Source organism: Oryctolagus cuniculus, chromosome 3, assembly GCF_051225735.1.
Source record: "Oryctolagus cuniculus isolate XC-2025 breed Fujian yellow rabbit chromosome 3, ASM5122573v1, whole genome shotgun sequence".
In the NCBI taxonomy this organism is placed as follows: domain Eukaryota; kingdom Metazoa; phylum Chordata; class Mammalia; order Lagomorpha; family Leporidae; genus Oryctolagus; species Oryctolagus cuniculus.
The window spans coordinates 122,409,663-122,481,011 of record NC_142869.1 but is presented as its reverse complement, the minus strand read 5'-3'; the positions used below and the strand labels follow the sequence as shown (position 1 = coordinate 122,481,011).

Sequence of the window (71,349 nt, the reverse complement as noted above, 5' to 3'; positions counted from 1 at the left end):
AGCTATAACCTGTAGTGCTGGCATCCCATATGGGCACCAGTTCAAGTCCTAGCTGCTCCACTTCTGATCCAGCTCTGTGCTATGGCCTGGGAAAGCAGTGAAAAGAAGATGGTCAAATGGCTTGGGTCCCTGCACCTGTGTGGGAGATCCAGAAGAAGCTCCTGGCTCCTGGCTTTGAATCAGCCCAACTCCAGCAATTGCAGTCATTTGGGAAATTAACCAGTGGATGGAAGATATCTCTCTCTCTCTCTCTCTCTCTCTCTCTCTCTCTCTCTCCCTGCCTCTGCCTCTCTGTAACTCTGCCATTCAAATAAATAAATAAATCTAAAAAAAAAAATCTGTGTGTCCCAGACCAGAATACATATGAATTAGAAGGTAAGAGGCTGGCCGGCGCCGCGGCTCACTAGGCTAATCCTCCACCTTGCAGCACCGGCACACCAGGTTCTAGTCCCGGTTGGGGCGCCGGATTCTGTCCCGGTTGCCCCTCTTCCAGACCAGCTCTCTGCTGTGGCCAGGGAGTGCAGTGGAGGATGGCCCAAGTGCTTGGGCCCTGCACCCCATGGGAGACCAGGATAAGTACCTGGCTCCTGCCATCGGATCAGCGCGGTGCGCTGGCCGCAGCACGCCAGCCACGGCGGCCATTGGAGGGTGAACCAACGGCAAAGGAAGACCTTTCTCTCTGTCTCTCTCTCCCTCTCACTGTCCACTCTGCCTGTCAAAAATAAAAATAAAAATAAATGAATCTTGATGTGAATGGAAGGGGAGAGAGAGCTGGGGTGGGAGGGAAGTTATGGGGGGGAGGGAAGCCATTGTAATCCATAAGCTGTACTTTGGAAATTATATTCATTAAATAACAGTTAAAAAAAAAGTTCTTTCCAAAATGAATATAAAAATTAGGAAATGCTCCCTGGGGTTTAATCTTACACTATTGTATCTTAGCACAATTGGACTCTATGAAAAACTTTGGGAAGCACAGTACACAATGAATTACCAAGTTAGTGTAAACATATTGGGCATCAGCAACTACTTTATTAATATCCCATGGTTTCTTCCACTCTGTTGTTCTAACTCATTCTTTGGATTTGCTCCCTGGTGCCAATAATTTAACTGCTATGGTCAGAGTATGCAGGGTCCCAGTTCCTAAGAGAAATCTAAAATTCTTTTGTTAAACTTAGTGGGTCTTGGAGGAGGAGGAAAGCCGAGATGAGGAACACAAGCTAACATGAGGAAGGATGCTGGGAGCTACAGGAAGATTAAGTGGACATGCAAATTTTAAGACAATTTTTTGCTGCAGTTTTAGTTGCTTTTTTAAGTTCTGAGATAATTTTGACAGCATTCTTATTTATTTCTTCTCATGAGGTTAGGAAACCTGTTGACGTGAAATGGCCACTACAAGAAACAATGATTTGATCAGCCCTTGTCCTTACTGTCGAGGAACACTTTACTATTTTATTCCTTTTAGTATTTTTTGTTCTACTTAATACCATTGGTTGAACTCTTTAATTAACACACAATTATTCTTAGGCATTTAAAATTAACTGAAAAGTGATTCCCGTTAAATATAAGAGTAGGAATAAGATCATTAAAACAGGAAGTACATGTTAGGGCTGATTGCCTGGAGCTCCTGAAGGGCCACTGCTCATCACAGAGGGATCCCGCCCTCAACACTCCTCCCAGTTCCCTGTCACCAAGGGGGTGCCCCTTGGCCAAGAGGGGCCGGTGCCCCTTCTCGTCAGAGCTAAAGAACTCAGTCTTTCATTGTCCCCAGCCAAGGTAGGGCAGTCTGAGTTTTCTCCTATTCCATTCCAGCCATTTGAAAGCATCAAGGAGGAGACACCTCTTAGGTGTATGATGTAAGGTTCTGGAAAAAAATAATAACCTCGAAGTTTCTGGACAAGAAAGAGATGAGCCAAGAGGAGAGCTGAAGGCACACAAACCAAAGAGAGAGCTGGAGGCCCAGGGAAGTCACTCAGGATCAGAGGGAGACAAGCACTGATATGGGCAACTCCTGTGAGGGTCCCAAGTCTTCCCTGAGCCCTCCCTGGCTGCCAACATGTTGCAAACAGAAATAAGCTGGCTCTGAAATAAGGTTAATATAAGGTTTACTCAGGGCACATGTTGCAAACAGAAATAAGCTGGCTCTGAAATAAGGTTAATATAAGGTTTACTCAGGGCAGGATATGAGTAGCCTAAACCCAGGAGACACAAGTCCACAACGTTTCATGAATCTTGGGAAGTGTTCTGAAGTGGTCAGAACTTACTTATTCCATGAGAGTACATTTTCATTTATCATTACCCAGTAAACGTACATTACCTTTCTCCAGAAATCTGGGCTGTAGACACTTGGGATGAAACATCTCACAAATCGGAGGCTATGTTCTTTAGGATATGATTATCTACAAACAACGTCAGAGAGGGCTGGCATTGTGGCATAGCAGGTTACGCTGCTGTCTGCAGTTCTAGCATCCCATATGGGTGCCAGTTCAAGTCCTAGCTGCTTCACTACCGATCCAGCTCCCTGCTAATGCACCTGGGAAAGTAGTAGAAGAGGGCCCAAGTGCTTGGGCCCCTGGACCCAAATGGGAGACTTGGAAGAAGCTCCAAGCTCCTAGTTTTGTATTGGTGCAGCTCCAGCTCTTGTAGCCATCTGGGGAGTGAACCAGCAGATGGAAGACCTCTCTCTCTCTCTCTCTCTCTCTCATTATATGTGTGTGTGTGTGTGTGTGTGATATTTATCTTTCCCAGCACTCCCTCCCCTGCCCCATCACTCTGTCTTTCAAATAAATAAATACATCTTTTAAAAAGAGAGAGAGAACTGACTTGAACTTCTAGAACTGGAAAAGCACCCTATCTAAAAGAAAGGTTTATTCAATAAGTTTAACATCGGTCGTAACCCAAAGTAACAGGGCCTGTGTATTCCAAGCCTGTTAATGGAAATTATTCAAGTCAAACCACAAGAGAAAGAAATTTTTTTAGGAACAAGAGGAGCTGACACATTTGAAACCAGATCAAATATTTCAGGTCTCAGAAATGAGGGAGAGAAGGAAGCTTTTGAAGAAACAACGGCCAGAAATTTTCTAAAAATTGATGAAACATCTATACCCATAGGTCCAAAACTGCCAACCAGGCAAAACACGAGGACGACTCTTGGGCACATTATAGACACGGTGCTGAAAATAACCACTAACAGGAAGATCTCGAAAGACCCGAGCACAGGGGAAGCACATCACAGGTGTCAGGAAATAATGGACATGAGAAGACGAAGACACAGTTAACAGAGTGCCAAAACATTGCATTTTACAGAGCATATCCTCACAAACACTAAAATAAAATTCAAGATAAAAAAAAAGAACCTTTAAAAAAATTTTCTTAATTCACTAGAAAAATCTCTCCAAAAGTCTTGAAAGTTAAGCAACAGACTTTTATTTAACTCATGGGAGAGAAAAAAAAAAAACTCAAAAGAAAATATAAAAATATTTTACCTGAAAAAAATGCAACTCAAAACGAGTGCAAAGCAGCTAAATCAGTGCTTGAAGGGAGATTTATAGTTTTCAACCCATATATTAGGAAATAAAATAGTTTCAAATCAATTGACCCAGTTTCTACCTCAGAAGCCAGTGAAAGAAACTCAGTTGAAGTCCAAAGTACTAAATGGAGGTAAAAAAAAAAAAAGGCATGATAATAGGGGTTCTTTTATTTTAATTTTTATTTGAAAAGCAGAGGTACAGAGAAGCAGAGGCAAGAGAGAAAGCAAATTCTTTCATCTGCTGGTTCACTCTCCAGATGGCCACAATGGCCGGAGCTGGGCCAATCTGAGGCCAAGAGCCAGGAGCTTCTTCTAGATCTCCCACATGGGTCCAGGGACCAAAGGACTTGGGCCATCTTCTTTCTACTGCTTTCCCAGGTCATAGCAGAGAACTGGATCGGAAGTGGGGCAGCCAGGGATCGAGCCAGCGCCCATATGGGATGCTGGCACTGCAGGTGGCAGCTTTACCCACTATGCCACAGCGCCAGCGCCCGATAGGTTTTTAAACATCAATCGAATAGACACTACACTGGTCAAAGAAAATCAGCAAAGCCAAAATTTGGTTATTTTTAAATATTAATAAAAAGCAAGAGTGAAAGCATCCTATTTCGGAGATCCAGTTCAAGACCTGTCTGCTCCACTTCTGATCCAGCTTCCTGCTCATACACCTAGGGGAACAGCAGAAGGTGGCCTGAGGGCTTGCCATGCATATGGGAGACTCAAATAGAGCTCCAGGCTCCCGGCTTTGGCCTGGAGAATTGCAACAATTTGAGGTGTGAGCCAGTAGATGGAAGATTCTCTCTCTCTATCTCTATCTCTATCTCTATCTCTATCTCTATCTCTATCTCTCCCTTTCTCTCTGGTACTCTGTCTTTCAAATAAATAAAATAAATCATTTTTAAAAAAGAAATGTAAAAGACCTAGAATATCCAAAGAAATCCAGAAAGAGGACAAATTATAGAATATGTGATCCATGATTTCAAGCCTTGATGTAAAACTATAGTTATAGACAGCACATTATAAGCTTAAGGGTAGAAAAAGAGAACAAAGAAATAGAAGAACATAGTTCAAAGATAGACTCACACATGCCTGGTCAAGTGACTTTTGACAAAGTTAAAAATGCAGTAAGGAGGGGCCAACGCTGTGGCTCAGTGAGTTAAAGCTCCAGTCTGCATCGCCAGCAACCTATATGGGCTCCAGTTCAAGTCCCAGCTGCTCCACTTCCAATCCAGCTGTCTGCTATGGTCTTGGAAAGCAGTAGAAAATGGCCCAAGTGCTTGGGCCCCTGTACCCAAATGGGAGACCCAGAAGAAGCTCCAGGCTCCTGGCTTTGGATCAGCTCAGCTCTGGCCGTTGCAGCCATGTGGGGAGTGAACCAGCAGATGGAAAACCTCTCTCTCTCTCTCTCTCTCTCTCTCTCTGCCTGTCAAATAAATAAATTAAATCTTTTAAAAATACAGTAAGGAAGGAACAAACTTTTTAATGTATGATGTTGAAATAACTACGTAGGATATTCCGAAAAATAACTCTGCTTTCAATTTCACTCTAGTCCCAAAACTTCTTTCAGGGTGGATAGTAGACCTAAATATAAAAGTTAAAATTAGGCCGGCACCATGGCTCAATAGGTTAATCCTCCACCTGCAGCGCCGGCACACCGGGTTCTAGTCCCAGTCGGGGCGCTGGATTCTGTCCCATTTGCTCCTCTTCCAGTCCAGCTCTCTGCTGTGGCCCAGGAGTGCAGTGGAGGATGGTCCAAGTCCTTGGGCCCTGCACCGGCATGGGAGACCAGGAGAAGCACCTGGCTCCTGGCTTCGGATCGCCAGCCGCAGCGGCCATTGAAGGGTGAACCAACGGAAAAGGAAGACCTTTCTTTCTGTCTCTCTCTCTCACTGTCCACTCTGCCTGCCAAAAAAAAAAAAAAAGTTAAAATTAAAAAGGTTCTAAGAAGAAAAATATGAGGCTATTTTCTCAAACTTACTAGGCAAGTCAAAAAACTATTAACCATAAATTTTTTAAAAGCTGACCCATTAGTTTCAGCAGAATTAGAATTTTTTGCTCCTTGAAAGATACTGTTACCAAAAGAAAAAAGCCACAGACTTGTCTGTGATGTGGTAGCTGGGCTACATATGTACATCACACAAAAACGTTACACCCAGCACAGTAAGTCTCACAAGTCAGTGAGAAAAAAACAGAAATCCAAACAATTCAGGAGAGGGAAAGAACACGAACAAATAGCCAGGAAGGGGTCGCAGGGTGGAGGACATTTGGTTGCAGCGGTTAGAAAACACTGCTTCAGACGCCCACATCCCATACCAAAGGGCCTGACTTGAGTACTTGCTCTGTTTCTGATCCAGCTTCTTGCTGAATGTTCATCCTGGAAGACAGCAGGTGATGGATCAAGTACTCAGGTCCTTGCCAGCCAAGTGGGAGACCCAGAGAGAGCACCTGGCTCCTGGCTTAAGCTTAACCCACAGTTTGGGGAGTGAACCAGTAGATGAAACTAACTCTCTCTTTCTCTCTCTCTCTCTCTCTCTCTCTCTCTCTCTCTCCTCTATCTCTCTCTCTCTCTGATTTTCAAATAAATTTAAAAAATAATAAACAAAATTTTAAAAAACAATAGCCATTAAGGATGTGAAAAGTACTCAACATCATCCAGGAGATGAAGTAATGATACTACACACCTGCCTAAAGGGCTAAAATCAAAAATGTTGACAATACCAAGTGCAGGTGAGAAAGTAGGGCGATTGATAGGCTACAAATGCTCTGGCAAGCTGATTGGCCATTTTTATTGAAGTTAAATATATGTATACCTGCACCTAAGAATACAATGAGGAGAAAATGTAGGCCCATAAGAAACCTTTTCTGGCTGGCACCACAGCTCAATAGGCTAATCCTCCACCTAGCGGCGCCAGCACACCGGGTTCTAGTCCCGGTTGGGACACCGGATTCTTTCCCAGTTGCCCCTCTTCCAGGCCAGCTCTCTGCTGTGGCCAGGGAGTGCAGTGGAGGATGGCCCAAGTGCTTGGGCCCTGCACTCCATGGGAGACCAGGAAAAGCACCTGGCTCCTGGCGTCAAGCCAGAACAATGCTGGCAAAGCTCTCCATGCAGGGCAGTCCAGCTGCCCTTGGCCTGGCCCAGTTCTATTGCCTTGACCTTTGCAGTTCTCTAGAGTGACTGCAGGATGCTGTGGGAATGCAACATCCTGAGATAAAGAGGGACTGATGGGGCCAGCGCTGTAGCGTAGCAGGTGAAGCCGCTACCTGCGGTGCTGGCATCCCGTGTGGGCACCGGTTCGGGTCCTGGCTGCTCCACTTCCAATCTGGCTCTCTGCTGTGGCCTCAAAAAGCAGTGGAAGATGGCCCAAGTCCTTGGGCCCCTGCATGCACTTGGGAGACCCAGAAGAAGCTCCTGGCTCCTGGCTTCAGATGGGTGCAGCTCCTACCATTGTGGTCAACTGGGGAGTGAACTGGTGGATGGAGAACCTCTCTCTCTTTCTCTCTCTGCCTCTCCTTCTCTGTTTGTGTAAATCTGACTTCCAAATAAATAAATAAATATTTTAAAATAAATAAATAAATAGATGATAGATAGATAATAGATAGATAGATAGATAGATAGCTAAACAAACGAGGGACTGACCCAAGCAGGATATCCTGGGGCCCGTATATGCTGTGCTGTGATACTGCAGGTTAAGCTGCCTATGATGCCAGCATCCCTCATGAGTGCCAGTTCGTGTCCAAGCTACTCTGCTTCCGATCCAGCTCCCTGCCAATGCACCTGGAAAGTCAGCAAGAGGTGGTCCAACTGCTTGCGTCCCTTCCACCCACGTGGAAGACCAGATGGAGTTTCTGGCGAATCTCCTTCAACAATTCAAACAATTCAGCCCAGCACATCACAGTGTCTGTGGGGTATAAGACCCCAGGGCAGGCAGCTTCCTGGGGTCCTTCAACTGCCATGCAAATGGGGCACATACAGAGGAGGGTCTATGCACTCTGGGAAAGTTTCCTGAGCTTTGGGGGACCAGCTCATAATGAGCCCCAGGCTTCTGTTGTCCCATGCTGCCTATCTGAGGGTCGTCAAATTGCTTTACGTGGGTTACTGTTGGGTACCACAGGACTCGCATGTGTGACAGAAACTGCAGCCCAAGACGCAACAGGCTGAAGCAGCAGCCAGTGCACCACGAACCTGCGTCACACTCCTGCTCCAAGCTGGGAGACAGCGCTACAGGTGCAGCCCTTGTGGCTTTAAGAACAGAAGGTTCAAGGACCAGCAAGGGCAGAAGCATTTCTGGAGGAGCTCCCTCTACCAGCCTTTCTCCCATTCCCACCCCCACTGCAGATAAAACAAACACCAAAAAGAGTTTAGGAGGATTGTCGGCATCATTATTACTTCTCATAAACGAGAATTGCCACTGACTTTTGGAGACATTTTAGAAATTGTAATCCACTGGCAGGAAAAAAAATCATTATTTTCTTAAATTTAATTAATTTACTAAACTCCTCATGGTTCATTGGATTCAATCCTGTATCTGGGGTCTTTCTGGGTCCATTACACTCATGGGATTCGACTTCATCTCTTCTAGCTCATAAAAATCTCATCAAAATGGAAATAAAATGCAATTTTGGACTCTGTAATGAAGGCACCCGTCTTGGCTTCCCAGTGCTCTGGAATTAATGGCCTCTCTCCCCTACCCTCTTAGTCCAGAACACTTACTGCAGTGCTGGCAGGAGGGAGAAGAAGGGTGCTGGAGTGGCGAACAGTCCCTCAGCACCTGGGTGACACAGCAGGGATCCTAGGGAGGTGTGTCACGTTGGTCCCCAGTGACCCACGGCCCCATGGTGGTCCTCAGGGCTGTTCACAACTATTCCTACCTCCATGCCTCCTGGGAAGGGCTGTGCTGCCCACCCCATTGAACTTGGGGAGGAGGGGGCCTATGGCTTGCTCTGAACCATGACATGAGCTCAAATGAGATAAACTAATGTGTCCCTCCCGGGCAGAAGTGTTCAGAGGAAGTGCACAATTCATCACAGCTGCTCCCGTATGTCTTAGTGCTAGAGGAACTCATGCCAAGATGACACCTCGGTTGGCCTGGGTCCACATGTGGCTGTAAGAGTGGAGACCCCTGGCACCTTTTACCACTAAGGGACATGAAATTCTGCCTGTGCAAGTCTCTGAGAGATGGCTGTGTGTTTGTTAGTGCAGCTCAACCTGGCCACACAGATCCAACACAAACTGCTATAACCTCCCCACGTATACATATGCACTCCTACAACCACACACACACACACACACACATACACACACACTTTACCTCTTCCCTTCCCAGCCCAGGAAGGAATGCTTGTCAAATATTAGCTAATTCTCCATTCCGTGCTGGTCTGCATGGAATAAGAATAGAGCAGATGTAGTTCTCACACTAACAAAATACACAATCAGGAGACAGAGAAGTCACCACACATAGGCATGTCCACTTCATCCGTGAGGCATAAACTACCAGGGGACTCTTTCCTTTCATCTTCTCAGAGTATTTCTTTTTTTTAACATTTATTTATTTATTTATTTGAGAGGCAGGGTTACAGACAGAGAGGGAGAGACAGAGTGAGAGAGGTCTTCATTCCCCAAGTGGCCACAACAGCCTGGAAGCCAGGAGCCACACACAGGTGCAGGGGCCCAAGCACTTGGGCCATCTTCTATTGTTTTCCCAGGCCATTAGCAGGGAGCCGGATAGGAAGAGGAGCAGCTGGGACATGAACTGGCGCCCATATGGGATGTTGGTGCTGCAGGGGAGGCTTAGCCTGCTATGCCACAGCACTGGCCCCAGTCAGAGTCTTTCTCAACAGTTGATAAACTACCCAGTCCATATGCCAACAGAGGCAGGCACAGCCCCATAGGTCTCCCACTATTGCATCTCACCATCTCTCTCTCTCTCTCTCTCTCTCTCTCTCTCTCTCTCTCTCTGCAGCCCCCTCAGGTCCATCAACATTTTGAAGGTGTACCCTTGGGTCTCCTGGGAGCAAGAACCCCAGGGGAGCAAGAGCAGCCCACAGGGGAGCAGCAGGCTGGGCAGAGTCTGGTAGGAGTGGGTGCTCACCAGATGGCAAGTGGGGCTCTGGACAGCCCAGACACAGGAAGAGCCAAGTCGGAAGGAGGTTGGTGGCAGCCATCGCCAGCGTGCTGGGTGAGCAGGCCAGACAGCAAGTGCACAACAAGGAGTGTGGCTCCTGGAGGTGGGCAAGGCTGTGGTGATGGGGGCACCACTGGCGATTCACTGCAGCTGTGCAACTCAAGACTTCCTGAGGACATTGCTTTATTTTTTTAAAACTTTTATTTAATAAATATAAATTTTGAAAGTACAACTTTTGGATTATAGCAGCTTTTTCCCCCATAACCACCCTCCCACTGGCAAACCATCCTATCTCTTACTCCCTCTCCCTTCCCATTCTTCATTAAGATCCATTTTTAATTATCTTTATATACAGAAGATCAACTTAGTATATACTAAGTAAAGATTTCAACAGATTGCACCCACACAGACACACAAAGTATAACGTACTGTTTGAATATTAGTTTTACCACTAATTCGCATAGTACAACACATTAAGGACCGAGATCCTGCATGGGGAGTAAGCTGAGGACATTGCCTTATGCAGTCAGGAGCTCGTTAAGGTCCTTGAGCTGTGTGGTGATGCAATCAGCCATGTCTGCCCAGAGTGTGGTGGCTGGTAGAGCACGGGTGTGAGACAGGGGGTGCAATGAGCCAGCCAGCAGGGGCGTGAGGATACAAGAGCAGCTAACAAAACAGGAGGTGCCTCAGAGAGACCCCAGGGCAGCCAGAAATGGTTCCCCGTGGACAGGACGATGGGCACCTGCAGCAGACAACCGCTCTGGACATCTCCTGCCTCCCCATGGCCCTGTGTGCTGTACAAACATGACCAGGGTGACGGTGAGAAATAACAGCCTAGCTCACCCAGAAACTGCATGCGTTGAGAGACCAGGGGTAACTGGCTTCCACCAGTAGCCCCTCACATCCTAGAATTGTTTCTCCATAAAGTATGATCAGACCTGGAGAGAAATCTCCACTTGTGTGTTTATGGTTGAGGAGCCTGAGACCCAGAGAGACTAAGTGATGTCCTCAGGATCACACAGCATGGTGCGGACAGAGGTGGTTGGGAGCAGGGTGTGTCTCTCTTCTTTCTTATGTGTTCCAAGAGTCCTGTCCTGGAGGCAGGTGGTGTGCATCCTCTCTGTGCAGGTCTCTCTAAAGCCACCAACTAGGCTGGCCCTTCTTAACCCAGAACAACCCACATCCCCAGAGCCCAGCTCAGGCTCAAAATAAAGAGGAGAGAGATCTTCCATCTGCAGGTTCACTCCTCAAATGCCCACAAGAGCTTTGGATGGACCAGGCCGAAACCAGGAGCCAGGAACTCAGTGCAAGTTTCCCACGTGAGTGGCAGGGACCCCACTGCCTCCTGGGGGACACATCAGCAGGAAGCTAAAATCTGGAGGGGAGCTGGGACCCTCCATGAAGCAACTGGGACAGTTAAGCCCTGTTCAGAGCTCACATTGATTTTCTGCTGTCAGATAAAGTCAGTACCTGAGGGGTTGACGGATGCTGGAAGCCACAATGACCTCCTGGCCTCAGAGCAACAAGTGTCACCTGCACGTCTCACCTTCAGTCCTGCAGATGTCAGCTCCAGGGGGATGTGCAGTCATCCCGGCCGAGGCACAGCTGGGGACATCACTGCCCTCACGAGTCCCCTGGGAGGGATGCTGGAGACCGACCAGTATGAGTCTGATGGGAGGTGTCAAGGACCAAGCACGTGGCAATGGAGAGAAGCCATCAGCTTCTCTCATCTTCACAAGACTCCCTGCACAGATGAGAAAACAGGCACAGAGGCAGAGCTCAGGCCCAGGCCCCTGCAGCAGCTACACCACCTCCCCTCACACACCCATTAGTGATGGTCCATTCCATGTGTCAACGTGTGCCTAGGCCCTGCGGTGCTGGGCCCTGGGAGGCAGCAGGTGATGGCTCAGGTATCTGAGTCCCTGCCATCCATGTGGGAGACCTGGATGGAGCTCCTTGTTCCTGACTTTGGTCTGGAGAGGCCAGCTTGTGTTGGATTTAAGGAGTGAACCTCGTCTGCCTCTCAGACAAGCAAAGGTTTGTGAACTGGGAAAATCAAACTTCTCACTCAGAGCATAAGCCCCAATGGCAGAGGTTTGCTTTCTTTTTGTTTTTGTTGTTTTTTCTGCTGTTTCACCCTTCCTGGCAGGAGCAGCTGGGGACCATGCTGGTCACCAGACAGTGCTCACCCTGTCCTCAGGGTGGGTCCTCAGCTGAATCATTTTATCCACCCACTTTGCTCTGTCTTTAAGGAGAGGTCCTCGGAGCAGATCTGCCCGTGACTTGTGGGTGCACTTGACCTTGAATTGTCTATTTGAGATGTACTCTCCTGTCTTTGGACACAAGGGCCCCCAGGACCCATGAGAGGGGCTGCTCCACCTGCCAGGTCCCTGAGTGGCTTTGAGGACCAGAGAATGCCATCAATCCATGCGGTTAGCCCATATGTGGCCTCTCTACACAGAGTGGGCTTTTTCCAGGTGGTGACTGGGTCCTAGAACATCCAGGCAGTGAGACACCCAGCAGGTCCACGGGAAGCTACAGAGCTGTTACGATCCTGCTCTGGAAGTCACAGAGTCACTTCTCCTGCATTCTGCTCCTTAACCAAAAAAGTCACCAAGGCCAGGTCAAAGGGACAACAATCAGACTCTACCTCCTTTTCAGATATTTGCTCATTTCTATTTGAAAGATGAGAGAAAGAGACAAACAGAGATCATCTCTCCGTCAGTTCAGGCTCCAAATGGCACCAACAGCAGGGACTGTGCCAGAAGCCAGGACATTAATCTAGGGACCCAAGTACTTTGAACCATCACAGGCTGCCCACCAGAATGCACATTAGCAGAAAGCTAGAATTGGAAATGTAGCCAGGACTCGAACTCGGGTACTCTGATAATGGATGTGAGCATCCCTAGCCAAGTCTTTAAGAAAAAAAAAGATTTTATTTATTTATTTGAAAGGTAGTTTCAGGCAGTGAGAGGGAGAGACAGAGAGAAAGGTCTTCCATCCACTGATTCACTCCCCAAAGGGCCACAATGGCCAGAGCTGAGCCAGTATGAAGCCAGGAGCTTCTTCCTGGTCTCCCACATGGGTGCAGGGGCCCAAGCATTTGGGCCATCTTCTATTGCTTTCCCAGGCCACAGCAGAAAGCTGTATTGGAAGAAGAGCAGCCGGGACTAGAACTGGGATGCCAGTGTTGCGGACAGAGGATTAACCTACTGCGTCACAGCACTGGCCCTCTTAACCAGGTCTTAACCACTACACTAAATGTCCACTCCCAGACTCCACTTCCTCATGGAGTGACCAGTTCCCTTTGCAGAAGAGTGTGTGGCTGGGAGATGAGCTCTGTGGGAAATGCCACACCCACAGCCTGGGAGGAAACAGGTGTGATCAGTAAGAGGCAGGATCTGCAACCCTCTGCATATGTGACAGTGTTCCTTGTGGCTGCACTGTTCTGCCCGTCCAAAGGATAGCATGCCCAGCCCTGCCTGCCCAGACAAAGGGGTGGCAACTGGACCAGGAGGCTCCAGGCCCTCAGTGGTATCACCTGTCCTGAGAAAGGTGGGTTGGAGGTCAGGAGCCTCATCCAGCCCAGACAAGGCGAGCACGTGCAATGGGAAAGGAAGTGAGCAAGTCTGGGCCAGGAGTCCCATTTGTCCTTCAAAGGTAGCTAACATCCTGCTACTGGCCTTGAGCTCCTGACCACAGGTGTTCACCACAGCAGCGTTGTGGGCAGCTCAGAGAGGAGCAAGGATTTGCTCATCCCCAGCCAAAGCCACAGCACCCCTATCTCCCCCCACCACAGCAAACACCAATCACCTGCGGCATTTTGTGGTAGGTGGAGGCAGCTCATGCCTGGGGAACCTCCGTCTGCTCCTAGTTCTCAAGAGAAAAACAGATGCCCCACCTGGGGGCTGGAGCCTTGTCCCTTCATAGCTGCTCTTATCAGCATACATGCAGCCATTGTCCTCACCTGTCAGTAACCTTGGAGTACAGATCTGACTGCCACACATCTGGAAGGTCCCACCCCTGTGTCCAAGGGTGCTCATGAGAAAGGACCTATTGTATGGAACAAAGAGGGGAGGTGAGCCCAGCTAGCCTTAAGGACTGGATTGTATCCACCATCAGAAGAGGCTGAGGAGCTGAGACCATGCAAAAAAAGGCAATGCCCAATGTCACAACTCATGTTTTGGTGGCTATGACAACATGCCCCTAGGCCTGGTGCTTCATAAATAAAAGCAGTTTATTGAGGTCAAGGGTTTTTTTTAAGATTTTATTTATTTATTTGACAGGCAGAGTTACAGACAGTGAGAGAGAGACAGCGAGAAAGGTCTTCCTTCCGTTGGTTCACTCCTGAAGTAGCCTCAATGGCTGAAGTTGCACCAATCCAAAGCCAGGAGCCAGGTGCTTCCTCCCAGTCTCCCGTGCGGGTTCAGGGGCCCAAGCACTTGGGCCATCCTCCACTGCCCTCCCTGGCCACAGCAGAGAGCTGGACTGGAAGAGGAGCAGCCAGGACTAGAACTGGAACCCATATGGGATGCCAGCGCCGCAGGCAAAGGATTAACCTAGTGTGCAATGGCGCCAGTCCCCGAGGTTAAGGTTTTAAAGGTTCCTGCCATGTGTGGCTCTGGCAAGGGCCATGTGGCTACATCACAACGTAGCAATGACATCATGGTGGGCTTGTGCCAAAGTGGTAAGCAGAGCACGCCAAGGAGAGGCATAGGGGAGAGCCAGGCTCCCTTGTAGCAACCCATTCTCCCAGGGACTGAGTCCTTGAGACCAGCATTAATCCCTTCCAAGGGTGGTGCCCTGTGACCTTGCCACCTTCCACTAGGCCTATCCCTTAGAGGTTCCACCCCCTCCACACCACCATACTGGACATTGAACTTACAGCCCAGGAGCCCTGGGGTGGCTCCTGCAAGTCACATCCAAATCACAGCACCCCAAGCTCTGGGGTAAAACTTAGGTTATGCCACAGTCCAATAGCAGTTTAAATCAACAACACTAAGCGGGACTCAAGTTGGCCTTCCACTAACTGTCTAGTGAAAAATGCAATCACAGAGCGGGACAGAGCTCAGAGGGTGTGGAAACCACTGGGGTGTGGGAAAGAGGCAGGAGTGGGCTTGGTGGAGGTGGGGGCTGAGCTGGGCAGCTATCTCATGGGAAGAATGCAAGAGAAGGGCCGGCGCTGCGGCTCACTAGGCTAATCCTCCCCCTTGCGGCACTGGCACACCGGGTTCTAGTGCCGGTCGGGGCGCGGGATTCTGTCCCGGTTGTCCCTCTTCCAGGCCAGCTCTCTGCTGTGGCCAGGGAGTACAGTGGAGGATGGCCCAAGTCCTTGGGCCCTGCACCCCATGGGAGACCAGGAGAAGCACCTGGCTCCTGCCTTTGGATCAGCATGGTACGCCGGCCGCAGCGGCCATTGGAGGGTGAACCAACGGCAAAAGGAAGACCTTTCTCTCTGTCTCTCTCACTGTCCACTCTGCCTATAAAAAATTAAAAAAAAAAAAAAGAATGCAAGAAAAAAGGAGCAGGGGTGGGGTGGTTGGTGCCAAGGTCAAGGGCCCCAGATATGAACTTGAACCACAGTCAGTGTCCATTCTGGGTCTTGGCTAGTCCTCCTGGTCAAGACCCAGAACCCTTTGTCTTGCCCTCTGACCATGGCCCCTGTCTGTGAAAGACAACGTCTCTGCCCAGAAGTGGGGGAGGAGTGCAAGTGACCCCCAGATCCTTGGCCTTGCCTCCCACAACCCTCAAGAGCCACAATCCCAATCTTTCCCGGGAGCACCGGCCCACTTCAAATTCCTCCCAATTCCGGCCCAAATTCTTTTGATCCTCATTAAAATGACATGAGTAGGTTCGTGCAATTTTAATGTTCTCTCCCAACCAGGTCTGCAGGAGAAACCCCCCTAGGCATTCCCATTGATCATTCTAAGTAGATACAACAAAACATTTCAAGGCACAAGTGTTAACCAGCAAGAAAATGAAATGAATATTTAACTTATGATAGGCTCAATTCTGGGTGCTAATTTTTTTCATAAAAGGAATCAAACAACTAAATCCAACCTCCTTCTATAGACAGCGTGTTAGATTTATCAAACCTTCTCTCAGCCAACGTTCCTTGTACCAATCAGACAGGATGTATAGGTTCAATGACCTCTAACATGATTTAACTGAGTGAGCTACTTTGCTGAAACAGATGCCCTTATGATGTCCACTTGTCCAAATACCTCCACAATTCAGCACCTGCCAAGGAAAAAAGGTCCTTCCTGGGAAATCAAGCCTGTCCCAGAAGATTCCAGAAGGCTCCAGAAGCATTACCATGCCTGCATCCATGTGAAGGCATGATGAAATACTAATGAGCAACAGTGACTTGATGCACTGTTGCTGTATAATAAAGAGTTTGGTTATCCTTCGTCCCAAGTTCCTGGGAGATAAGCTTCAAATCCTCAGAATTTTCTGAGTGACAAGAGAGTCTCTGTCATTGACAGTGAGCCTGTGGGACCACAGCTGACCATGTCTCCTTAGTCACAGTTAGGCAGGAAGTTAGAAACTAGCCCACACGCAGGAGAGAGGCCTGAGGAAAATAAAGCACCCGTGGATAGGGGCGAAGCAGCCTTGGGACAACCCAAGTTTTTCCCGCATGGCATTAAGGAACCCATTTTCAGAGGAGGAATTGGAGCCAAGCTCCAAAACAGTGCTTTGAATGCAGATCCCTGGATGCCCTCAGGCCCTAGTCTCCCAGCCATCGCCCCTTAGTTTAACTCTCTGAATTGAGAGAGTGAGCAGTTCGGTCGGACCTGCAAGATTCTAGTCACCAGACCCGTGAGGTCTTCTGCTTCTGCAGTATTGCCTTGAAGTTTCCAGTTAGGGGAATCGCGGGTCTGAGCAGGATAATTCTAGGTCCAGGAAAGAAGGTGGCTACCACCTGCAAGTAGCCCCCAGGCTGACTGAAGCCCACGAGGCCACCACAACAGCAGAGCACCTTGCTGACGCCTCGGGGCTGGCGGCTGACTTCCCACTTGCCCACATCCTAAGGTGCACGTTGCCTTACTCCTCATCTCAGCTTCTTCTGCAGATGAACAGAGTACGAAACAGAGAAGGAACGCACAAGCATCTGCTGTTGGGCTGTAGGCCAACATACAGCTGCCCTGTACTTCATCGCCCTTATTCCTGACCCTCCCCGCCCCTGTAGCATCTCTTAAAAACCCCAAACCCTCTCTTTTAGGCGGTTCTTGAGACCCGGAGGTCTGCTACCCTCTCATTTGTCGACAGATTAAAATCTCTCTTTCCTCCACCCCCAAACCCTGTCCTTGTGATGTGGATCTGAGCTCTCAGTAACAGAACCACGGGCTGAGGCTCCCAGCTGGGTCTGACGCCAAAGTCCAGCCTCCCCACAGCTGGCCCTCACCTACCCTGTGGAATCTACCTTTGTTCCAGCAAGAGAATGTGGTTGCTAGGGGAACACGCACGCGGCATTCCAGGTGCGTGGCGTTCCAGGAGGAACAGTGGAGCAGGGCGGCAGGACACAGCGGGGAGACCCCAAAAGATGCTGCTGCTTCTGCTTACCTGTCTCATGCCTACGGCCGGCGGGAAGGGCTGCCTCCGCTGCTGGCCGGAACTGCCGGCCTTGCTGAACTACGACCTGCAGATCCTCTGGGGCTCCCCGGGGCCACCCGCAGAGCTCTCCCAAAGCCTGCAGTCCCTATTCCTGGAGGAGGACACCTTGGCCAAAACTGCATACCTTGGTCAGACACAGCCAGGAGACCAGGGAGGCGGGCCTGGCCCCTTTACTTGGTCTGGGCCCTTACCCTCTGCCCAATTCCTTGCCCTCAGATCGGAACCATTTGGAAGAGGCAACAGCCAAATTCTTCAATGAATTAGACCAAGCCATTAAGAAGTGGCGGGATGGTGAGGCAGCCCAGTGTCCCAGGCCCTGCAGCCTAGATCAGCCCTCGAGGGAGTTGCCAGAGTCCCTGTGGCCCTGGAGCTGGGAGGATTGTGAAGGGTGGAGACAGACATAGGAGAGCTGTGTGCCCTGCAGAATTTCTGTTGGAAACCCCAAGCTTGAGGAAGCCGAATGGTGCAGCCCCCTCTCCCTTCTGCTCCATCCAGACAAACCCTTACTGCTGGAAGAAGTCCACATGTACAAGCGTCTCCTGGCTGAGAAGCTGACTGAGAGGTCGGGAGAGCTGAAGAAGAGGGGTGAGACGTGGGGCTGCCCCAGCCCTTTGCTGCCCATCAAGACCCATGGCCTGTAGAAACCTCTCTCAGCAGCTCCTCCCAGGCTTTTCCTAGGAGCCTCCATCCCTGCCCACCTGCTGGGTACCGCCCTGTGTCCTGCTCACACCCTGAGCCCTCCTGGCTCCTTCTGCCTCCCCAGTGCCTCAGTTTCTCTACTGTCTCACCCTCCCAAGCAGCCTGCAATGAATCTTGTGGTGAGTGTGCTTGGGGACTGGGCCTGGGCAAGGGAGGAGGGCCCTGGCCTCTCTACAGCTCCCACCGTCCCTCTCCTAGACATCCGCACGCCACTGGAGATCACGGAGTGTGCAAACTGCGGGACTCACTTCCTCTCCTGTGACGACCCTGCCCTCTGCCCAGGTCAGGGGCCTCCATCCCTCTTCTGGCCTTCCATGTCTTTGTTCTCCACCCTCAGGGTCTTGTTGCTTCTGTCTCCAGTTCCTGGTCCAACTCAGAGCTTCTCTCCGCCTCCTCCCCTGGGGAAGGTGCAGTGCTAGGATTCCCTGACATTGCATCTCCAGCTTCAGAGCCTTATTAGACCCATCCGTCTCCAAGGTCTACAAAATCAACATCCTTGCAAAAAGCCCCAAACCTTCAGGGCCACTGACACCATCTCACTACCACCAGAAAAGCCTTTCTTAAGGAACAAATGTACCCATAGCATCCACTGTGGCTCCCAAGCACCCCAGATAATGTCCAGCCTCCTTGTAGGGCCTAGTGCCTACTTGTCTGTACTGCCCCTGACTGCCCAGCCACAGCCAGCTGTGGCCACTCTGGGCACCAGGCAGCTCCATGCACCTGTCTTTGAGCATGGTCTCCACCTGGAACAGTTTTGCCCTTGGCCATTGGAAGTGAACCCTATGTAGAGTCTTTCCAAGTCCAGCTCAGAGGCCCTGTTTCCTAAGGATCTCTACCCCTTGGGGCTCAGCAGCTGTCCTAGCCTTCACCCCACCCCTCCCCTGGAGCCTGTCCCATTTCCCTTGGACATGGCACCACCATGATCTGTGTGTCTGCCTCCTAGAGAGCAGCACCCCGTCTCCCTCCTGTCCAGGTGAGCACAGAGTAGGTGACTGAGCTGAGACGGTCCTGTCTGGCTTTCAAACACCTGGCTCCCCTTCCACTTCCCAACCCACCCCTCAGCCAAGCACCGGCGGAACCACAAGTTGGCTCTGGGCATCAGCACGATACTGCTCGTAGCCTTAGCTGGAGGTGGGTGAGTGACTTCTTCAAGCCCTAGCAGAGCACCACCCCCACCAAGCAAGACACACCTGCTCCTGGGCTGACCCACCTCCACCCTGTTTCCTGGCCCAGATGCTATGCTTTGTGGCTCAGGAAGAAGAAGAAGGAAGAGGCGGAAAAGGTATAAGCAAAGGAGAGTCCTGCAGAACCCCAGGGTGCCCACAGAGGGAAGAGTAGGGCCCATCCCCAGGGTAGCACGGCCTGGAGACTCCAGCCCTGGCCCCCAGAGCAGAGTGGGATTGCGGGTCAGGTCTCATGGCAGCCCCATGTGCTCAGACACAGCAGGACCAGGGACCCAGGTCAGGACAGCAAAGAGGCTGTGGCCCTGTAGTCCCCACCGACACATCCCCCGAGGACTCCCTGGAGCACAGCCCTGGCAGCCCCGCACCCTAGCCTGCACAGAGCAGCAGGTCAGAGGGACCCTGGCCACTGTGTGGAGTCAGGGTGGAGTGCCTGCCCCCTCTCTCTCCGCAGGAACAAGGCAAACACATGACTCTCAGGGATGAACAGAAGCTGCAGTCCCCGTCAAGAAGCTCGCTCATCTCCAGTCCCAATACCGCTTCCTCCCGTGACCCCTTCCACCCTGGGCATCCGAGGTGGTGACCGTCCAGAAGTTCTGAGGCCCAGGAGCTCCTGCTCCCTGCATGATCTCCCTAGACCCACACCAGCATTAAAATAGCTCCTGGTGTTCCACTTGACCTTGCTGTGTGCTTCCTACTGGGCCCCACACAGGGCCCTGTGCACCTTCCCCTCTCCTCCCCACTACGAAAGCTTCCACCCTCTTCTCCACCAGGTACACCTGCTGTCCTGGTCCTGACCCACAAGCACGGTAGGCTCACCCAGCCTTGCCTACTTCCAACAGCAGAGATGAGGGCAGGGGTGGCCCTCAAGGGGATCCCTGCCTCTGAGTGTGGAACAGAAGAGGTAAAAGTCTAGCTGAAGGCTGGGCAAAAGCAGAGACTGGGGAGCTATAGCAGGGATAGCCACCGCTTGTGACGCCAGCACATAGGTGCTGGTTCGTGTCCCAGTTGCTCCACTTCCTATTCAACTGGCCTGGAAAGCAGCGGAAGATGGCCCAAATGCTTGAGTTTCTGCACCCACATGAGTGACATGGATGAAGTTCTGGCTCCTGGCTTTGGCCTGGCCCAGCACTGGTTGTTATAGCCATCTGGGGAGTGAACCAGAGATGCAAGTACTCTCTCCCCACCTGCTCATCCCTCTGTAATTCTGCCTTTCACATAAATAAACATCTTTTTTAAAAAATAGCAAGGAGTAGCAGGAGAACCTCAAAAAACAAGCTTAAATCCCACCATCACTGAGGCCACCTGACCCAGACGTCCACCCTGAGACTCCCCAGGTCCCCAAGGATCCCCTGGTCCTGCCCGCAGGGCAGAACTTGCCCACTCCTGTTCCATCTCCCGCCATGCCCCCTTCCTTCCCAGGCTCCCAGGCCAAATGAGTGCCCTGATGCCCTTCTCTCCTCCCCTCTCCCCTGTGACCTCCCCAGTCACCCTCCTATGTCTCTCAGCCTGATCCAGGATTTCCCCTGGGACAAGTCAGGGTCCCTTCTGCAACCTCAAGGCAAGAAGTCCAACATGGCCACTCCAAGTCCAAGGCTGTGGTCAGCACACCAGTTCCTGGTTGTCCCTCTTGGTGTTTCCATTGTCCTATCTGAACACAGAGAGTTGGATGTGGAGGATACAGTATTTTAATCAACTGGTCTAACCTGCCCCTCGAACTGATTGCTCTCCAGCACTCGTTCTTGCAAAGGGTCCAAATGCAACATCCTCCTTCCTTCCCTCCTGTCCACGGAAACCCTGCTGGAGTCCCAGCCCAGCTCCTAGAACAAGACTTCTTGTCTCTTTAGATCGGGCAGCAGCAGCAGCATGGGCAGTAAGGGTCACTCCCAGATAGGTGCAAGGACTGCAGGAGACAGAGATGCAACACAGATTGCAAATAGCAGCCAGGCTGGATCTCAGCCATGAATGTCTCCATCTCACCCACGGGGGAGATCCAATGAGGCTTCCCTGAGGTGGCCGCTTAAACCCATGTGAGAGTCCAGGGACCAGCAGGCAGGCTGGCAGGCAGGAAGGGAGGCAGAAATGGGTGTTGGGATTTAGGGTGCACTGCTGTAGACGAGCAGAGGTATGAGCAAGACCTTGGCGGGTTCCGAAAACTTCATGGAATGGGGTGTGGCTGGAAGGAGTGATCACATAGCAAGAGTTGAGGCCCAAAGGGAGCCAGTGAGAAGAACCCCTGAGACTCTTGGGGCAGTAGGGGAGTCTGGGAGAAGAATGGTGATGTCCAGGGAGAATGACAGACATGCAACAGTGGGGGAGGGTGTGCAGAGTGCTGGGAGCAGAAGCACCCCCTCAGCCCAGCTCTGCACATCGTCCCTGCTTCAGGAAGGGAGGTGAGGTGGCTTGAGGAGGCATAAAACACTCTGAGGGTATGAGCCTATTGGAATTGTTTTTAAAGATTTACTTATTCAAAAGGCAGAGCAACAGAGAGAGAGAGATCTTCTATCCACTGGATGACTTTCCAAATGACTGCAAGAGCCAAATCTGGGCCAGGCAGAAACCAGGATCCAGGAACCGCATCTGGGTCTCCCATGTGGGTTGCAGAAGCCACCTGACCCAGATGTCTTCCGCTGCCTTCTCAGGCACATTAGCAGGAAGCTGAATCTGAAGCAGAGCAGCAAAGACAAGAAGTGGCCCTCTGATATGGGATGCTGGTATCACAAGCATGGCCTAACCCACCGTGCTACACACCGGCCCCAGGCTGTGAGCATCCTGGGGAAGCCAGGCAGCTTCCACCAAAGCTCTGGTGGCCTGTGGTTCTCTCTAGGTGTCTTTGAAAGCTGACTGCCAGCCAGGACTCAGGAGAAGCCAGGTTGCCCAGGCAGTAACATTGTTTTTCTGTTTGTATTGAAATTGAGACTTAGACCATTTTCTGACACCTGCAGGAACAGGAGAAAACCGTGGGTGTTACTTAGAGCAAGTGTGAATTGGTGTGTCTGTGTGTTTGTGTGCAATGCATCTCTTCCAAACAGTTTTTGATTTCTGTGGGCATCTTTTGCGTGAACTCTAGAGACGGAGTTCTTCAAAAGCAAGATGGAGACATGCTCCCATCTGCTGACACACCATCACATGTTGGGAAAGGGCTGTAGCATGCACTGACATGCACACCCAAAGAACACACAGATTCGGGGCCTTCTGATCTCAGATCCAAGCCAGGGGATATGAAGCAAGCAAAAGGCCCTCTGCTCACCTGTGCACTGATCTTTGAACCCAGGCCCACCCACCTCCAAAGACCTTTACCAAGCTCATGTCCTGGCTTCCTGGTGAAACTACTGCATGCACAGAGGTGAGGGAGGCAGAGGCAAACTTTAGGAATAGAATCTTCGCAGAAAGAAGACAGGCTGTTCAGAAAAGAGAGCAGAAAGCCCACCTGTCAGAAGAAAGGCCATTCACATCCTATGCACTTCATGTGTTGAAACTGAGTCAGAACCTGCCTCTTTGATGATGTTTAAGCAAACAAAGAACTACAACCTCGGGCCAGTTCTGTGGTTCTGTGGCATAGCAAGTAAAGCCACCACCTGCAGTGCCGGCAGCCCATATGGGCACCAGTTCGAGTCCTGCTTGCTCCACTTCTGATCCAGCTCTCTGCTATGGCCTGGGAAAGCAGTGGAAGATGGCCCAAGTCCTTGGGCCCCTGCACCCGCATGGGAGACCCGGAAGAAGCTCCTGGCTCCTTGCTTTGGATCAGCTTAGCTCCGGCCATTGCGGCCATCTGAGGAGTGAACCAGCGGATGGAAGACCTCTCTCTCTCTCTCTTTGCCTCTGCCTCTCTGTTGCGTAGCGGGTAAAGCCGCCGCCTGCAGTGCCAGCATCCTGTATGAGCATCAGTTCGAAACCCAGCTGCTCCATTTCCTATCCAGCTCTCTGCTATGGCCTGGGATAGCAGTAGTAGATGGCCCAAGTTCTTGGGCCCCTGTACACACATAGGAGACCCAGAAGGAGCTCCTGGCTGCTGGCTTCAGATCACCACAGCTCAAGCTGTTGTGGCCAACTGGGGAGTGAACCACTGAATGGAAGACCTCTCTTTCTCTCTCTCTCACCTCCCCCTCCTTCTCCCTCTCCCTCTCTGCCTCTCCTTCTCTCTCTATGTAACTCTTTCCAATAAATAATCTTTAAAAAAAAGAGGTGACCGTACTTTTCCTTTATGAACGTGTCTGCTAAGCACATACATTCCTTCTTTTATCTCAACTCCAACAGAAGTTTCCCCGCAAGGGAATCTTTTATTTCTGCATAATAAAACAACTGTGTCTTCTCGTAGTAAGAGCCCACCTGTCCTGCTTCTACCACCAGGAGAAAGGGAGGCCTGGATTGAATTCCCTGGCTTTGGCCTGACCCAATCCTGGTGTTGTGGGCATTTGCAGGGTGAACCAATGCACAGGAACACCTTCTCCTCTCTCCCTATCAATTTGCCTCTCAAATAAATAAATAAAAATCTTAATAAGAAATGTGTCATCCTTTCCTCTTGTTCACCTCTCTGCTGTTACAGAGGTGTTGGCAGTGACCCTCCTGGCGAGAGAGAAAAGAGATTCCCCCTCCTTTTCTCTCCAACAGAGGCAAGAGAAGAGGAGCGTCTGAGAGCCAGAACCCAGATGGTGCAGAGCCGTGGGGTCCAGGTGGGATGTTTGGATTTTCCTGAATGAGATGAGGGTTGGAAGCAAGGGAACAATATGAATTGATGGATGCTTCAAGGACTCATGGTAGAAACTGGACATGGGGAGGACAAATGTGGACAGACTCCTTGTCTGGTTAAGAAAGGCCCCTGCCTTCTCTGGAGCTGTGAAATACTCTCAGCATACAGGGCGGGGCGGGGTAGGAGCCTGTGGTGCACCCCTCCCACTGTGAGCTCCTCCTCCCTCCGTTCTAGTGGGCAGGTTGTTTGGCAATCAAGGTGATGGACAGGTGATTTCAGTTGTCATAAATTATAAACCTCCATGTGCTGGGATCCTTCAGGCTTAGATTCTGGGTTTGTTGAGAATGTTCCAGAGAAGACCTGAGCCCAGGAGGGCATTTATAAAGCATGATTTCTATAGGGTGGATTCCTTCACCTAATTCTGAAGTGCAATTAAAACCACATTAAAGGATTTCTTTCCATCATACACCCACAGGGACAGAGGGAACAGAGGAGAGGACAGCAGCGATTAAACCTCAGCAGCTAGAGGTAACTAAGTTAGCAGACCCAAGCCAGCCAAGGCAGGAACCAATAGTGGATAAGAAAAGAGACTCAACCAGAAGGCTGAGAGCCAGAGACAGGCAGCACTGGGAGCCACCGTGCCAGCCACAGGGGGACACTGTGTACAGGAAGTGTGCAACCACGATAAAATGGACACAATTTCAGTCTGCAGTTACCACCGGCATGGCCGGTGTGAAACAACATCGCTGGTCAAATTTTCCTCCTCTCCAGCATTAGCCATTCCCCTGACCCCACCCACACTGCACAAAGGTCTCAGGAGCTGGCAGCACCAGAGTCCCCTGCACCGCGGGCAGGCGGAAGGAAAGGGTTCAGAAGAGAATTTAAGAGCCCTGCTCACCCAGCGCCCGTGGGGACTGCTCCTGCTCCACCTCCCCAGGGCCTGGGTGGGGGTACCAGGCACAGGTGAGGATGTGACTGGACCAGAACAGATGGCCAGCAGAGCATATGGAGGCAGGATGATCAATGAAGGGCCCGCCCAGGCCTCCAGAAAGCTGACAGTGGGACTCTGGCCCTTGTACTTGGCATCTCTTTCCGTTTCCTGTGTTCTAATGGGTGCACATCTGGGGCCTTGGTGACCCTGGCACCTCCCAGTGCTACCTAATTCTGCCAAGATTTAGGTTAGATTGCCAAGAACTCCTTCATGAGCATGCTTGTCCTTTGCAGTCTGACCTCTCCAGAGCCCATGCCCTCAGCTTCCTCCTTTCCTGGGCTTTCACTCTCAAGGCCACCATCCACCTCCTGTGACACGCTCAGGGCCAGGTACTGTGAAGAAGGCCAGTGTCACCCCTTGCCATCTCAGCACTCACTGAGCTTACTCCGCCCACCCATTCTTAAACCTGCTTACGTTCTCGCCCATCCCTTCCCAGGGAAACCACACTGAAGGCTCATGCTCAGGTTTCCCTTATTTCCCTCTGCCTCCTGACTGTCCCTGGTACTCTGGTCCATGGCTCTGCACTGCATGCCCTGACTCTTGTAGCCAGGAAACTATGAGTGTGAACACTTTTCCTTCTGGAGAGCCATTTCCATGCCTCTGTGTCCCAACAGATCTTTGTAAAAATTAAGAGTGGGAATAGGAGAGTAAGGAGGAAGAAGGGTGAGAGCGTGGGTGGAAAGGAGGGTAGGGTGGGAAATATCACTATGTTTCTAAATCTGTGTATATGGGAGACATAAAATGTGTATACCTTAAATAAAATTTTAAAAAATACATCATCAAAATAATTGGCGGCCAGCGCCGTGGCTCAATAGGCTAATCCTCCACCTGCAGCGCCAGCACACCGGGTTCTAGTCCCGGTCGGGGCGCCGAATTCTGTCCCGGTTGCCCCTCTTCCAGGCCAGCTCTCTGCTGTGGCCAGGGAGTTCAGTGGAGGATGGCCCAAGTGCTTGGGCCCTGCACCCCATGGGAGACCAGGAGAAGTACCTGGCTCCTGGCCACAGAGGCCATTGGAGGGTGAACCAATGGCAAAAGGAAGACCTTTCTCTCTGTCTCTCTCTCTCTCTCTCTCTCACTGTCCACTCTGCCTGCCAAAAAATAAATAAATAAATAAATAATTGGCATAGTAAACATGGTTGTTTTTTTAAAGGTACATATTGGTTTCTTTTGAAAGAATGTATTGTTTATTTGAAAGGCAGAGTGACAGAGAGAGAAAAGGAGAGACTAAGAGAAAAAGAGATCTTCTATCCGCTGGTTCATTCCCCTAATGGTTGCAACAGCCAGGGCTGGTCCAAGCCAAAGCTGGGAGCCAGAATTCCATCTGGATCTCCCACATGGGTGCCAGGGGCCCTCGTACTTTAGCCATCATTTGCTGCATTCCTAGGTGCATTAACAGGGAGCTGGATCAGAAGCGGAACAACGAGGACTCAAAATGGCCCTCAAATATAGGATGCTTGCATTGCAAACAGCTCAACCCACTGTGCCACAATGCCAGCCCCTGCCATGGTAGTTTGATGGCAGAAGGAGATGGTCTTTCCCTCGGCCGCTCTTGGTCACTGGCTGGATCCAGCAGACCGCAGCCATGCCTATCAGGGCACCACGCTGTGTTGGCACACCTGCACCTGGGCTGCTGCTGCATTGTGTCATGTTGACCCAGTGTTGCCATGGGTTTCCAAATCCTTCTGCCTTGATCAACTAGGGTGCTCCCCTGAGTGTCCCTCGATCGCTCACCTGGGGGGAGGTGAGACCTATTCTCTTGAGATCTGTGAGAATCACAAAAGGAAGTCATTTGATCTGTTGATATGTTGACTTCACCTGAAAATAACATCTTTTGGGGCCTGTGCTGTTGTGTAGTGGGTAAAGCTGCCCCCTGCAGTGCCAGAATCCCATATGGGTGCCGGTTCAACTCCCAGCTGCTCCACTTCCAATCCAGCTCTCTGCTATGGCCTGGGAAAGCAGCAGAAGATGGTCCAAGTCCTTGGGCCCCTGCACCGACTTGGGAGACCTGGAAGAAACTCCTGTCTCCTGGCTTTGGATTGGTGCAGCTCCAGCCAATGTGGCCAGTTGAGGAGTGAACCAGCGGGTGGATGACCTCTCTCTCTCTTCCTCTCCTTCTCTCTCTGTGTAACTCTGACTTTCAAATAAATAAATAAATCTTTAAAAAAAGAAAATAGCATCTTTTGAAGCAACTCTCTCTGCTGAAACTGAAGGACACTTCTCTGTGGACTCTACCCAGCTCAAGAGCAAAGACAGCCCCTCGACCAGGGAATTCCACAACGAAGCCCCCAAGTACTCAGGGTTCCCCCACCTCTTTAGCCTCCCACTTCCTTTTATATTACTTTATTTTGAGAGACATAGTTACAGGGAGGGAAGGAGAGGCAGAGACAAAGAGAGACAGAGAGACAGAGAGAGAGATGTCTCCCATCCATTGGTTCACTCCCCAAATGCCCACAACACCCAGGTCTGGGCCAGGCTAAAGCCAGGAGCCAGGAACTTTATCCAGGTCTCTCATGTAGGTGCAGAACCCCCAAGCACTTAAGCAACTTCTGTGGCTTCCCCAGGCACATTAGCAGAGAGCTGGATCAGAAATAGATTGCCTGGGACTTGAACCAACACACATACTGGCATTGCAGGAAGCTGCTTTACCTACTATGCTACAATGGCGGCCTGTGATCTCCCACTTTCTATCACAATCAATAACCATGTCTATAGAAAGTGTTCTTAAAAACTGCAATTAAAATCTTCAGAGAGAGGAGAAAATTAATTGCATCCATGAAGCAAGAACAGGATGCTATCAAAAAGGAAAGTCAGGAAAACAAAAAGGGGCTCTTAAAATCATGACAGCAGAAATGAAAAATTGGAGTGTTTAAAAATAAGGTTAAGTAAACTTCCAGGAAAACAGAGGACAGCAACAAGCATTGGGAGAGGGGGCAGAAGACGAAATTAATGAACCAGAACATCCAACATCTAAATAGGAGGTGTTCTAGAAAGAAAAGAAAATTGGGTGATGAGAATAAACAATGAAGTGAATTACAAAATTTTCCTGGAAATGAACTTCGTAAACTGTTGCATTAAAGGGCCTACCTATTAGGCCAGCACAGTAGATGAAACATAACCAACAAACCAAACAAATCATCAGGGAATGGTTTTGTGAGGTTTCCAATCACTAGATAAAAAGAAAAAAATCTAAAAACTACCAAGAAGAAAAGAAAAAATTCCATGCAAAGAACCAGAAATGAAAAGGGCTTTGGAGCAATTAACATTAACACTGGAAAATAATAGTGTGGTATTGCCTTCTAAGTTCAGAAAGAAAATTGTGTCCATCCTAGAGTGCTCTAACCAACCAAACTATAAGAGTGAGTGGCCGGCGCCATGGCTCACTAGGCTAATCCTCCGCCTAGCGGCGCCGGCACACTGGGTTCTAGTCCTGGTCGGGGCGCCGGATTCTGTCCCAGTTGCCCCTCTTCCAGGCCAGCTCTCTGCTGTGGCCAGGAAGTGCAGTGGAGGATGGCCCAAGTGCTTGGGCCCTGCACCCCATGGGAGACCAGGAGAAGTACCTGGCTCCTGCCATCGGATCAGTGCAGTGCGCCGGCCGCAGCACGCCTACTACGGCAGCCATTGGAGGGTGAACCAACCCTCCAAAGGAAGACCTTTCTCTCTGTCTCTCTCTCTCACTGTCCACTCTGCCTGTCAAAAAAATTAAAAATTAAATTAAAAATTAAAAAAAGAGTGAGTGATGACTAGGAACAGAATCATTTTCAGACACACAACTTTCAAAATATATTATTGACTGGACTTTGTCTCAAGAAATAAGTGGGGGATGTATTCCAGCAAAATGAGAAAGGAAACCAAGAAAGAGGAGGTACTAAAAAAATCCAAAACCAGAGAGGAGTAATTAAAGACCCAGGATAAATGATGCAGCAGATTCAGGGGATCCCTATCTGAATCGGGGAAGAATGCACAGACAGACGCGCTGATGGCTGTTGTCACCAAGGTCCCCACTGCCACTGTCCCATCTTTTCACCTCCAGACAAAGGGCCTGGGCGACTCAGATCTGGTCTGGTGCACGTGCTGATGAGGGTCTGTGCTCTGCCCCATGGCTGCTGCGGGGATCAGCCTTGGGTTCCCACTTCAGCCTCAGCTCATGGAAGGTATTTTGGGAGGAGGTAAGCTTGGGAGAAGACAGCCTGGAGGGGCCACTCCCTCGATCACAGTTATGCCAACAGTCCTTCACCTGATGCGCCCTGTAGCCCCATCTTCTCCAGGATTACTGTAAACATTCAAGGAAGCTAAAGCTTGACAATGCCCAGAGACTGCCTAATGTCTGTCCTCTGGGAAAACTTCAAGCAGCAGCAGTGCTGGCGTCTCCTTAAAGAGGTTTGAGCTCAGGACTCAGTTTCCCAAAGTGAAACCTGACATCATTCGGGAACCCATAGAAGGGAAGTCAAGCAGGAGGCATATGGTGGACACCTAAATGAGACACCCTGCTCGTCCTGGAGAAAAAGATGAGATGCAGAGTGATGCATATAATGATTCTCACCAAAGCGACCTGTTTCTCAACCCAAGTGCTAGAATTATGGTGCACATTTTTGGCGAATTTTTTTATATTCAGATAGGATTCAAATTACTCAAAACTTGCCTTTTAAAATGTATACTCAAGGGCTGGTGCCGTGGAGCAGTAGGTTAATCCTCCGCCTATGGCACCAGCATCCCAAATGGGTGCTGGTTCTAGTCCCGGCTGCTCCTCTTCCAATCCAGCTCTCTGCTGTGGCCTGGGAAAGCAGTGGAGGATGGCTCAAGTCCTTGGGCCCCTGCACCCACATGGGAGGACCTGGAGGAAGCTCCTGGCTCCTGGCTTCGGATCAGTGCAGCTCCGGCCATTGCAGCCATTTGGGAGTGAACCAACAGAAGGAAGACCTTTCTCTCTGTCTCTCTTCTCACTGTCTGTAACTCTACCTCTCAAATAAATAAATAAAAAATCTTAAAAAAAATAAAATAAAATAAAATGTATACTTAAGTGGCCTTGGTCTACCCATAAAGTTTTGCCATCATCAACACTACCTCATTCCAGAACATATCCATCACTCCAAAAAGGAGCTCACATATTAGCACCACTTGCCATTCCCCAGCTCACTCTAGCTCCTGGCAGTCACCAAAATCTGCTTTCTATTTCCATAGATTCACCTCTTCCGGGCATTTCATCCAACCTATGCACTTCTGTGTCTGTCCACAGCCACCCATGTGATAGCATCAGCCAACACTGCCTTCCAGGCTGTGGACACATCACATTGACTTATTGCTGCCACAGACAGTGAACAGCAGGATTGTTTCCACTGTTTTGGCTATGCTGAGTAATGCTGCTGTGAGCACTTGTGTAAAGGTGGGCAGATGTGGGGGCCATACGCCTCCCTATCCAGCTTAGCACACAGTGGATTCTCACCGTGCTTCATCTTACTGCTCCTTAGCATGTCCCTGAGAGGTGATTCTCATTCCCAAGGGAAGCCAGGAATGAAGACAGTGTTGCCGGGGTTACTGCTGCTTGTAGTCTTAGGGGAAAGTACCTCAAAAGATAAGTACTGGGGCCAGCGCTGTGGCATAGTGGGTCGAGCTGCTGCCTACAGTGCTGGAATCCCATATGGGTGCTCCTCTTCTGATCCAGCTCTCTGATATGGCCTGGGAAAGCAGTGGAAGATGGCCCAAGTCCTTGGGACCCTGCACCTGATTGGGAGACCCAGAAGAAGCTCCTGGATCCTGGCTTCAGATCAGCACAGCTCCAGCTGTTGCAGCTATCTGGGGCGTGAACCAGCGGATAGAAGACCTCTCTATTTCTCTCTGCCTCTCCTTCTCTCTGTGTAACTCTTTCAAATAAATAAATAAATAAATAAAAGGTAAGTATTCCCCAAGGCTACCTTTTGGGCACCACAGACCCCAACTCATTCCTTTTTTGAAATAAAAAGTTCCCTGTGTATATTTAAAGTATACAACATGATGTCATGGGATATATGTAGATAGGAAAATGGTTACTGGAATGAAGCAAAGAAACATATCGAGCATCACACTTTTAGCTCATTTTTATAATGCAAATTGTCAACCACTATGCACTAGGAAAACCACAGCCCCTGTCCACAAAGCTCCAACTCCTTCCTGCTGTTGTGGGATGGTGAAGGCCATCTCGGTTCTTGTCTCATGTCAAAGAAAAATTTCCACACTCCACATGACAAGTACACTGAGCAAAGTGAGATTCATTGAAATCAATAAACTAGAGCCAGCACTGTGTAGTGGGTAAAGCCACCACCTGAAGTGCTAGCATCCCCTATGCACACTGGTTCGAGACCCAGCTGCTCCACTTCCAATCCAGCTCTCTATTGTGGCCTGGGAAAGCAGTAGAAGATGGCCCAAGTCCTTGGGCCCCTACATCCACATGGGAAGACCCAGAGGAAGCTCCTGGCTCCTGGCTTAGGATCGGCGCAGTTGCAGCCATTGTGGCCATTTGGGGAGTGAACCAGCGAATGGGAGACCTCTCTCTCTCACTCTCTCCTTCTCTCTCTGTGTAACTCTGACTTTCAAATAAATAAATAAATATTAAAAAAAAAAAAACCTTCTGCCACAACAACCAGGAAGGGGACTCCAAGGGAGGAGTTGCCAAAGAAGTCACCAGTGCTGGCTCTTTTATACACAAACTGGTTCTCTCTGATTGGTTAAATCTGGATTCAGTTTTCAGAAAGGGGCCAATCAGGAGAGAAACAGAACAACAACAGATCAGAAGGCAAGGATAACAACCAATCAGGAGACCAGGGTTACAACCAAATCAGAAGGCAAGGATAACAGTCGATCAGGGAACTAAAATTGTATGCTAAGGAGGCATGCTAGATGACCCTGATATTGAAGCAGCCTGTTTTGCACAGAAGTGGGCAGAGTGCTCAACCAGTTCTCTTCAGCAGAGTCAAGGACATATGAAGATTACATCATATATGTCCCCACCCTATCACCCCCTACCTCAAGGCTCCTGGAGAGTTACATCATGTGCTTTTCCTTTGCTATGTTTTTCTGTCCTATCCAGGGGTCCCTGGAATCCCTATCACTGCAAGTCTACTTCCCCAGCTTAGGATAGAAGCCAAGGGCTCTGGCAGGGCCCAGGATGGTGCTCCACAGTACAAGCCCATGCTTTGAACGTCTCCAGCATGTGAGTCTGAGACACACATTGTCTTCTCTGTTCTCCTGGGCATGAGCAGGTAACTCTCTCGTGTGTGTGTGTGTGTGTGTGTGTGTGTGTCTGTCTGCCTGCCTGCCTGTTTCCCCCCTTCCTCCAAAGTCCAAGCAGAAGCACTCAGAGACATTATAGCCGTGCAGAACTCACTGGCAACCCAAAATCAAATAATAAATCTAGTTCCCAGACACGTTTTATGCACAACACAGGCTATTTTTTAATTGGTGCCAACGTCTTCAAATTCAGACTTACTTCACACTAAAATCTTGATTCTCAACTGTTTTTCCCCCCCCATGGGGTCCTTTGTTTAAAGGAAGAGCTCAAGTCCACCCCCACCCCCCCACCCCCCCGGAGTCAGGGCAGCTCCCTGGGGAGATTGTCCCCACCCACTGGCAGTGTTTGTTTGTTTGTTTTGACAGGCAGAGTGGACAGTGAGAGAGACAGAAAGGTCTTCCTTTGCCGTTGGTTCTCCCTCCAATGGCCGCCGCGGCTGGCGCACCGAGCTGATCTGATGGCAGGAGCTAGGTGCTTCTCCTGGTCTCCCATGGGGTGCAGGGCCCAAGCACTTGGGCCATCCTCCACTGCACTCCCGGGCCACAGCAGAGAGCTGGCCTGGAAGAGGGGCAACTGGGACAGAATCCGGCGCCCCGACCGGGACTAGAACCCTGTGTGCCGGCGCTGCAAGGTGGAGGATTAGCCTAGTGAGCCACGGCGCCGGCCGGCAGTTGTTGAGTTGTTACTTCTACCATAAAGCAACAGAAAGATGAAAACCAATTTTCTGAACTTCCCTGAAATGTGCAAGCCTGCAGGATCCGGCAGTCAGTCTGTTCAATTATCACAAAAGGAAGCTTCCTTGCTTTTGTGTCATCTTCTCACTGTGAAAACAAAGAGCCAACAGACTGAATGTGGTGACCTAATTGGCTTTATGAGCAGTCTCCCGGTCAGACAGCAAGCCTTCGACAGAACAGAAGGCACTCGGCTGAAATGAGCAGGGCGGTGGGCGTGATCCGCAGACAAGGCCGAAGAAAGCAAAAGTGATGAACAAACCCCAGAGTGGTTGTTTCAGACTCACCTGCTTTGTAAGCGCAAAAGCACAAGGGACTTTCCAGCCACCCTGACTCAGGCTGACTGGACCCCTTTCTGTTGAATGCCCTGAATTTTGGGGAAATGCCCTTGTTTTGGGGGATGGGGGCGGCAGGGTTAAGCCATTGCCTGAGACACCAGCATCCCATAGGAGTGCTTGTTTGAGACCCAGTTTCTCTACTCGTGCCCCCTGTGGATGAGCCTGGGAAAGCAGCAAAGGATGTTCCAAGTCCTTGTGCCCCTGCCACCATGTGGGAGACCCAGGAGAAACTCCTGGTCCTGGCTTCAGCCTGGTCCAATTCCAGCTGTTTCAGCCATTGGTGGACCAAACCAGCATATAGAAGATCTCTTTGTCTCTCTGTTGCTCCCTCTCTCTCTTGCAACTCTGCCTGGCAAAGTCATTCTGTCTGGCCTTTGCCAGTCTTCTATGGCCCGTGGACCTGACATTTGTTCCCTACCCCAGATCTAAAACAATGGCCTCCTGTCAATTACATCAAACATCACCTTCCCCATTTTCTTTTTTTTTTTTTTAAGATTTATTTAGTTATTTATTTGAAAGTCAGAGTTATAGAGAGGCAGTGGCAGAGAGAGAAAGAGAGAAAGAGAGAGAGAGGTCTTCCATCCACTGGTTTACTCCCCAAATGGCTGCAATGGTCAGGGCTGGTCCGATCTGAAGCCAGGAGCCAGTAAACTCTTCCAGGTCTCCCACACGGGTGCACAGGCCCAAGGAATTGGGCCATCTTCTACTGCTTTCCCAGGCCATAGCAGAGAGCTGGATCGGAAGTGAAGCAGCCAGGATATGAACTGGCACCCATATGGGATTCCAGCAGCTTTACAAGCTATGCCACAGTGCGACCCCTCCCCATTTTCAAGCATGCTTTTTTTAGTTCTCCAGGTTGCACTTCACAAACAGCCAGACAAGATCTGAAACCCTGGCTGGGAAAAGCCCTGGCTAATTGCACACAGCATCATGACATCTTTCAGATGCATTTATGCTGTCACATAGCTGGACTTCTTTCTCTTTTTTTTTTTTTTTTTTTTTGAAAGATTTATTTATTTATTTATTTGAAAGGCAGAAACAAAGAGAGAGTGAGAGAAATCTTCCATCTGCTGGTTCATTCCCCAAATGGCTGCAATGACTGGGGCTGTGCCAGGTCCAAGCCAGGAGCTTCCTCCGGATCTGCCACATGAGTAGAGAGGTCCAAGCACTCAGGCCATCTTCTGCTGCTTTCCCAGGTGCATTAGTAGGGATCTGGAGAGGAAATGGAGCAGCTGGGATTTGAACTATCATCCATATGGGATGCTGGTGCGGCAGGCCAGGGCTTTAACACGCTATGCCAGAGAATTGGCCCCAAAAATTGATTTGAATGGCAGAGAGACACAGAAACAGAGATCTTCCACCCATTTGTTCACTCCTTAAATGCCTGCAATCACCTAGGCTGATCCAAGCCAAAATCAGGAGCTCCATCCAGGTCTCCCATGCGGATGACAGAGGCCCATGGACTTGGGCCATCCTCTGCTGCTTTCCCAGATGCATTAGCAGGGAGCTGGATCGGAAGTGGAACAGCTGAGTCTCAAACCAGAGCTCTGATACAAGATGACGTATTGCAGTTGGGAGCTTAGCTGACTGCCGCAACCCCAGAAAACACTTTTTTTTATCTTTTACCTCTTTTTTTTTTAATTTGGAAGACAGAATTACAGGAAGAGATAGAAACAGAGAGAGAGAGAGGTCTTCCATCCACTGGTTCACTTCCCAGTCGGCTGCAATAGCTGGAGCTGAGCAGATCCAAAGCCAGGAGCCAGGAGCCAGAAGCTTCTTCCAGGTCTCCCTCATGTGTACAGGGGCCCAAGCACTTGAGCCATCCTCTTTCCCATGTGAGTCAGCAGGGAACTAGATCAGAAGTGGAGTGGCCGGGACTCAAACCAGCACCCATATGGGATGCCAGTGCTGCAGGTTGGGGCTTTAACCTGCTGTACCACAGTGCCAGCTCCCAGAGAGCACATTGTTAATTCTTATCTCCACCCCTCTTTTCCATCCCTGTGTTCTCCAGCCAGGTTGGAGCACTGGGCAGTAACCACAGCAGAGAAAACTCCAAGCCCCTGCACTAGGGCCCCACCTGCATTCCTGCTGCCAGTATGTACATGTCGAATGCTCCCCCTCAATCATGGGACGTGGGAGTCAACCACAACTGCACTTGAGTTTGCACAGACGTGACTGAATCCCATCACCAAGGCTTCCTTTCACCAAAAGCCTTGAGAGATGAACCCTGCGATTTATGATTCAATATAGGCATCGGCCATTGAGCAACATCAGAGGCACCATAGACTCAAACACACCCTGGACATATTCGCAGTCTAGTGGGAGAGACACCTGGGGACAAGCCACAATGCAACGTGATCAGTACAATGCAAGCAGTCTCACCGAAACGAGCAAAGGCACTCCTGGTTCCCAGGAGGATCCAGTCAGAGCGTCCACAGGCAGTCGGGGATAGAACAAAGGCAGAAGGACAAAGAATTTGTTCTTTTCAAGGCCATGGCTCACACCGTGATAGAGACCAGCTTTCATCCGATCCATTATCCAAGAAAAGAGAAGACAGCCCACTTCAGCTGAATTTTGTTTAAATACAGGGACTGGCATCAGATTTAATGAGGCCATTTCCTGAGGAGTATTTAAAACTGTAATGTTCATTAAAAGAATATTTGTTGAGGTCCAATAAATCCGCGGGGTGTTTTATGAATCACATCTCCCTTGCGTAGCTCAGAACGAACAGTGGCAATCACTGTGTGATGGCGGCTTTAATGGGACTGTAATGGGACAGTACATCGAGATCGTGGTAGGCATTTTACAGTTAGCAGCATTGCCTGCAGTTAGAAAAGCTGACAGGGAGAAGGAAATGTTTATTATTCCTGTAATTGAAGAGAACAAGGCATGCTCCTTCTTCGTCTCGGGAAAATGATCCTGCTAGGAGATGGACATGAACACCCAGTTCCACCTGCAGCCTCCTTTCCTGCTTCTCTCCCCATACACAGGAGCCTGGAGTGGCTGAGAGGGAAGCTTGCTCCATGCCCCTGCTACAGCTCTATCCTGCCCTGTGAGTCTGTTTCTCTGATCCTCACTTCCACTCAAGTCAGAAAGCAGGCCGGTGTCCTGGCTACCACTTCTTGGCTTACCACCTGTTCTCTCCTCAGGGAAGCTGTATCGGTCAGCTGTTGCTGCGTAACAAACCACTCCAGACAGCCATCACAGGTCACAGTAATATATAGCACCTATCGGAGTCAGCTGGTTACAGTGGGCTTGACTCAGCAATAGTCTGCCTTCTCCCCCGAGGGTTGGACTCAAGGATGTCCCAGGAAGGAAGGCACAACAGCTTCCCAGTGGAAATGAGTGCCGGGAAGCTGCAGGAAGATAAACCCAGCACCAGAAGCACACTTCAAGCTCATCACTGCTCTGCAAACATCCCATCATCCCACACAGGCCACATGACCAAGGCCAACACACACATGCCAGTGCTGGAAAACCTACTGTCTCTAGTAGAAGAGAAAAAGAGAATATTTGCCCAATAATAATCTAAACCAACACAGCCTGCAGTATCACTTCTGTCGTACCCACTGCAAGCACACACATGGCCTTCCCAAGATGTCCAGTGAGGCCTGAAGCCCAGAGTCTTGTAGCCACGACAGGACCCCATGTCTGATCTTTATACAGAGACCAGTAACTTTCGGAATCTCTCTTCCACTTCTGTTTACAAACTGGCCAGTTCGCTCCTGAATCTGTCCCTGCCTCGGGACAGCCTGGGAGACGCAGCGCAGCACACAACAGCTCCATCTGCAAACAAACACGGGCACCCCAGCGCCACCCCTGGAGCTGTGCCCAGTGTGGCAGATAACATCCCATGCACAGCAAGGCAGGTGGGGCACAGTGGAGGCACCTAGGGGAGTGGTGCACCTGGCCCAGGCAGAGGGGATTTCTGCAAGCAGGTGCCACCCAAGTAGGCTCTTCAACCACGAGCAGTACTCAGCCTGCCCAAGAGCAAGAGGGGGAGGGGGAGGCTGAGAAGCAGAAGGCACAGCACCTGCAGAGCCCGGCAGCCGGGAAGGGCACAGGATGGCCGGAGAAGATGTCAATTGGCATCACGGTCCATGCTGACTGAGAGCCAGACCAGGCCTATGCTGGACACAGAGGGAGAACACAGCCCTGGCCTCAAAGAGCTCACCAGCCAACAGGGCAGGGAGAGTGACCATGAGGTCTTCCCAAACAGCCTGGCAGGGCCTTGAAGGGGAAGGCCAGAGGGCCAGCGGAGCCTCTCCCCAGAGGTCACATTCCAGGGATGTCGTGAAGAAAGGTAGAAGGTGGCCACGCAGAGAGCAGGAGGCAGTGGCAGCAGCAGCAGGTGAGCAAATGCCTGGATGGGTGGCCAGCCCTGGGTGGGGTTCACAGTGTGCAAGCCCACAGGGTGTGTGTGTGTCTGTGTGTGCCTGTGAGGGTAAGCATGTGTGTTGTGAATATGTGAGGACACAACTATGTACATGCATGTGCGAGCTCGCGTATGTCCGTGTGTATGTGTGTGAGAGTGTCTCTATGTCTGTGTGATTATATCTATGTATGAGCACATGTCTGTGTGTGTGAGCCCATGTGTGTGTGTGTGTGAGCCCCTGTGTGTGTGTGTGAGCCCCTGTGTGTGTGTGACTGTGTCTATGTATGAGTACCTGTGTGTGAGCCCCTGTGTGTGTGTGTGAGCATGTCTCTGTGATTGTGTCTGACCACACGTGTGTGAGCCCATCTGTGTGTGTGTGAGTGTATCTGCATGTCTGCAGGTGTGCATGTGCACATTTGCACATGAGTCTGGGGAGGGAGGGGGAGGGAGGCAGGGCAAGGCCACGCAGGGACCCTGTGCCCTGGAGATCGGACTCCACGGAGGGGGTGGGGATGCAGATGGCGCTGCACTAGCAGGGTGAGTGCTCCCTTCACACTCAGGACACAGCAGGAGGAAAGGGCAAGGCAGGGCCACAGAGGAGTTCTCCATGGACACAGCGACTGCTGAGGGACCTTAGAGCTCTGGCCTCTAAGCGGACAGAGCCGCCTCGACAGTCACACTGAACTCAGCTGCTCTGAGGTTTGCTCTGGAAGAATGTTCCAGAGGTGAGGGCTAAAGGACGAACCCTGCAGGCGTACAGCCACTGTGCAGGCTCCCAGGCTCCAGTTTCCCTTGGCACCTGCACCCCTTCCAGGGGAGACCCCACCCTCCCGTTTTCCCCTCTGGGTGGCACGAGACATCATCTCTTGGCGGCAACAGACATCCTCCCTTGGCTTCCCTCAGCACCACTAGGATTGAGAGGCTGGAGGCCTGAGAGGACCTTGTTGAATCCTGAGCAAGGTCAGTGGGGCTGTAGACAGACAGAGCCAGGTGCACAGAGGCTGCAGCCTCACAGCACAGGCCCTGGTGTGGCAAAGAAGCAGCAAGACTCCCAGTCACCAGCGCTTCTCAGCCCAGGCCAATGCCACCCCTGCAGCCCCGTGGAACATGCTCCCCTCCAGCGTGGCCCTGGTCACCATCCATTCTTTAAACCTCAGGTCCCTGTGAGGAGGACATCATCCCTCTGCCCCATCATCTCTAGGATCTACTCCTGTGAGAGGCGGGGATGAACCAGAGTGCAGAGAGAAGACAGACGAAACCATTCCTGCAGCATCTGTCACAGGCATCGCAGGAAGAGGAAGAATATGGTGACTCCCTCTTTCACCTGCTGCTGCCTGCTGCCTTTAGGAGACTCCATGGAGATGCAGTGGCCGGGCCAGCAAGATACCCTTCCTTGCATGCAAGTGGATGGATTTCAAGGGCCTCAGCAAGATTTCCTGGAAGATTCCACAGACCTGAGTCTCCACCTGCGTCCCATCGACCCGCTGCTCAGCCTGGACAGCATGTTCAACCTCTCTGACATCCAGTCTCTGCTCCAGACAAATCACAGCTGTATCAGCCAGCAATTCAGGCTGTTGTCGGGAGTAAATCAGATCCTCTGTGTCCGTTTCCAGTAGAAGAACCTGCTCATAGTGGGCTGTGTCTCTTGCTTCAACCCCACTCATTGCCAAATCAAGAAACAATTTCTAGAAGGTCATGTGATCTGCCCCCAGCTCACCCAGCTAATTGATGACAAAGATGGCATTGGAAAGCTGAAGCTTTCCCCAAAACCCACCTGCTTTTCCATCTAGGAATAGGAGCTTAAGGATGATGAGCAAGAGTTAGCTGTCTATCAATTCTACACATTTCCCAAGAGAAGGAAGAATCATCATACAGTAGGATCACAGAGTCTGAGCTTATGTAGAGGGCATTGTCGAGCAACCACCTAGCTCCATGGATCGTTTATGAGGACTGAATGAGACAGGTGCAGGAATGCCTGACCCATCATAGAAGGTCACTAAGTGGCAGCCCTCCTGTGGAAGATGACCTAAGACTGCCTCTTTTTTCCAGTACTAATTTTCTACGGTGTGCAACCACTTGTCAGAGAATTCTGAATACAGCAAAATTCCCAGACTGGTGCCATCAGGCCCTCTCCACCACATGGCAGCTTGCTCTTTAAGGCTAAAAAGAGGGTGGCTGTTTCCATCACTGGCCACTAGAACATCTCTTAAGGACACATCTGGTTAGGCCAGGCCCACCTAAAATAGTTTTTCTTCTGATTGATTGCATCCATAAGATCATCTTCATCCCTGCCTTCTGACCCAATGATGGGAGGGAAATGATAATTTTGGGTTCCAGCCAGTCAACAGGAAGGAACTACATCACAGTATGACCCACTGGGGATCTTCTTAGAATTCTGTTACTTCTCCCATCCTTATGTGAACAGAACACAAGAGCTCCTCCAAAGGAATGGCACTCTAAATGGTATGTGTTGATCAGGGCTCCTAGAACCAACTTGCTTTCAGGATCTCTCAAACAAATGGCCATGTATATCCAGACTGGGTTTCTCTGCTTACTAGAACCATGAAGCTGACTGTTACCACGTAGCTATGATACAGCCATTTGAATGTAGACAAAATGGGATGCTTGGATGTCACAGTGTTAGCTAGGTTTTAGCTTTGTCTTCTAAATCTGTTGATGAGTTCCTCAGGCCAAGGTAGTCCACCTGCTGAGGGAAGCAGGATGTCCCCCAGCTGGCTTGACAGAGAAGGCCCAACGGAATCCCAACCTAGTCCATCCAGGAGGAACGCAGATTTCCAGAGCTGAGAATATCCCAGAGTCCTCTCGCTTCAGACCCCAAGAGCAGCTACCTCCTGATCGGGCCACCCCTGCCTCCACCACCCCCACTCATTTCTTCCCTGGAATGTGACCTCATTAACACCCATTACAGAGAGAGGCCTTCTGAAAGATAAGGCTGACTTAATTTTTACTTTTAGTAGAGGAATAAAAAAAAATCATTACTGTTAAAATTCTTAATGAGCTGGAGCATGCCTTTTACATCCACTCCTGGTTGCCTTGAGTGATCCAACCAATTAATATTCATACTAAAGATTCTCTCTCCTGCATCACCTTGAACATCTGTCACCAGACCTATGGGCTTGGATCAGGAGTGGAGCTGCACGTCTAATCCAGGGACTGTGAAGGAAGTAGGGCCCAGGTGTCTTAATTGTTATAGATAAGGAGACAAGCATCACAGAAAGAGCCAGAGAAAATATGTCACCTCAGTGTCAACACTCGTCCCCCAGGAGTGCCTCCAAAACTCCTCCCAAGGCTGAAATCACCATCACAAAGCCACTGCCCCAAGCCAGCACCAACCAAAAACCCACTGTGGACTGTGGACTACCTCCCTGCAATGACCTCTAGCCTGTTACAATATCATTGTAATAAAATGATCCTGGCTGACACTCCCGGTGCCATTATGCCCCTGACTCCTGGGCATTTTTGAGACTTCTTAAAAAGCCCAGAAGTTGGGCAGTCACCAAAGCCCTGGATGTCCCCACCCTTTCCTGGAAAGCTCTGCCCACAGCACCACCCGCTATGCCTCCAGCTCAACATCAAGGGATGACCTTGAACCTTGTGGGATGCAGCCCCATCTTGCACAAACTCTGTTTTGAGTGTGTACTTCCACTGTGCTGATAAGTCTTACTCCTCTGCTAACCTGTGTCTATGTCTCACCTCAGAACTCCTCTGTACATCAGAGGCAAGCATCAGGACTCACCTAGCGCCCAGCATGAACCACTAGGCTAAATGCCTGTCCCTAAACTTTTTAATGATTATTAAATAGAAGTACACGCTAAAATCCAACAAAAACTACAGTAAATGCATAAACCAGTAATGTAGTCACTTATTATCATGGCTAAGTGTCATGCACTGCATATAATTGTGTGTGCTATATTTTTGCACGATGGGGAGAGCAGGATATGTGTTTACAACAGCATCAGCACACACACAGGAGTAGCATATTGTGTTATGTTGCAACGCTTTGTTACAAAAAATTTTAAGAATGCAATCATTTATCTTCTTTTTTTATTTGAGAAAAATAGACAAAAAGAGAGCTCTTCCATGCACTGGTTCAATCTTCAAACACCAGCAACAGCCAGGGCTGTGGCAGGCTGTAGCCAGGAACCTGAAACTCAGTCAGAATCTCTCATGTGGGTGGCATAGACCCAAGGACTTGAGCCATCACCTGCTGCCTCCCAGAGTGCATTAGCAGGGAGCTGGAAAATGGAGCTGGAGCCAGGACTTGACCGCAGGCATGCCAGGATGGGAGCCTAAGTGGAAAAATTAGGGCACAAAAATAAGCTTACCTAGTAATTGCACTTTCCATGAACTTTTCGAAGCCTGTAGGTGCATGTATGTATGCATCTCCTATTGATTCTATTTCTCTGCAGAGCCCTGACTGATGCAGTGGCTGCTAGTCTGTTGAGACACAGGAAGAGCCAGAGTGACACCCAGAGGCACTGTGGTGTCCTGTGCAAGGCCAACAGCTTCCAGCTCCAACCTTCTCTGACGCTAGGATGAAGGGAACCGTCATGAGACCTGCTCTCTGGAACACAGGAAAGTCTGATCTAAACCCTTGACATGGGCCTTGAAGGCTGAGTACAAGAAAATATGAGGCTGCCTGACTCTACCTACCTTCCTACTCTGCCTCAATCCACCAACACCGCGTGCAGAGCTCAGGTTGGGAACTTGCTGGAGGCAGTGGAGGTGTCTCCTAGGGGACTTCCTATGAGCAGCAGATGAGTGCTATGGAAAGGAGTCCCCTGTATGTGTCTACAGCATCTGCCATGCTGTTTGTTTGTGCCTGGCCTCTCTCACGCCACCACAGGCAAAGTGGATGCCCCACATGCATCCAGGACCTGACCTCCCATGTGGTGGGCATGCAACTCTTGCAATGCCAGCTCCAGTCCTGGAGAGCCCCCAGGACATACTGGCCAGACTCTTCAGGATCCCCACCTGAGCCTGGCTCCTTTGCACCATGTGCTGCTTGCTTCTGCTAACCCTGAGTCCCTATCATTCCCACCCAGCACCCTCTGCTTTGCAGCCAACACTGCTCAGGGCTCCCGGTTTGTGGTCTTCAGCCCACAGCTCTACCTCGGGCTGCATGGTCTGCTCTGGTACACAGGGCTTCGCCTCCTCACACGTGGCCACTTTCCATCCCACAGATTTTGCAGTCTCTGAAGTCCCCTTGTGATGGGCCATCAGGCGGGGTCCTCCTTACACTTGCCTTCTGGCCTGAGAAGGAGCCCACCACCCTGCAGGCTGAGTGTGTTAGTCTGTTCGGGCTGGATGCCTTAGCCAGCAGACACTCCCTCTCCCAGTTCTGGAAACTGGAAATTAATCACCAAGGTGTGCATGGAGCTGGTTCCATCAGATCTCTACCTGGCTTGCAGATGGCACCTCCTCATTGTGTCCTCACTTGGCCTTTCCTCCCAGCATGTGCAACCTGGTGTCCCCCTTCATGTGCAAATTTCCTCTTCTCCCAAGACACATTGGATCAAGGCCCATTCTACCCATCTCATTTTCAATTACTTAGGAGAGGGCTAGTATTACAGCATAGTGCGTTAAGTTGCTGCTTGTGATGTTGGCACCGTATGTGTTCCAATTGCTCCAATTCTGATCAGCTCCCTGCTAATACACACGAGAAAGCAGTGGAAGATGGTCCAAGTGCTTGGGCCCCTGCTACCTACATGGGAAACCCAGATGGAGTTCCAAGATGCTGGATGTAGCCTGCCTCAACCCCAGCTGTTGTGGCCATATGGGAAGTGAACCAGCGGATGGTAGAACTGTGTGTATGTCTGTTCTCCCCACACACACTCTCGTACTTTCAAATAAATAAATAATTTTTTTCTCAAGAGGCAGAGGCAGGGCTCTCATCTGCTGCTTCATTCCCCAATTGCCCAGGCAGCTAGTGCCAGGCTGGGGCTGAATTCAGATCTCCCACATGGGTAGCTGGAACTTACCTCCTTGAGACATCAACACCACCTCCCAGAGTCTGCATTAACAGGAATCTGGAGACAGAAGCAGAGCCAGTTACCAGACCCAGGTGCTCTGATGGGGGTTGCAGGTGTCTTAACTGGAGGCTTAACTGTCATGTCAAATGCCCACCCCTAATAACCTTGTCACATACTGACGTCCTGAGGGCTTCAACATGTGAACTTTTGAGGGGACACCATTCATCCCATAACACTGGGAATGTGGATGATCACAGAAAACAGGCAACAGAGCCACCTTGGAGGACTCTGGAAGAGAGGTGATTAATCAGAAATCTGGGTCCCTTTCCAGGACACACCAGGAATTCCTTCCAGGAGCATGTGCCATCTTCTGTCGAAGAGCGGAAACCACAGGACACCTCCAGAGGTGACAGCCTTGCTGTTGCCTTGCACAGGTCCCTGAGTCCCCAGGTCTTGGTAGTGTAGAGACCCCCAAGCCCTATAGCCATCAGGCCTGAGGGTGTTCTGTCCCTTCCAGAGAGCTCAGAGCCTGGGGGAATTACCTGGCTTTATATAAATCTGGTAGTCCAGTCCTGGCCTTCAGAACACAAGGTGGGCTCTGCTGGGGTGTGGGTCAGGATCCAGAGCTCTGGGGCTGGTGACAGGGGGACGCCCCAGGAGCTACCTTCTTAATAGCAAGATGGCGCTTGGTGCTTCTAAAGAACCACTCTCCAGGGACACCCTGAGTGCTCTGAGCTCTGGGTTCCACAGGTCTCTGCCTGCCCTGCTCTCTCTGATTGGGAAGGAGCACTCCCAGTTCAAGTCCTCTGTCGTCCTGAACTGACTCACATCTTAGTGCCCCCCGAGAGAGTTCCTGGGGACCCAGGAAGTCGTTACTGGTTTCCTTACCCTCAACAAGCACTCCTAAGAGTGGTCAGTGAATTCTCCCCTTGTGTAGGGAGCAGGCATCTTTTTACTGTGGTTGGCTGTACCCATGATGCCCTGGGGCTCCCTATCAAAGGCCTCCCTCCACCTCTGCTCAGCAACCCTCCTGCTCCTGTACCTGAGTCTCTCCTATTTGATTTCCCCCTCTTCCTTCTGTAAATTATTATGCTTTCTACTCACCAGATCCAGCTTCACGTGGGAACCATCTCAGCCTCTGACTTAGCGACCTCAGCCTCCTGAGTGGGACCCAGATGTGATTCCTTCCTTGCACTCTCAGTAATACCCAACACAGGGATTTGCTGCGACAACCAGACTTGACTGATAGGAGGCCCATTTGCTCAGCACAGTCATCATACCCTCTCTACCTTCCTCAATAGTACATATCCCCAGGCAGGCTCACCTGGCAGAGAAGAGGAATGGATATTTGGATGAACATTTGTTAAATAACTAAATAACACTCTTGGTGCCTCTGCTGGGTCTCCTACCACAGAGCAGCCACCTCCAGCACTGAGTGCATAGTGCTAATGATGCACAACCTCACTCTTCCCCAGAGAGCCCTGCCCTGAAAACTTACTCTCTGCCCAGTATTGTGGCACAGCAGGTTAAGCTGCCACTTGCATCCCACATCAAAGTGTTGATTTGAGTCCTGGCTGCTCTGTTTCTGATCCAGTTCCCTGCAGATGCACATAAGAAGGCAGCAGAGGATGATTCAAGTGCCTAGGTCCCTGCTAACCATGTGGGAGACCCAAATGGGATTCCAGGCTCCTGTTTTCTATGGCTATTGTGGTCATTTAGGGAGTGAATCAGTGAATGGAAGATCTATGTGTATGCCTGTATGTGTGTCTCCCTCTCTCTCTGTCTCTCTGTCTTTCAAATAAATAAAATAAATCTCTAAGAAAAAGGTATTTGGGACAGCCCTTGGGCTAATTGACACAGGAATAAAAACACTGGCCCCTCTCTTTAATATGGGGCATCTCTGTGGTGTCAAGCACATTGCAGAGTTCCCTGTGAGACCAGGAGATATCAGACATTAGCTGAAGCCACAGCTCTGTTTCCCTTCATTGCCATGTCCTGCTTTCCTGGCTTTCACGCAAGTTTTTCCACAGAGCACTCTCTCAATAAGTCACATACGCAATAAATCATGCACTCTGTTACTGATGGACATACACCAGACCTCTGCTACTTAGAGCTTCTCCTAACCCTCTTTACATCAGTGAGGTCATTGGGCCTCCCTCACCCCATCTTTCAGTGGAAGAATCGGGGCTTAGAGTCAATGCCCCAAGGAGTGGAGCAATTTTTTTATGATCTCTTATACACTAATTTGCTCCCCAAATGGCCATAACAGCCAGGGCTAGGTCAGACTTAAGCAGAGAGCTGAGAGCTCCACCCAGGTCTCCCACATGAATGCTAGAGGCCCAAGCAATTGGACCATCCTCTACTGCTTTCTCAGGCACATTAGCAGGGAGCTGGATCAGAAGTGGAGCAGCCTGGACTTGAACCAGTGCTCCAATATGGGATTTCTGTGTCACAGGTGGTGGCTTAACCCACTGCTTCACAACACTCACCCCCAAAGTGGGACAATGTTAAATTTTAATTCCATTTTCAATCGAATTGTGGTTCAAACATGAGGGAAATTGAGTGCTGGGTAGCTTTGTTCTCTAGGCCCGACACAATGATGTAGTATCTCCTCATCTGTGGCAAGAAGGAGGGTGGCTGGGTTAAGAGTTTGACAGACTCTTATTAAGGTAATGTGAAAGGTATCTAGCAGAAGGGCTTGAGGTTTAGTTCATCTTCCTCCTGTCACCCAATGATGTGCTTTGACCTCTAACATGCCTGTGCTTCTATGGATTGTATTCCAGAGTAAATTTAGAAGCCTTATTGACCAACAATCTGGTGGAAGCCACTGCTCTAAGGCAACCGGACCATCCCTGAGACACAGGATACAGGTGTGTTGAGAAGTGGGCCACCTGTCTCTGAATAGGCCCTAGCATCTGAGCCACAACTATTATGGCAATTCCTAAAGAGCATGAAGAGAGAATGGTTTCTCTATGCTTGAAGTCCCAGAACTGGGGTTTGGCTCAGCTACACTTTTGGAGGCACAAAGCCTTGCTGGCATTCTGGGTTCCAGTACAGAGATTCCTGCTCCTCACCTAGGACTGCCTCATATAGAGGTTTTATCATCAACCCATCATTTGGAATCTAGATGCAACAGAAACTCATAACTCCTGGAAATTCCTAAAGCTATTTCCTGGTTTGGGAAACTGGTAGGCAAATAGTTGTTTTTTCCTAGTCAGCAGCTAGGGAACAGAACCCTAGCATCAAAATAAAACCCAAATATGGGGACTTTCTGTGGAGAAGTATGGGTTTTTGGGGAGGAGACTTTGTATCTTAATTCACCTAAGAAAAATTTTTAAAGACTTATTTATATACTTGGGAGGCATAGTAACAGACAAAGAGAAGTAGACAGAGAGAAAGGTCTTCCATCTGTTGGTTCACTCCCCAAATGGCTGACACAGTCAGAACTGGTCTGATTGAAAACCAGGAGCAAGGAGCTTCTTCTGGGTCTCCCACACAGGTTCAGGGGCCCAAACACTTGGGCCAACCTAATGCTTCCCTGGCCATAGCAGAGAGCTGGATTGGAAGTGGAGCAGCCAGGACTTGACCAGTGCCCATATGGATGCCAGTGCTGCAGGCAGATGCTTAACCTACTGCACCACAGCACCAGCCCCTCAGCTAAGAAATTTGAGAATTTTGTAGTATTGTATCTGGAATATTACCAAGAAAAGCTGTCAATTAACAAATCACCCACTATTGTAAGAGAGCATCAATTTAGAGAGATTTCATTCAACTCTCTTGCTAAGGCTTTTCCAAATAAGTGGGGCTGTCTCTGAAACCCCAAGAATGCATAGTCCATGAGGATTTCCTGAGTATCTGAGTTTTCTCCATTCAACAGCAAAGAGATATTGGACTCTGGGTGAAGGGGAATAAAAATAAGGCATTTTTTAAGTCTAAGACAGTATAATATTGGGCCTCTCCAGGCATAAAAATGAGTGAAGCTAAGATGAATAGACTGCATGATACTGTAATTCCTTATTACCTCAATGTTACCCGTAAGTATGCTGTCACACGTGCACGCAGGAGGCATGCTGAAAACAAAAAGTTGAAACATTATCCATTGGTGGGAGAAAGGATCAATAAAAACTATATAGTATGACTTTGGGATAGTAATCTACCTCCAGGAATTTACCTAAGAAAACAATTAGAGAGACCAGTGCTGCGGCTCAGTGGGTAAAGATACCACCTGCAGTGCTAGCATCCCATAAAGGGGCCAGTTTGTGTCCCAGCTGCTCCATTTTCTATGCAACCCCCTGCCAATGTGCCTAGGAAAAGCAGCAGAAGATGGCCCAAGTGCTTGGGCCCCTGCCACCCACATGGGAGACCTGGAAGAAGCTCCTGGCTCCTGTCTTCAGCCTGGTCCAGCCCTGGCCAGTGTAGCCATCTAGAGGGTGAAACAATGGACGGAAAATCTCTCTCTCTCTCTCTCTCTCTCCTCTCCCCACCCCCACCCCCTTGGAAACTCTGCCTTTCAAATAAAATAAATAAATATTTGAAAAAAAAAAATGAAGCTTCTGCAATCAGACTGCCTGGGCTCCTGTGTGGCTCCACTGCCTTCAGCAGTGTGAAGTGAGGAGGGTGACAGTCTTGGTGCGTTAGTATTCTCCCCTGTGAATGGCTTTGTCCCGTATCTACTTCAAAAAGCTTTAATGCAGAACAATGCCTGGCATACAAAAGTGCTCAATAATTTCATGCTTTTACTTTTGTCATTGGAACTCAAAACAGGGGACAAATAGTCTTGCCATCTTTGCATACCTCCAATCATGACTGGCAGAATGGTGCCTTGCTCACAACTAATAAATCCACTATACAAAAAGGAAGGGATACAGGAATGGCCAAGCTACCTGGCCAGGACAGACACTCTGTGCAGGCTCAGAGCTCACAGCTGCTGCTGGCTGAGGTTGGTCCTTCTGTCTGAGACAAGGCAGGCAGGGCCAAACCCCACCACTAGCCCCACACTCAAGCACTCCCTGGACCCAGCACGTAGGGCCCTGACTGCAGCTCAACCCTGGTCCCAGTTCCCAGGATTGGCTCACAAGTGTCCCGTCCCGCGGGACAGCAACTGCGGCCGAGCACCTAGAAGGAGAAATGAAAGGGACAGGAGACACAAGGATGGCAGCAAGACAAGATGGCTGATCAAGCTGCGATTTTTATTTTTCAACCACACACTTATATATCATAAAGGCAGGATGTCGGACAGGAGAAGGAGGGGCGTTTAGGAGGGCAGGACGTCGGGTGGGGGAAGGAGGGGGAGCTTATCTTGTAGCTGCAATGCTTGTGCAAGTAGGGGAAAGGTTACAAGGTCTTAAGGCATAAGGTCACACAAAGTTGTGTTATCAGTACTATCCGGTCTGGGCTGTCTAGTCCTGTCTTTCCACATGCTGCGTGGTCCCCGACACACTTGGCTGTGGCTTGCCCTAGGCACCTGCCTGGACCCTACTCGCTTCCTCATCATCCCACTGTGACCCAGCCACTGTCATGGTCCTGCTTCTCACCTGTAGCCATTGTTAGGTGTTGGCCTAAGATTCAGTGGGCCCCGGTCAAGTGCTGGCCCAAGACTGGTTACTTACCACCACTTACCCCTCCATTCTAGTTCTCTAAAGAAACTAGTGATGTAAACAGAGTATTTAAATAGAGACATGATGTGTTCATTGTCAAGTCCAAATCCAACTTCCAAAAATGTACCTAACCCATTAATATAACTAAGATAATATATCAGGTGGGTGGGCATGTGGCTCTTGGTTAAGAAACCCCATGTCAGGGTGCCTAGGTTCAAGTCCCTACTCTGCTTGCAATCCAGCTTCCTGCTATTGTGTGCCCTGGGAGGCAGCAGGTGATGGCTCAAGTTCTTGGGTCCCTGAAACATGTGTGGGAGATCTGGCTCTGACTTTGATCTGGCCTAGCTTGGCTGCTGTGGGCATTTTAAAGGTCACCCAGCAGATGAAAGATATCTCTCCCCCTCCTTTTCATTTCACATAAATAAAAATGAATAAATAAAAACATTTCTAACAAGTACCAATGTTTGGAAAAGGAAAAGCAAAAGATTTTTTTAGAAAACTTTTATTTAATAAATATAAATTTTGAAAGTACAACTTCTGGATTATAGTGGTTCCCCACCCCCATAATCACCCTCCCACCCACAAACCATCCTATCTCCTACTCACTCTCCCATCCCATTCTTCATTAAGATTCATTTTTTAATTATCTTTATAGAAGATCAACTTACTGTATACTAAGTAAAGATTTCAACAGTTTGCACCCACACAGACACACAAAGTATAGAGTACTGATTGAGTAGCAGTTTTACCATTAATTTGCATAGTATAACACATTAAGGACAGAGATCCTACATGGGGAGTAAGTGCACAGTGACTCCCATTGTTGATTTAACAATTGACACTCTTATTTACGATGTCAGTAATCACCAGAGGCTCTTGTCATGAGCTGCCAAGGCTATGGAAGCCCCTTGAGTTCACAAACTCCGATCTTATTTAGACAGGTCATAGTCAAAGTGGAAGTTCTCCTCTCCTTTCAGAGAAAGTTACCTCCTTCTTTGATGGCCTGTTCTTTCCAACAGGATCTCCCTCATTGAGATCTTTCATTTAGGTCATTTACAAAATATTTTTAAAATAATAATAAAGACACATGCTAGGATGTAAAAATGCAGAAAGTATTGCCTCCTGATCCCTGAGCAACTGATAAGGTTATCAACAAATTGTTGCTTTTGTCAGTTCTGAGAACTCCACTTGGAGGCCTTCCTCAGTTGCCAAATGTGCTGACAAGGAACAAATGGTATTTGCAATGTCAAAGCTTTTGTCTCACATGCTTTTTACTCTACTTAAGGTACAACTGCTGTGTCGTATACCCATCACAGCAGGACTTACAGAACATTCCCAGCACCCCAGTGCACCCTCTTGAATCCTTCCCAGTCAGCACCCACACCCCATACCTCAGAAGAAAAACTTACAAAATGTCTAAAGTTTAAGCCCTAATTTGCAGTGTGGCCATATTTGAAGATGGGGTTTTAGGGAGAAGGTTAAGGAGGCTATAAAGGAATTAAGAGTGGAGTCCTAGCCTGATAGAACTGGGACTGCCTGAGAGGAAGGTGTCACAGGGAGAAACCAGCATCACAGGTGGTGAGAAGAATTCACAGAGGCGAGGGTGAGAAGAGAGCAGTTTAAAGAAGCAGTGTGTAGGGGCCATCCTTGGCAGGTGACTTACATCTCTGGGCAGAGCTAGGGAGCGGATACCCACCTTGGTCTTAACGGGCTCCACTGAATGCACTGGGGCCACCCTCCACAGGTGAGAGAGAGAGAGGGAGAGAAAAAGAGAGGGAGAGAGACAGACAGCTCTGCACACATACATACCAAGGAGAGGCCATATTGAGATGACAGCCATCTGAGAACTGCCTCCAGGACCTGACCTTGCCACTTTCTCAACCTCGGAGGAAATGTCGTTTGGTTAAGTCGTCACATCAGAGGTGGACTCATGTGTCCGCCCCAGCTGACTGATATGGAACCTCCAGCCTGACATCTGCTTTCCCAAGCCAGTTTGCCTGTGTAGACATCTCCCTGCTGTGCAGACTCAACCCCAGTCGTGGTGCCTCCTCAAAGATGACATCTTCCCTGTTGGGCTGGGGCCCATGACCCCTGAAGACAGTGCTTGGAGCCAAGTGGAGAAGGCAGATGGCTTGGGCAAGGCCAGCTGAGGGCAAAGAGCCCGAAGCTTCCGCTCTGGCTCCCATCTGTTCACATTGAAGCTGCAAGAGGAGCCCACAGCTCTCACATGGACGGTCTTGCAGATTTTCCTTATTTTTAGACAATTTCTCACTTTCTTCCCCTTGTGGCCAGTCCTGTCAGAACCAGAGAGGTGTGTGGGGAAAGGGTAGCTATAATAAATCATTAATTAGTTGTCAAATGAGTCCCAGAAATAGGACAGGATGTATTTGGCCAGGAAACAGGATTCTAGGTTTGTTATTTTTAACATGGAGTCACCAGTGGAATTGCTCTCAAGGTAAGTACCACAAAATTCACATTCTCTTTCTTTCTTCTTAGTTTGAGGGTGGAAGCTTGGTAAGTTCAGGGGGAGGCACTTGAATGAGAAAAATAAATAAATAAATAAATAAATAAATAAATAAATAAATAAATCGTGTTTTTCCTGGGTGCTTCTGCTCACTGGAAGGCTGATGGTTGACAGAGCAAAGCGGAAGGAGCACAGCCTTCAGCTATGGGGTTGGGTGTGTGACCCAGCTGTGTCATCTCTGGGCCACCCCTTGATCCCTGGTCTCCACCTCAGCATGATGGGATGGGCTCAGTTGGTTTCATTCACTAACTTTCATGGAAATCTATCTGGTGCCAGCACAGTGGTTCCCAGGGGCACCAAGGTTAACTATTCAGCTGCCCTGACCACTAGGAACCCCTCAGAGATGAGAGAGAGCAACACTGATCCACAGGGTAGCCAGTTCTCTGCAAGGCATGCCAACGGGGGTACCTAAAAGGAACACTGACCCCACATCAGAGATCAGGGAGGGACACACAGATGGGAGTAGATAGGAACTCAAGCAGAGAGATTCAGGCAAAGGTAGCAGGGCAGGTGTTAGCACAGGATCAGAGAGGCAAGAGAGGGATGGGTCACCCACGGAGACTCACACCATAGCTAAGGGGTTTGGAATTTGTCCCTAGGTGTGGCATGGTCTGATGTGCAGTTTACATGGAAGATCAGAAGGTGGGGAAGAAGGAAGGCTCAAGAACCAGCCCAGCAAGGAGAAGCTGAGCTGAAAGCAAGGCCTGCAGGGTGAGGTAGAAGATGCATGGTGCCTGGACACTGTGGCTGCTGTGAGCTGCCCACACAAAGCTGTTCTAGACACACCACATTTCTAATTATAAAACCCAGGAGAGAGTGCCCCAGGCTGCAGATAACAGAGCTGGCGGCTGACAGCAAGAAGTGTGCATAAATTGTCCCACAGAACTAATAGCCAGGCCATCAGATGTCCAGGGTCACAGCCAGGGATCTCCTCCTCTCCACTTCTTCCATCATCGAAGAGTCCCAGTGACATCTTAGACCAGAGAGGACATAGTCCACTTCCTCCAGCACACTTTAAGGGCCGGGAAGTGTGCTGTCTGCAATGCCCTGGCCAGATACAGCCCCTAGCTGTTGAGTGGCCTGGAGGCCACACTGCATCATAACTGTGTGCAGCTGGTTGGATACCATGCACCTGCCATGCTGTGCTCCCAAGCCTAGCTCAGTCCCACAGTCCCTGGTTTAAGCAACTTGCCTGCTCCCCTGGCCCTTGTTGTCATCTCCTCCAAAGCTGTACTACTGATGTAGGCAGGGAGAGAGCTAGTGAAAAGAATCTGAGGACTGCCAGCAAGCGCACACACTCCACAGCACAACCAAAACCACACCCTGTCTGTGCAAACCACAGCTGCCAGGGTTTCTCCACTGTAGAGCTGGTACCAGCTAGTACCAATATGGATGCTGGCTGGGTTCCCATGATGACCTTTAGGTCTTTATAGCAAAATTACCATGATAAGAACACCCAATCCCATCATGCACCTGACACTTTCCAAGACAGACATGGAAAATGGGCAGTGCCCAAGCCCCACCCCCAACCCCACCCTCATTTGAATAGTCAATTAAGCACTGCCCCAGGCGGCAACCTCTATGCCTCCATATCCCATAAATTGTGTTAAGGTAGCAGTCTCCATGAGTTTCCTGCCCTCCTTCCTGGGTGTGTATTTTCATTTGGCCTTTAAATATATCTCACTTCTCTGCTCACCTTTATCTGTGTCTCTTCCTTGGGTTCTTTCTCCCAAGGAGACAAGAACATGGACCAAGCCTAGCCAGGGGCCTCCTAGACAATGCTATGTGAGAGCAGGCTCGGGCACCTGCTCTCTGTGACGGGTGCAACAGACAAGCCGCCAAAGGTTTCATTCCCCACCTTTCCACAAACGGTTTAATTACCCCTACAACTTCACAGGCACAGATTAGATTTGTTTCTTGAATAACTAATAAATCACATAGGACAAAGCCTACCTATTTCAGAGTTCTTATAATGCAAAAGGAAAGATGAGAAAAAAAGAGGTTGGATGATGGTTACCAGAACACAGTGAGATAAAAGCCATAGGTTCTAATGCTTCACAGCATGGTGTGGAGTTCACCATGACAGATGGCAGATTTTAGGAAGAATCAGATGAGAAGGTGCCAAACTTAAATAATAAGGAGTTGGAAATGCTTTTTACCTTAATTTGACCAATACATGTTATATACATGTGTTCAAACATCACAATTAGGGCCAGTATTGTGGCACAGTAGTAATAGTAATTAAGTAGCCATATACAGTGCTGGTTTCCCATATGAGTGCTGGTTCACATCCTGGCTGCTCTGCTTCCAATCCAGCTCCCTGCTAGTGCACCTGGGAAAGCAGTAAAAGATGGCCCAAGAACTTGGGCCCTTGCCAACCACGTGTAAGATCTGTATGGAGTTCCAGGCTCCTGGCTTCATCCTGGCCCAGCCATTGCAACCATCTGGGGAGTGACCAGCAGATGGAAGATCTGTGTGTGCGTGTGCGTTTGTGTGTGTGCGTGTGTGTATGTCTTCCCTCTCTCTCTGCAACTCTGCTTTTCAAATAAAAAAAGAAATATCATAGTGTGCTCCACAAATACATGCAATTATTACGTGTTAAAGAAAAATAATGATTTCCTCCACCAAAAAGTGTGCTCAGATGTCATCTCATCTACATGTGAAAAAATCTACAGGATAGCACCTTAGAATGAAAAGGCTGCTGATGTGTTAGCGTCTCTCAAAAACCACCCAGGAGATTGATCAGGAAAATAAGAGAGACACATTATGTTATCAGAAAAGAGGAGAAAAGTGAACTTTGCATTCTGGTTTTCTTTTTTTAAGATGTATTGATTTATCTGAAAGTAAAAGTGACAGAGAGAGGACAAAACAAAGAGAAAGAGGTTTTTCCATCCATTGGTTCACTTCTCAGATGTTCACAACACGCAGGTCTGGGCCAGGCCAAAGCCGGCAGCCAGGAACTCCATCTGGATCTCCCACAGGAGTGGCAGGGGTCCAAGGACTTGGGCCATCATCTGCTGCTTTCCCAGATGCAATAGCAGGGAGCTAGATTGAAGCAGGGCAGCTGGGATTTGAGCTGGCACTGTTAGGTTTTAGGATCTTAGGATTCGAAAAAGGCTAGGAGGTGGCTAGTTAAAGTAGAAAAGACTTTATTTTAGAGGGGACAGAATGGGAGGGGGAGGGTAAAGAGAGTAAGGGCTGAGCCTGCCTGGACAGGGGCAGGCAGAGTCCCTTCCTAAGCTGCTTGTTGCAGCTTAAGGTGCAGAGCTCTATATGGACCCTGACAAGGTGGGTGGGGGACATGCAGAAAGGCTCCCTGGTGAAGTTTATGCTGCGAGTCTTAGCAGTTTGGAGTGTTCCAGGCACAGGGCTTTCTCAAGCAATAAACATTCCACCAGTCTTTAGATTACTGTGCCCAGTTTCATCACCTGGGTGTTCAGGTCCAGGGTTCCAACAGGCACTCCTAGGATGCTGGCATTGTGAGTGCTACTTTAACCTGCTGCTCCACAATGCCAGCCCCCTGCACCTGCAGGATTTAGATGAGGTAGAGGAGGAGGCCGGGCAAGACATGGACAGGACCAGCTGAGTGCCTGGGAAGTGTGGGGACTCAGAGAGTCTAAGGAGTGGAGGCTTTACTAGGGAGTTGCCTCTGGAATCCACACCCATGCAAAAGAGGGCAGATGTGGGCAGAGGCACACCAAACGGTGAGTCTGACACTGGGAAGTGTTTGGGGGCTGAAGTGGTTGGTCAAATGCATTCTGCATTAAACTGGAGAAACTGGGCCTCAGTCTCCCTGCCTGAATGAACAGTGAGCTGTGGCTTTCAAGGCCAGAGGGCTCTGTGGCTGGGGGAAGCCTCTGAAGACAGCTGCAGGCTCTATGCCAGCAGCACTCACAGTGGCATGGGCCTAAGTCCTTCCAGAAGAGGGGTCTGGGCAGTGCATCCTCATGTCCATCTCAACACAAGGCAGGACCTTGGAGTAACAACAGTTCCTAGGAAGGAAGACTAGGAAGAAACCCAACAAGTGTTCTTTTGAGTAGAGACATAGATTACTGTGAAAACATGTACCTCAGTGAAACTAGAGGTGGGGTCTTCCACATGTTTATGGGAGCCCCTCCCCTCCACTGAGAACAACACCAGCTATTACTGAGAACACCAGGATTTGGTTAAGGAAGGGCAGGGAGAGAACACCAGAGTCAGTGGGGATGGAGGGAGTCTCACTGAAGACCACTAGGAAAAACCCTAAGTGAGGCATAACAATAGCTAACACATAAAGCAGTGTGCACAAGTTAGAGTTCTCAGGTCTTTACATATCTTAACTCATTTAATCTTTTTACATTTTTACTGGCACAAAATAATTAGACACATTGATGAGGCACAATATGATGTTCCAACCCATACATATATTTTGTAATGATCATATCAGGGTAATTAGCATATCCATTACCTTTTAACTTTTATCATTTCCTTGTGGTCAATATATCCAAAGCTGTTTTGAAATATGCAATGCAAGAGCAGACACTGTGATACAGTGAATTAAGCCACTGCTTAGGATGTCTGCATCCCATGTTGGAGTGCCAGTTCAAGTCCTGGCTGCTCTGCTAATGCAGCTTCCTGCTGATGCACCTGAAAAGCAGTAGATGATGGCTCAGATACTGGAGTTCCTGAGTTCACTAGGAGACCAGGATGCAATTCTGGCTCCCAGCTTTAGCCTGGCCTAGTTCCTCCTGTACTGGCCATTAGGGTAGTGAAACAAAAGATGGACAATATCTCTTTGTCTCTCCCTTGAAATAAATATTAAATATACCTTTTAAAAGTAGACATAATGCATTATTGTTAACTACAGTCACCCTACTGTGCAATAGGACACCAGAGCTTATCCTGCTAATCGAACTGTGACATTGTTCTGTTTACTCCTTCTCTCACCTGTGTGAAGGAGCTGCTATGGATATGACCTTTGGTATTACTTTATACTGACTCATGTCCCACTACTCACTTTCAGTCTGCTTTAAATAAATCATTGACTTGAGAGGTTCTCATGAGCCAAGGTTTGGTTTTCTGGTTTGTTTACAACTAGATTGTTGTTATTAGAATCATTCATTCATGTTGAGTCTCAAAATGCATATTAAGTTTCTCTGTGAGTGAAACACTATGACCCATAGAGTATAAAAAATTGATAACATATGTGTTCCCCAAGCTTGCCATTTTCTACCTTGGCATACACCTTATTTTAGCATTTAATTTATTTTTTTGAAAGTATAGTGACAGGAAGAGACAGAGAGACAGAGAAAGAAAGAGAAAGAGAAAGAGAAAGAGAAAGAGAAAGAGAAAGAGAAAGAGAAAGAGAAAGAGAAAGAGAAAGAGAAAGAGAAAGAGAGAGATTCAGAGGGACCTTCCATCTGCTAGTTCACTCCCCAAATGCCACAGTGACTATAGCTGGGCCAGGCCAAAGTCAGGAGACTGGAACTCCATCCATGTCTCCCACATAGGTGGCAGGGACTTAAGTCCAGGCGTATTAACTGAGACCTGGATCAGAAATGGAGCAGCCAGGACTTGAACTGGTGCTCCTAGGGGCTGCCTACATTGCAGGCAATGGCTTAACCCACTGTGCCACATGCTGGCCCCTGGGAACATATCTCAATACTCTTCTGAGCTCCTGGGATTTAGTCTAGGAGCATGTGACTATGTTGAAACAAAGGGAGTAGGGCAGAGGTAGACAGAGCACTTACAGGCCCAACCCATGAAAGTCTCCATTCCTTTATTCCTCCTGTGGTAACTCGGGTGCCCACATTTCCAAAATGGTAGTGATGTGGGAAAAGTCAGAGAGATAGATAGCTCATGAGCTGCAGACCACACCTCCCCCACCCCCAAGTCACCCCATCAATCCACCTGTCAATGATGACCCCTTCCCAAGATGCACCTCCCCTTACCTGAGACCTGGGGGCAATACTGTGTAACCACTCCTCTCTGTGAAGCTCATAAGAAGCTTGGTGAAGGGGAGAGGGCTCTGTGTGTGTGTCTCTCTCCCCCCACCCCCACCATGGACTTAGGGAAAGCAGGGTATGGAAGTCCCTCTTTACTCTTCCTGGCCCACTCTCCCTAAATAAAGGAAGGAGAGTCTGTTTACCCACTTTCCCCTCTCCTCCAGGACAAAGGATGGGGAGTCCTGGCTGAAGGGTTTGTTGGGTGAAAATTAGCAAATTCCTCCCAAGCTTTGCTGGCAAAGTAGGGGGCCTCCCTTAGGGCATCTGAGAAGGTTTATTGTCCCATGTTATCAGGTCAGGTAACCTATTTGGTCCTGAGGAGAGAATTCTCCTGGGACCTTTCTTTGGGGGGAGGGCTGGGAGCCCTGGGAGGTTATCAGGTCTGGGCAGGACTTTGAAGTGCAAGAGCTTCCGCAGTAGGTGCTGGTCTTCAGGCCTTTCTCATACATACATAGGCTCTGTTTCTGACTTCCTACCTAACAGTAGTACTTTCAAAATTTATATTTATTAACTAAAAGTTTTCTTAAAAAATAGTGTTCTCTCTCTCTCAGTGTCCACTCTGCCTGTCCAAAAAAAAAAAAAAAATAGTGCAGTGCATTTTTAAAAAATGAGTGTGGGGTAAAATACCCCAGACATGCTTCCTGGCATGCAGTAGGTGCTCAATTAATGCTATGAATTTCCCCCTTGGTCCTTTAAGCTCCAAATTGTCACAAAAATAAATGACACTGGATGAAGGAGGAAAATAATTGTATTTTCCCTTGATCTCTGGGGAGGTGGTGCGTCCAGGATTTTCACCATTGGCTTCCCTTTGGCTTTACACTTCCGTGTCCCCCAGGGGATGCTCTGTTTACCTGGAGGTAGAATTGAATAGGTGTGAATATTCGGAGGCAACAGCTCTGTAGGACTTATATTAGCATTTCAAAAAAGCTGTCAAAGGGCTGGTGGGAAGTGTTTTCACACACTGCCTAATCTCTCTTCACACATCTATGCTCTAGGCTGGGTGCTTCTTATCACCTAGAGAAGGAATTGAATACCGGAGAGTTCCAAAGCCAGGAGGCCTACATCGTATTTTAGCATTTCAAAGAGAAATCAAAGGAGGCTTTAGAAAGTACTTCATATTTCTCAAAGTTATATCTGCTTTTCAGGCTTCTAGGAAGTAAGTTTTTATTTCGGTTCAAAAAAAAAAAAACACCCTGAACTGAGAACTGAAAACACAGTTTTTTTTTCTTTTTATTTTATTTTTTTTTTATTTAATGAATGTGAATTTACAAAGTGCAACTTTTGTATTGTTGTGGCTCCCCCACAACCACCCACCCTCCCGCAGCCCTCCCCTCTCCCACTCCCTCCCCCATCCCGCCCTTCATCGAGTTTCATTTTCAATTACCTTCATATACAGAAGATCAACTTAGTATACACTAAGCAAGGATTTCAACAGGCTGCACTCACACAACCGCTCAAGGTATAGGGCATTGTTCGACTAGTAGTGTTGTTATTTTTAAGTTTCATAGTAAAACACATTAAGGACAGAGATCCTACATGGGGAGCCTGTACCCAGTGACTCCCATTGTTGATTTAACAATTGGCACTCTTATTTATGACATCAGCAATCACCCGAGACTCTTGCTATGAGCTGTCTAGGCTATGGAAGCCCCTTGAGTTCACCAACACTGAACTTGTTTAGTCAAGGCCATATCACAGTGGAGGTTCCTTCCTCCCTTCAGAGAAAGGTGCCTCCCTCCTTGATGGCCTGTTCCTTCTGCTGGGGTCTTGTTCACCAGGATCTTTCATTTAGATTGCTTTTTGCCACCGGAAAACACAGTTTCACAGTCAAGAAGGACCCTGGGCTCCGACAGGGACCCTGGGAGAGGGGGCAGTTTCCTACTGTGCTAGAGTGGCTCTCAGGCCAGCTGACGGCACTGACCAGAGGATTTGCCTTGTCTTGAACAAGCACCTGCACCTGTACACATCTGTCCATCCACATGGGCAGCACTCTTTACAGGAAGACTGAGTCAGGATCCTGTTGTGGGAAACACCTTCAGATGTACCCGGAACCCCTTCATCTGGACATCCCACTGATCTGAGGGAACTAGGCAGGGAGTTAGGTGGGAGGAAATGAAGCCGGAAGAATTCTTTTCATAATTTCTTCACAGCCCTGAATCGCAACTCCATCATCTTACCTGTGAATCCAATGTGTCCACTTTCCCATGATGCATCTGTGTCTCATCTGGTACCAACAAGGAGGAGACACCATGATGGCCACGAGGAAGTTAAATCCCACATGGAGGTGCCATGGAACTCCCAGAAAGCCTCACACAGGCTGAACTCCACCCTGTTTGTATATGCAAATAGAGCACTGCCCCCATCTCATAAAACAGATCAGTAATGTGACAGTGGCCCTTCTTTGGCTCTTGGCTTCTGGATCCTTCCCTGGCCTCCTCACACTCTCTGACCCATGCATGACAGGTGTCTATCTGTGTGGGGTGGCCACATTCACCCAAGAATGTATGTTCTCTCTCTCTCTCTCTCTCTCAATAAATTCTGCTCTAGCTTTGTGCCCTGTATTTATGCCTCCACTTTGAATTCTTATTTCCGTGGCAGTAAGAATTTGGGGGAAAATTCAGATGCCTATGCTCAGAATGCTGCAGAGAAACTTGAGAGATGGATCTGTTAGGTAGGAAGTCAGAAATTAGCTTATGTGCGTGTGACAAGGGCCTAAGGAATTGACCTCTATAGAGGTCCAGCATCCGCATTTCAAAGTCACCCCAATAACCTTCCAAATGCAGCCCAGTATCTGCACTTCAAAGTCCTGCCCAGACCCTAATGACCTGCCAGGGGGTCCTGCCCCTTCTACCTGGCCTGATAAACATCCTTCCTCTAAGGCAGGCGCCCTAGAGAGAAGCCCCCTTGGCAGATGCCAGCCAGGCTTCCCCTGTTGGACAACTTCAGGGGGAAAACTCAGAAAGGAATTTTTCGTATTTATACCCAGCAAGTCCTTTGTTTGGGAGGAGAAGAAGGAGAGGGGGAGAGAAAAGACAGGAAGGCAGGACCCATCTCCCTAAAAACCCCAGCCTAAATGTGCACTGGGCACTCTCTCTCAGGTTCTGTCTGGAGAGGTGCCCATCGTTCTTACAGACATCACTACCCTAAAAACTTTGCCACTTTGCTTTCCACTGCTCTCTGTCTCACACCTGAATTCTTTCTTGCATGAAGACAAGGACCCTTCACTTCTCCGGTAACAGATGCAGGGAGACGTCCAGCAGTCCAAGAAGATTCATGAGACCCGACACAACTGTGAGGAGAGAAGAAATGCAGCTTTATTTGAGTAGGAACAGAGAAGCTTCCAACAAAAGGAGGGGCTGGTGGAGACAGACCACGCTGCTGCAACTTGTGCTCTGGGGTTGCTTGTATGTCTAACCCAGCATCTCCAAGGAGCAAACACAGTGGGTATACAGTAGGTATTGTGAGAGCAAGGACTGTACTTTTTTTAAAAAAGATTTATTTTATTTATTTATATGAAAGAGTTACACAGAGAGAGAAGGAGAAGCAAACAGAGAGAGAGAGGGAGAAGTCTTCCACGCTGGTTCACTCCTCAATTGACCACAAGGGCTGGAGCTTCGCAGACTTAAAGCCAGGAGCCAGGAGCTTCTTCTGGGTCTCCCACACGGGTGCAGGGGCCCAAGGACTTGGGCCATCCTCCACTGCTTTCCCAGGCCATAGCAGAGAGCTGGAACAGAAGTAGAGAAGCTGGGACTCAAACTGGTGCCCATGTGGGATGCCGGCACAGCAGGCAGCGGCCTTACCTGCTACGTCACATTGCTGGCTCCAAGGACAGTTGTTTTTTGTGGTTTTTTTGTTTTGTTTTGTTTTGTTTTGTTTTGTGTGTGTGTGTGTGTGTGTTTTTGTGGGTTTTTTTTTTACAGATAGAGTTTGTGAGAGAGAGACGGAGAGAAAGGTCTTCCTTCTGTTGGTTCACCCCCCACATGGCCGCTACAACCGGAGCTACGCCGATCGGAAGCCAGGAGCCAGGTGCTTCCTCCTGGTCTCCCACGCAGGAGCCCAAGGACTTGGGCCATCTTCCACTGTCTTCCCGGGCCACAGCAGAGAGCTGGACTGGAAGAGGAGCAACTGGGACTAGAACCAAAGGCAGTTCTTAATGGAACTTCTTCTAATTTGTTTTGCCTAAATTTAATTCTGGTCATCCTTGGCAACTGTTTGTTACAGTGGCTTTGCATCCTGTTTTGTGCAGCATGAACCTGCTGGCATCAAACAGTGAAATGGAGTTAATCTGGCCTGCTTCTAGTCCCAGGCTCCACCTGTAAGGAGAAAAGAGTGCAGATCAGAGAGGAGATAGGCTATGAACTCACAGCCAAACTGAATTTATTCAAAGAAAATAAATTCACAGATCTGGGTGGTCAATTGCCAGCATGCACACAGACAGAACAGGTGGCAGAGGGCCCAGACCTCAGCTGACTGGGCTTTTTATATATTAGGTGGGCAATGGGGTCCAGAGGGGAGGTTGGGCACAAGAGACAGAGATGAGTTTCTCCATATAAGTTTGGCGCCAGGCTTCTGAACCTGGAGAAGAATCCAGGCAGTGGGGTGGGAAACAGCACAGGTTGTGAGACTGAATAGGTCTCTTTAAAAGAATGTGGGGATTGGGGTAAATTCTGGGGACTACAAAAGATGCAGGGGTAAAGAATAAATTCCAGGCAAGGAGCTAGGATGGCTGAGGCTTATGTCCTTGTTCCACCACCACTGTGTTCAGGGTGGGGCTTTGCACAGATGACGTGGGGCTAGATGCCTTAGTCTTTAATCTAGGTTCATGCCCCACACACAGACAACAATTCAAGTGCAGGCACTGAGTAGTGGCATGAGTGAAAGCAGGGTTTCTTTAAAAGAGAGAGAAAGAACACAAACTCATGTGTGAGTGTGGGCCAACCCACAGGGAGAAGAAGGCCCACTATGAGTGGGCCAGAGTGTTGCCTATGGAGAGAGAGAGAATGTCTCCAAGCATGGTCAGGGACAAAAGAGGGGCCTCTCCCCCATTATCGGTCTCTCTCCCATTTGTCAGTCTCTTATATCAAGTAGGAAGTGGTGCCTTAATTAAATAAGCAAACAGCATGGGGGCTTAACATGCATGAAACTTTCTGGGTTGTTTACAGCACTTCCCCAAGGAAATCACTCACATGTGGCCATCATGGCATCTCACCTTTCCTAGTCCCGGATGAGACACAGCTGCATCTAGGGAATGTGGGAATAGGAGAGTGACAGGTGAAGGAATAACATTCCATTGCAGGATAGGCAGAAATTCCAGCTCACCTAGACCTAGCTCCCACATGTCACAGGCACGCATGAAACCACATGGCTGACATTGTGTGTTTCATCAGCATCTTAAGTCTCCTTCCAGGGGTGCATTGTTTACTATGATGAAAAAATAAAAAGCAAAATTTGATCAGAGGTCAAGATGGTGGATTTGGTAAGATATGGTTTTTGCTTATCTGTCCAGTGTAAGAAGGTAGGTGGGGTCTGGCCATTTAAGGGCTGATGATAAGAGCCTGGAATTATTAGTGCTTGCTGTATCCTGGGTTGCCTGCATAGGCTGACTCTTTAGCTAAGCTCTGTCACTAAGCCAGCCATCTATCTGTCCTGCCTCACACTGGCATGCTGTTATCCTTGGAGGCCACGGTTTACATTGGGGTTCCCTCCTGGTGATGCAGATTCTGGGGGCTTGGACAAACCTACCCATCATCAGAGCATCGGACAGAGCAGTTGCACTGATACAGGCAGGCAGATAGGATTAAGTTGGTTAGATTTGTGAGCTGGAGACCGCGCCTTTGCGCCTTTGCCCTGCCCCCTTTTGTGATCACACACTCCTACCTGACCTTGCCTGTATGCCCACCTGCCAATCAGACTATGTAATCACTCTCCTTTGGAAGTAAATAAATGTCTGGAGCACCTGGGCCCTCTTGTTCGCCCCCACACTTCTTAGGGTGGGCGGCCTGCCTGCTCGCCCCTGCAGCCCACATTTTCTCTCTCCCTTGCAGCTTCTATCTACTCCCTGGAAAAGCCTAGCAAATATCTAAGCTCCTTCTCCCTTTTATAAAGCCCTCACTTTCCTGTGGATTTCTCTCTCCAAATAAATGTAAACCAGTACCATGTTGCCTGCTTCATTTACAAGCAGCTGATATTTAGAAATCTTATCTAAATATATGGCAAGAACCCTCAAAATATTCATCTTAAAATAATAAGGGGCCGGCACTGTGTTGTAGCAGGTAAATCTGCTGCCTGCTGTGCCGGCATCCCATATGGGCACCAGTTTGAGTCCCAGCTGCTCCACTTCTGTTCCAGCTTTCTGCTATGGCCTGGGAAAGCAGTGGAAGACGGCCCAAGTCCTTGGGCCCCTGCACCTGTGTGGGAGACCAGGAGGAAGCACCTGGCTCCTGGCTCATGGCTCCTGGCTCCTGGCTCATGGCTCCTGGCTCCTGGCTTTGGATCGGTGCAGCTCCAGCTGTTGTGGCCAATTGGAGAGTGAACCAGCAGATGGAAGACCTCTCTCTCTCTCTCTCTCTCTCTCTCTCTGCCTCTCCTTCCCTCTCTGTGTAACTCTTTCAAATAAATAAATATTTTAAAAAATAATAATTAAGATTTTGAGTAAAAGTCCCCAATATCTGTACCACCCTAACCTAGCCTTGGAACCCTCAGCCTCTTCATCCCATCTCCCCCACAGGGGGAAGATGAACAGGAAACATAAACCGATTTAGTAAGCTCCGAGAGATGTGAAAGCCCTCATAAGGAAACGAAGACCCAAAGAATCAAGGAGATTGTGTGTTTTTAAGTTAAGCCTAAGGAAAGAAGTGGATTGTTGTGGACACACGTGGTTGGACAAAGGTGGTAACACATTGAGTGCATTTCTCCCTCCAGGTACCGGGCAGGACACCTGCCACATGGGAGCCCTTTGGGGGAGAAAGGAGGACAATCAGAGAATACCCTTCCCAGATGTATGAACTGCTTTGGGGGGAGGGAGGTCAAGGGGAATTCTAGCTACTTCAGCCCACTTCAGTTGAGAGGAGAGTGGGAGAAGGTCCAGGAGACCTCCCCGGCGAAGTGGCTTTGATATAGGCCAAGGTACAACCCATGAGCTGAGTCGGTTTACCTGTCCTGGTCTTGATGACGATTTATGAGGACCGGACACAATGGTGAGAGTAGACCAAGTAAAGTTTTATTTAAGTAAGAAGAAGAAAAGCTCCAAACAGTTTTGGGATCTGAGGGGCTGGTAGAGGGATCGAGCAGCCAAGGTCTAACAGTCCAGGGTGTTTTTACATCCTTAAAACGCTGTCTCCAAAGACCAAAGAACAAATGTACTGATTACACATTAGCTGCTGTGAAGACAGGGGCAGTCTTTTCTGTTTGTTTGTTTCTTTCTTTCTTTTTGTGTGTGTGTGTGTGTGTGTGTGTGTGTGATTTTTAAATGGCTGCAACGGCCAGAGCTGGGCCAATCCGAAGTCAAGAGCCAGGAGCTTCCTCTGAGTCCCCCACGTGATGTAGGAGCCCAAGCACTTGGGCCATCTTCCACTGCTTTCCCAGGCCATAGCAGAAATCTGGATCAGAAGTGGAGCAGCCGGGACTTGAACCAGTGCCCATACAGGATGCTGGTGCCACAGGCAGAGGCTTAGCCTACTGTGCCACAGTGCAGGCCCCAGAGGAAGTCTTAATAGAGCCTTTGCTAACTTGATTCTGCTGAAACCTTGAAGCGTGTCAGCAAATATTGTTCCGGGGGCTTCCATCCTGATTTGATGAGTGTGTACACACAGGGAAGGAGCTGCCGCATGGAGCCAGTCTGGCCTGCTTCTAGTCCCGGCTCCCTCAGTCCCTTCTTCTCTAATATGGGATCTGACCTCTGCACAGAGGTAAGAATTCAAACCGGAGGCCCCATCCGGAGCTTTCCAAGTGTGATAGAGATCGCCCAAGCGGTGTCTCCAGAGTGAGGTCAGAAGCAAAAGAAGCCTCTCCCCTGTTCTCAGTCTCGGGTAGGGGATGGTGACTTAACTAAATAAATAGATGGGTGGGGCCTCAGCATGCAGGCAGCGTTCTTGAATTTTTGTGACACCTCCAAGTGGAGTTTAATATCCATGTTGTCATGATAATGCCTCCGCTTTACTCCTCCCTGATGAGACACAGGTGCATCCTGGGAATGTGAGCACACCAAGCTGACAGGGGATGGGATAAGGTTACATGGCTTAGAATTCCAACCCACCCGAAGCTGGACTAACTCCCTGCCTGTTACCCCATATCAATTTGCTCCCTTCCTTTTGATGTGGGCAGGGAGGCGGCTAGCAGAGAGGAACTGCGGATTGTCAGCAACTGCACAGCAGCCCCACAGGCACCACCCAAACCCCACCCCCTTCTGTGCAAACCACAGCTGCCAGGATTTTGTCACACGAGAACCAGAAACAGCTAGAAATAGCCAATGACTTTTAGCTCATTATAATGGCATTATAATCAAATGACCAGGGTCGGCACCTCCACTCCCACCATGCACCTGATACGATGACACTTCTGAGAAGTCCAATAAGGACACGGAAATGGGTGGAAGTCAACCCCATGCCAAACTCCACCCCATTTGAATATCCAAATAAGTATCCCCAGGCACATCACCCCCATACCTCCAGATCATGCAAGAGGGCACCCCGGAGCTTTAATAACTGCAGCACTCTCCCTGGAGGTTGCTCACACTCCCTCCTGAGTGTACTTCCTTTGGCTTTAAAGAAATCCTGGGGCCGCTGCTGTGGTGTAGTGGGTAAAGCCACCGCCTACAGTGCCGGCACCTCATACGGGCGCCGGTTCGAGTCCCGGCCACTCCACTTCCAATCCAGCTCTCTGCTATGGCCTGGGAAAGCAGTAGAAGACGACCCAAGTCCTTGAGCCCCTGCACCCATGTGGGAGACACAGAGGAAGCTCCTGGCTCCTGACTTTGGGATTGGCCCAGCTCCGGCCATTGCAGCCAATTGGGGAGTGAACCAGAGGATGGAAGACCTCTCTCTCTCTCTCTCTGTCTCTCTCTCTCTGTGTCTGTCTGTCTCTCTCTCTCTCTCTCTGCCTCTCATTCTCTCTCTGTGTAATTCTAACTTTCAAATAAAGATTTAAAAATAAAAAATAAAGAAATCCTGCTTTCCAGCTCACCCTTACCTACTTCTCTTCCTTAAATTATTCCTCACATGGAGATGCTACCTAAAGCTTCATCCCTGTCCCTGGTACCAGTCAAAATAGCAAGGACACAATTTGGAAATAAAGGAAATAATTTTTTTTTAAAAAAATACTCATTTTGTATATTTGAGAGGCAGAGTTACAGAGAGAGAGAGAGAGAGAGAGAGAGAGCGCGCTTCCATCCGCTGGTTAACTCCCCAAATGACCACAATGACCAGGGCTGGGGCATGCCCAAGCCAGGAGCTTCTTCTGGGTCTCCCATGCTGGTGTCAGGGACCCAGGGATGTGGACCATCTTCTGCTGCTTTCCCAGGCATATTAGCAGGGGGCTGGCCCAGAAGTGGAGCAACCAGGACTGGAACTGGCACCCATATGGGATGCCAGCATTGTAGGTGGCAGCTTAACCCGCTATGCCCTAGTGCCGGTCCTTAAGAGAGAACCGTTTTAAGCAGTCAACAGATGAGAGGACAGTGGACTTCAGACCACTCTGCAGGGGCCCAAGGACCTCGGCCATCCTCCACTGCTTTCCCAGGCACATTAGCTGGGAGCTGGATGGGAAGTGAAACAGCCGGGACTCGAACTCGCCCTCATGTGAGGTTGGACACTCATGTTTAGGCTGACATGAAAGCAGGTTGCTGGGGAAGAGAAAAGACACGGGTCACAGCAAGTCCTCTAGAGCCGGAGTGCCCGGGTTCCAGCCCAAGTCAGCTACTGACAGGATTTGTGACCAAAGGCAAGTTGTCTCATCCCCTGAGCCTCAGTCTCCCCATCAGCAAAATGGGAATTAACAAACTAGCATCTTCCCCGTAGGGCTGCTGAGAGGAGAGACGGGTCCCTCTGCGGCGGGTGCCGCCACCATGTGTCACACGGATGTTTATCTTTCTAGCACAGTGTCTGCTTGCCTGGGAAAGCTCATCACACAGCAGTAAGCAGACACAGGCGATCTCTACAGCCGCTGCAAACGCCTGCTGTCTCCTCCGTGGGGCCCTGAGCTCTGGGCCCACGCTACTGTCAGAGGTTTCCAGCTATGATTGCCGTCCACGGCCATTGCTCTGGAATCAACCACCTCTCCCGGCTGCACCTGTGTCTCTTTGGTGTCTGCAGCTGTCTGAGGTGCTCTGCAGCAGGGGACAGCCCACCTCAAGCAGGGAGCTCATTGATGGGCAGACCCAGTCGCAGCCATGTTGGCCATCCGTCTGCCCCGTGAAACTCCCATTCCCTGCCCACCCCTCCCCGCAAGTCTCACATCCAAGCAGGACGACCCTCCCCCACCCCAGTGGAGCCCCAGGCTGCATCTGCACCTGGCCCCAGCTTCCGCCACCGTCCACTGTCAGCCCTCAGGCTTCACACCAACTCTGGACTGGCACAGTGGTCATGTTCACCACTCCCCCAGCCCCATGGCTTGTATCTCACTGCTTCTGGCCACCAGGAAACCCTGTGCCTCCTTGGGGCTCCTAACACAGCCATGGTAATTCTTCACCCAATGGTACTTCAACCCCCTGTCCATGAAAAGGGACACCGAATGAAAAGGCCTCCAGACTCCCTTCCATCTTGACATTCCACGTGTGGGACGCCACCCTGGACTGCAGTGGACAATGATACAACTTTATGCCCCAGGGATCACGGTCCATCTTGTGGCTTTATCGGCTGGGCTGTCCCCTGCAGCCCAAGTGTGCCTTCTCTCTGTCCTGGCCCTCCCCCTCAGAGTCACCCAGCATGCCAGGGCCAGGCTGGATATCCAGTTCTGCAGACTTGTGTTGATCCTGAAGCTCACACAAACGGGCAGGCCCCTCAGGAGCCAAGGAGCTTGGCACAATTTGCCTTACTTCACCAGTTCGAGTCTCGTCTTTGTGATTAGCCTGTATGGGAAGACCTGCATGCCAGAACAGGCACCTGCTAGCTGGCCGCAGGTCTTCTCAAGTCAGGTGGGATGGCAGCTCCTGCCCCCTGCCCATGGTCCTGCAGTGGTTCTAGGAGGCAAATCCGTCCCCTGCTTGGTGGAGGTGTAGGGTGAGCAGAATGGATTCCCCAGCTTTGCCAGGTATGGCTTTTGTGTACCAAGAGGATTTTTTTGCAAATATAAAATAATGAGGTGGCTAACGTCGGCCATGTGGGCGATGCCCAGGTTCGCAGTAATCCTGCCTGGCTCTCTGGCTGCAAAGCAACACTTTGAAGACCTCCCTGCCCCTTGTCTGGATGTGGCCCCCAGAGGTTCACATGTGGGAAACTTGGTGCTCAATGGCCATCAAGAGGTGATTAGATCACAGGGACACTGCCCCCAGAAGGGATTAATGTAGGTCTCCAAGTGGTGGGTTAGTACCCCTGAGAGCAGGTTGTTACAAAAGAAAGAGCCTGAGAATGAGTATTTAGCTTGGCAGTTAAGGCACCCACATCCTACATGCCACATCCCAGGATCTGGGTCCAATACCCAACTCCTGATTCCAGCTTCCCACTAACATGTTTCCTGGGAGGCAGTAGCAGTGGCTCCTGCCACCCAAGTGGGAGACCTGCACTGAGTTTCAGGCTCCTGGCTTGAACCCGTCATTTTGGGAGTGAACCAGTGAATGAGATCTCTCTCACTCTCTCTCTCCCTCTAATAAATAAATAAAAATAAAAATAAATAGAGGCCAGCATTGTGGCCTAGCAAGTTAAGCCATTAGCAGCAATGCCAGCTTCCCATATGAGCACCGGTTTGAGTCCTGGCTACTCCACTTCCAATCCAGCTCTCTGCTAAAGGCCTGGGAAAAGCAACAGAAGATGGCCTAAGTGCTTGGGTCCCTGCCACCTATGTGGGAAACCCAGAAGAAGCTCTTGGCTCCTGGCTTCAGCCTGGCCTATCTCTGGCTATTGCAGCCATCTGGGGAATGAATCAGAGGAGAAAAGATTCTCTCTCTCTCTCTCTCTAACTCCTTCAAATAAATTAATTAATTAAATTTTTAATTAATGAAGATCTGAGTATGCCTGCCCTGACCCCAGTCCCTTGTTTCCTCCTCCACCCATGCTCTCTCCTACACACATCCCTTAGCACGTACTCCAACTATGTGATGCTATCTGCCTTGCTGTGACACGACCAGAGGTCCCTCACCAGGTGCAGGCTGCCCCCACGCTGTTTGGACTTTCCAGCCCAATTATGGTGCAAATACTTATCTCTTCAGGTATTCTCCTTCAGCAATGCAAACAGACTAGGGCATCAGGTTTGGCAGAAGACGCTGCCTCCTGTGCTTCCTCAGAACACACCCAAATTCCCTCCAGACTGGGAAGTGACCTGTCCAGCCAGCAGCTGCTCAACTGGGCTGTGTTCCAGATCATCATCCCGGAGGATGAGAGTGCACCTGCTGGGGTTAGTTATGCTAATAGGACTTTACTGAGCCATAACCAGCTCAATGAATGACCCAATGATTAGTAGCTCCATGACTAATTCATGTTTACATGTGAACATTTCTGGGCACAGTCATGTTCCACTCTCATGGCCACAGAGAGCCTCCTCATGGCTCTTTCGGCCACTCTTCCTCCATCTCCCCCAACCCCCAGGAAATTACTGTTGGGATTCTGCCAATCCAGATACAGGTTGTAACTTTCAGATTTCAGTGAACTCCTGGGATACGCTGTCTTCCATGTCTATGAGTGTGTGACTCTCGTCCACTGCTGCCTGGGCCAGTGATTCCTTTTCATTGGTGAGTAGTGTTCCATTGGATGACTATGCCGCCTGCAGATAGAAATGGGTTGTTTCCAGCTTTGGGCTACTATGGAAAGTTACTGGGGAAGTCCTCATAGATGTCATTCTGTGTGGCCATATACATCTGTAAATCCTAGTTGTATATATAACAAAAGAACTTGCTTGTCCTGGGACAGATGTACATTCAACATTATCCAAAGGAGGTCACATATTTCCACGTCATTGTCTCGGCCCTTTTTCTATTGTGATAGCAAAATATTCAAGATTGGGTAATTTATTATAGAGAATAGAAGTTTATGCTACTCATATTTCTGGAGGCCACTCAGCGTCTGGTGAGGGTCTTCTTGCCACGTCTTACCAGGGTGGGGGCATCACATGAGAGAGCACCCCCACGACTTCCTCTGGTGCTAATCCCTTCCTACTGTTCCTGCCTCCACATGGTAAAGGGAATATGAGAATGAATTCAGGAGGATATATTGAAACCATAGCAGGATAGCACCATTTGGCACCCCTGCTGGTGATATGTGAGATTTCAAGTGTTTCACATTTTTATTTCAGCCAGAAAAGTGCATGTGTGGTGGTATCTCATTGTGGGTTTCTTTTGCTGTTGTGTTGTGGGTTTTTTTGCTTTGCTTTGTATTTTCTGTGACTAGTGAGAATGCATGCCCTTTCATACACTTCATGGTCATTCTAATATATTCTTTTTGTGAAGTGCCTGGTGGAGATTTTCCCCTATTTTATAAATTGGGTTGTATGTCTTTTCTTTACTGATTCACTGGAGTTTATAATATATCTTGTGTAAGTCCTTTGTTGGATGTAATGAGTGTACAAACATTTTCTCTCC

The 71,349-nt window shown here is 49.4% G+C and overlaps 1 protein-coding gene across 1 annotated transcript; it reads left to right on the top strand.

Moving 5' to 3' along the window:
• Window positions 1-17,191: 17,191 nt before the first annotated feature.
• Window positions 17,192-39,144, top strand: TEX51 (testis expressed 51). The gene is made up of 10 exons (XM_089328667.1): window positions 17,192-17,390; window positions 17,479-17,553; window positions 17,758-17,847; window positions 18,063-18,080; window positions 18,160-18,243; window positions 19,024-19,096; window positions 19,195-19,243; window positions 19,597-19,690; window positions 19,916-19,951; window positions 38,876-39,144. The coding sequence occupies exons 1-10, from the start codon at window positions 17,192-17,194 to the stop codon at window positions 39,142-39,144; spliced, it is 987 nt and encodes a 328-aa protein (XP_089184793.1).
• Window positions 39,145-71,349: the final 32,205 nt, after the last annotated feature.

Coding starts and splice junctions, on each gene's coding strand:
- TEX51 (XM_089328667.1), top strand. CDS start 17,192: ATGCTGCTGCTTCTGCTTACCTGTCTCATGCCTACGGCCGGCGGGAAG. Junction 17,391..17,478: donor GGCCAAAACTGCATACCTTG/GTCAGACACAGC, acceptor CCTTGCCCTCAG/ATCGGAACCATTTGGAAGAG. Junction 19,097..19,194: donor GTAGCCTTAGCTGGAGGTGG/GTGAGTGACTTC, acceptor TTCCTGGCCCAG/ATGCTATGCTTTGTGGCTCA.